The sequence below is a fragment of the Camellia sinensis genome, chromosome 15 (genome assembly GCF_055761805.1).
Source record: "Camellia sinensis isolate YWXY chromosome 15, ASM5576180v1, whole genome shotgun sequence".
Lineage (NCBI taxonomy): Eukaryota > Viridiplantae > Streptophyta > Magnoliopsida > Ericales > Theaceae > Camellia > Camellia sinensis.
This window is the reverse complement of record NC_138975.1, coordinates 66,744,054-66,816,142: the sequence shown is the minus strand read 5'-3', so window position 1 is coordinate 66,816,142 and position 72,089 is coordinate 66,744,054. Positions and strand designations below refer to the sequence as shown.

The 72,089-nt window shown below is 35.5% G+C and overlaps 1 protein-coding gene across 2 annotated transcripts; it reads right to left on the bottom strand.

Moving 5' to 3' along the window:
* Nucleotides 1-17,685: 17,685 nt before the first annotated feature.
* LOC114312398 (MADS-box transcription factor 6) lies at nt 17,686-63,306 on the bottom strand. Of its 2 annotated transcripts, XM_028258627.2 has the most exons (8): nt 62,979-63,306; nt 62,636-62,714; nt 61,792-61,853; nt 61,597-61,696; nt 49,657-49,698; nt 20,478-20,519; nt 20,019-20,098; nt 17,686-17,951 (listed from the first exon to the last, which is right to left on the bottom strand). In XM_028258627.2, the coding sequence occupies exons 1-8, from the start codon at nt 63,158-63,160 to the stop codon at nt 17,921-17,923; spliced, it is 618 nt and encodes a 205-aa protein (XP_028114428.2). In that variant the 5' UTR covers nt 63,161-63,306; the 3' UTR covers nt 17,686-17,920. The 2 variants fall into 2 exon arrangements, with proteins under 2 accessions (XP_028114428.2, XP_082765967.1); XM_082909841.1 differs by lacking the exon at nt 20,478-20,519 and having other exon boundaries at nt 62,979-63,299.
* Nucleotides 63,307-72,089: the final 8,783 nt, after the last annotated feature.

The window sequence follows — 72,089 nt, the reverse complement described above, 5'->3', positions numbered from 1 at the left end:
GAACCTCGAAGGTAAATCAAAATATCATAATCAATTATCCAATGAGCCGCGGTATTAATCTCCCCCGGGCAAGGGTTAATGAACCGTGGTATTAATCTCCCCCAGGCAAGGGTCTATATGCCCTGGTATTAATCTCCCCCAGGCAAGGGTCAATATGCCATGGTATTGATCTCCCCCAGGCGAGGGTCAATATGCCTTGGTATTAATCTCCCCCAGACAAGGGTCAATATGCCCTGGTATTAATCTCTCTCGGGCAAGGGTCAATATTTGAGTCATGGATACATTTTCAAAAGGGAACTTCATTCATTTGTAAGAAACTAGAGTTTCAATAAACCATTCGATGGACAATAACAGTTTTGGTAAATCATCATAACATTTCAATAAACCATTCATATATCAATTTCGATAATAGTAACACCTTCACAATTAAATATAATTTGAACATATCTTTATAAAGTTATTACTCACTGTGGTCTGTGGCGATGCTAAGCCTCGGGCATCCACCTAAATGAAATACATAACAAATATAAATGAAATTCCATTTTGTTTCAATTCAAATTTTTTTGTGTGTCTTTATCTTATTGTATGATTATATGAGTCCAAAAAGGTGCCTAAGAATGTTAGGAGTGGCATGAGGATACAAATATGCACTTAAAAGAGTCGGTAAAATTTTGTTGAAAACAGGGTCTTCGCTCGAGCACAACTTTCTACGCTCGAGCAGGGTTCAAAAACAAAGGTGGTTGCTCGAGCATGACGTTCGTCGCTCGAATGGAAGACCGCGAAAAACGGTCCTCGCTCGAGCGCCACTTTGGTCGCTCGAGCGCCACTTTGGTCGCTCGAGCGGACTGTAAAATTTCGAAAACCGCTGGGAGGTCAAATTCCATGCTTGAGCGTGGACTTCCCCGCTTGAGCGGACATCACGAATTCTGGGATTTCTAGAATTGCAATTGAAGATCAAGTATGGTATTCAAAGTCGTAAATCTTGGATTTTTGGTACAAAAACATAGAGAATCCCTATATAACATGAAAACACTTCTAATTGAAACCATTTATTCAAAATTGCGGCAAATTCTCAACCATTAACTTCAATTTCAAGTTACAAAATAATGTTTAATTCAAATTAGATGCATATCTCTTCAAAACACACACAAAACATAATCAAGCGACATGGGAAGCATGGAAACATGGAGAATTCTTCAAAATGAGGTATAATTGTGCCATGTATGTATGAATTTCATGGAGCTTAACTCTAAATATGTATGCATGTAAGCAATTCAACTTCATCCTTCCATTTCTTGAAATTCATAGCTCATTTTCTTCAACAACATGTCAATGAATACAAAAAATGAGAGGAATACACTTCTATATGCCATGTTTACATGAATTAATGACGAGTGTCTTACCTAGTGTTGAATTTGAGTGTGGTTTAAAGCTTGATTCCCCAATTCTCTAGCAATTCTCTTCAAATTCTTCTTTCTCTCTCTAAAGTGTTGAGTTCACTCCCTTCTCTCTCTCAAATTTCAGCCAAAGAGTGTTTTTATGAGTTCATAGGTTAATTTGAGCCTTATATATGATGCACTTAACTTAACCTTAATCAAAGTTGATTAGGATTAATCAATTAGGCTTAATACTAACTAATTCAATCAGATTATCTAATTATTTTGATCCAAATCAAATTTCAATTGAAGTTGCCATAAAATTCTAAATATTCCAAATAGCCTATTGGGCTAGACAATTTCAGTTCCTGAAGTCATTTAGGCTCCCAATTGCCAACTCTAAGTTGCCAATTTAAACAGATATTCCATAAGTCAACAGATAATTATAGAATCAAGCATGTATTCACACAATCAAGCACATAATTATGTAATTAAACTCATTAAAATTACATAATGTACTAGTTTAGAGGTCGGGGTCGTCACAAGTCCCCCGGACTATTAGTCCCACAAATATGAGACTATCATATCTCATGGGGGGTGGGATAGAAACCATGGGATACCAATTCCAGGGAATTATTTTGTGAAATGTCCATTTTACCCTCCATGCTATTACTTAGCAAACAATTAGAAAAGAATAAAATAGTCTTTTGAACATTTATAAATTATTTTTTTAGTGTTGTTAATTTAAAATTATATATTAAATAAAAAATTTTAATTAGAAATTATAAATTAAATTTAATTAAAAAAAATAAATTATAAAATATGGCATTGTAAATTAAATTTTTTAGTGTTCTTAACAAATTAAATTTACATATTAAATTAAATTATTTTTTTAGTGTTGTTAATTTAAAATTATATAGTAAATAAAAATATAAATTATAAATTAAATTTATTTAAAAATAATAAATTATAAATTATGGCCTTATAAATTAATTTTTTTTAGTGTTGTTGAAAATTTAATTTATATAATAAATAAAATTATTTTTTATTGTCATTAATTTAAAATTATATATTAAATAAAAAATATAAATTATAAATTATAAATTTAATTTAATTGAAAATAATAAATTAGAATAATTAAAATATTGTGCAAAAAATAAAATATAACAAATTTTTATTTAATCTAGTTAAAAATAATTAAAATATTAAAACTATGTTTAATATTGCTATTACTTAGTAAATAATTGAAAATGATAAAATAGTCATTTGAGTATTTATCCTTCTTCATAGTATCCCAAACAAACATTGAATAACTAAAAATAGTCCAATTCAGACATCTAATCTCATGACTAAACAAATATAGGATACAAATTTAGTCCAATCAAATAGTCTCGGGACAATGTATCCCAAGAATAATAGTCCGATAGATTACAATCCCCCTTTACCTAGTCCGTCCAAACATAAGCACCCACTGAGTATAATTTGCCAAAACCTAAAATTTCACCCTACTGATCATATGTACTACCACCCAAATAACTTATTTTTGTTTGGTTTGTATCTCAAAATACAATTTTTGAAAAAGAATTTCAAAATTTTGTTTGGTGTAAATTTTTTTTAAAAAAATTTCAAAATCATTTTCTCTCTCCTGTACATCAATCAATCATTTATTTTTTCTCTCATCTCTCATTTTCAATAACTATTTTTCTCACACACATCTACTCAACTACGAGTAATGCTAGATATTTTAAAAATTCTATTAAAGTTTCTACCAAATGTTTCACATGGGTATGAGATGCACATAATGTGGGTCACACACCCATGTATGGCATTTAGTAGAACTTTTAGTAGAATTTTTGGGCTCTCTAACATTTTGTTCAACTACAAGAAAATATCAAATTATTCCAAACTCCAAAATTATTTTCAAAATATACAATCAAACAAATCAATTTTTTTTTAAACCCTTTCCCAAAAATTTCTTTTAAAAATGGGTAAATTAGAAATACATCTCTTGAGGTTTACTTGAAATACAAATTGACCCATGTGGTTTGAAAAATTACAAATACCCTCTTATTAGGATTTTTTATTTAACATAATTAACTGAAAAAATAAAATTCATAATTGTTCTCCTGTATAATAATAAAATTACCTAAATTATTAATTGGAACACATTTTAACATCATTAAAAACTTTTAATTGACTTGATGATTTATTAATAAAAGAAACAATTTATTATGAAATTAGAAAATCTTAAGAGATGGAATGCAATTTTTAAAATCGTAAAGGACAATTTGTATTTTAATAAAATCTCAAATGATGTATTTATAATTTATTCAAAAATTTATGTCAAAATACCAGCTAAATACACCAAAACTTGTGATCTCATCCTCATGTTATACAAGGAAAATGTTATGGGTCCCAAATAAATTACTAAATATTTTATTAAATTTTTCACATGGGTGTGAGATTTATACAAATCACATATACATCCATATAAGAGGTTTAATAGAATATTTGATAATTCGTTTGGATTTATAACTCTGCCGGTGGTTTTGAATGCACCAATTAGTATACATATTACTGTATCAACTAATGTTATGATATTATTATTGACTACATTTATTATATAAGTTATAAATACTGAAAATCATATAAATAATACTATATTATCTGTTAATACACTAATATATATATTGTGGGTGTTTAGGAAGTGAATTTTTTTGTAGGTTTTTTTAGTTGTAGAATATTATTGGAATTTTTTTTTTTTTTTGTGTTTGGGAAGATAGTTAGGTTTTTTTGTAGTTGGATTTTTTTGTGATTAGATGTGATGTTTGTGAGAGAAAAAGCGAAATGAAGTTGGATTTTTTTGTGGTTAAATGTGATGTTTGTGAGAGAAAAAGCGAAATGATTATGGAGTTTGATATGATATTTTGTTTAGATTAATTTTTTTTGATTTTGTAAATCATTTATCTTGTAGTGAAAAAAAAAATTAAAAAAAAAAATCCAAAAATGTAGTTGTCAAACACCACCAATAATTAGTACATATAGGCTCTGTTTGTTTGGAGTTATAGGAAGGGAATTGAGACTACTAATATTTAGTATTACTAATATCTTGTCTATTTTGAGAGATGACCTTAGGACTACTAATATCTTGATATTACTAATACTCTTAGAAGATGAATTCATAGTGAAAAGGTAGAAATGATATTAAAAAAATAGTGAGAGAATTAAAAAAAAATTATTTTTTTTATTTTTTATATATTGAATTTTTTTTTAAATATTAATATTTAATTTTTATATTTTTATTTTTATTTTATTACTTTATTTAAAAATAATTTAATAATTTTTCATTATTAATCCATTCACTAGGACTCTTTTCCATTCCATCATCAAATACAAATGGGCATAGTATTATTCGAACTCCGCAAAAAGTCTTACGAAAGAGAAAGGAAAGTAGATTCATCACACGTTGCGTTAATGAGAGTGAAAAGAGTAAAGTCACCAACCTATTTGCAAGAAAATCACAGCCGTCGAAAATTAAATCTGACACGCTTTTTGAGATTCGAACTCGGCTTACGAAAGAGAAAAGAAAGTAGATTCCATCACACGTTGCGTTAATGAGAGTGAAAGAGTAAAGTCACCAACCTATTTCCGAGAAGATCACAGCCGTCAAAAACTAAATCTGACACGCGTTTTGAGATAGACAAGCACCGCCTTCAATTCAATAATAAATGCATTTTTTTTTTTTTTCATTTAGGCCAAGATTAGGGTACGTAAAAAAAGATTGTAAAAAGTTAAAAAGTTACTTAAAAAGTTAAAAAGTTAATACTATTCACCAAAAGTCAACAATTACGACTGTACAACTCCCAATCTTAATTTTTTTCTATAAATCAATTTTTACAATTTTTTATTACACATTTTTTCAAATTAACCCAAACATTCATATTTTTTCTCTTAACTTTTTAGTTTAAAAAAAAATAAAAAATACACTTATTTAGAACACCCAAAAGAACCCCTTAACTTCTCTTCCATTACAATTTCGTTTCATTCGTTTCATTCGGATTCTCACATTCTCTCTCATAAAGCTCGCTTTCTTTTACTCTTTCTCTCACTAGACTAGATAGAAGAGTGGATACCAGGAAATGGCAGATTGGGGACCGGTGTTGGTGGCGGTAGTGCTGTTCGTGCTGTTGACGCCAGGTCTGCTGTTTCAACTGCCAGGTCGCAACAAAGTGGTGGAGTTCGGGAACATGCAGACTAGTGGGGCCTCTATTCTGGTTCACGCCATCATCTACTTCGGCCTCATCACCATCTTCCTCATCGCCATCGGCGTCCACATCTACACCGGTTAATTACTCTCTCTCGCTTAGATCTGAAAAACATGAAAAAAGCTTCCTTTGATGTAATTTCTTTATTGGAATATCTATGGTATGACATTTAACCGTTTCATTTTTTTGCTTCTCTAACCTCTGGTATGACATTTAACCGTTTCTTAAAAAAAATTAATTGGATCTTGATTTTTACTGATAAAAAATTTTCTGTTTAATGATTCTCATAGATAAGAAATCTCGTCTGACTGGAGCGAAGCCATTCTTTTTTGTTTTTATCTCCAATTTTTTTTCCTAATTTTTTCCGTGATTTGTTGAGAACGAAATCATTGGGTGTGTTTGGTTTGATTTTGAGAGAGTAATTTTCAAAAAAAAGGTTTTTGAGAGAATGTAGAAATTTTTTTAATTTGTTTGGTCGTATATTTTGAAAATAATTTTGGAGTTTGGAAATTTGAGATGATTTAATATTTTATTGTAATTGAGTAAATGTGTGAGAGAAAAAATAATTGAAAAGAAGAGATGAGAGAAAAAAATTGATTGATTAACGGGTAAGAGAGAATAATTTTGAAATTTTTTTAAAAAAATCTCAAATCAAACAATTCTTGAATTTTTTTTTTTCCAAAAATCTCCTCTCACAGCTAAACCAAACACACCCATTGATTTTTGCTTGTGCGAATCCAACACTAGTATCGTGGATCCCACAATTTTTTAATCATAATAAATGGAGATTATTGGATGTGATAGTGGGATTATTGTGGGATGTTTGATTATAATGGGATTTAACATGAGATAAAATTTAAAAATAGAAAATGCTTTGGAATGCCTCAAAATTTACTTCAAAATTAGAAGCAATGCTATACATATCTTAATTTTTTAGTTTGTTTTTCCTCGGTTCCACATATTTTTCAATGGAACTCCCATTTATAAATATAAACATATGTGAAATTAACTCATATATATATATATATATATATTAGTGGTTGTACACAAAAGGCGTGTGTACAAGTAAGCATAGAAATAAATAATAAAGAAATTAATATTAATAAAAAAATCAGTATCATAATATATATGTTGGCTAAATGGTAAGGAAGTTCTTAATGAAACTTAAAGTCTTGGGATTAAATTTTGCTCACGTCTTTTGAATAATATTTTTTATTTTAAAATAGAAAAAATTATCATGTGCCATAAGGAGAAGCTATTTTTTATTTTAAAATAAGAAAATTTGTCACGTGATAGAAAGAAAAGCCACCACATCATTAGATACCAAGGTATGTGCTCACATATATAATAGTATATATATATATATATATATAATTAAATGAGAAAATTTGAAATTTATCCAAAATGTTTGAGATTTTACAAATTGAACTCAGTAAAATTTGAAAAACAAAAGAGAATCGTTATTTCTATTTTACTTTTTTATAAATATACTCTAAAATTTACCTTTAGTATTTAAAATTATACATATTAATGCACATTAGGATACGAATTTCGGAGAAAATTTATAAAGAACTGTAATAAAAATAGCAAACTATGTTTCATTACAACCATGATTGTCATGATCATTAATTCTACTAATTATAACTATAATTGTAAAAAGATATTTTATTTTGATGTAATTAATAAAGAACTCAATATAAGGGAGTTTTTTAAATTTATTCAGAGATTATTGAATCAATGATTATTTGACTATATATTGAAGGTAAAAAAAATATTTGATAGCATGAATAATAAGTAGGTGTTTGGGGTAAATTAAAAGGACCGGCTTACTTCCTGTCTTTAATCGGATTGGACGTCTTTAATCGGATTGGACGGTGTTGTTCAGCTCATGGGAGTTCACTATGGGTCTCGTTTTGATAATTTGAACCGTTCAATGTGTAGAACTCGTCGAGTACTATATGTTTGTAAAAAAATCACGTTGATCGAATATTGATAGTTATGTGATCAAATCAGTTTTGTATAAAAAAAAATAGACAATGAACAAATTAACGATTGACAAAAATTGATAAGATGAGATAACTATCTATATCCGAATATGATTTTTTACAAACATATGGTACTCGATGAGTTCTACACATTGAATGATTTAGATTATTAAAACGGGATCCGTGGTGGATCCTCATGGGCCGAACAATACTGTCCAGTCCGATTAAAGACAGGAGGTAAGTTGTTGCCAAATTAAAAAAATGTATTTTTTCTTATCTATATATACTTATTTGGGTCATATCTATCAATATTTTTCTCTACTTTTCTAATTATTATTTTTTATTTTTTAACACATTTTTTTTTATTATAAAAAATCAAAAACTATACGTACAATATCCCAAATTTTTATAAAGTAAAAACTTATTGTGAAGGATTGTGTAAGGTAGATCTTTACTTGTTTTTTATTAAAGTATTAATATTTCAATTTTTGTTGTACATGTAATTTAACAAATTTTCATGCTTTTATTGATGTGACTAGAAATATATAGAATTATTGCATAAAAATTGATTTTGATATAAGTTGTATTAAATCTATACTAACATAACCATATTGATGATACTTATTAAATGGTATCATGAAAATCCTAGGAACACCATGTGTAGCATTTTTTTCCGGGGTCGGATTTTATTTTATTTTATTTTTTTCATATTTAAATTTGAACTTGACAGAATTTGTGAAGCTCATAGAACTCACCACTCACAACGGGTCACATTGTTCGTTTCATTTTGTAGGGGGTTTATATCATCTGTGGAAAAATTAAGATGATTCTATAATTATGCACCAATGTTTTTAAAAATAGATTATTTATTTTTTTTGGGAGAAACATGATAAAATGAATGATTATTGAATTTAATTTATTTCATGTATGATATACATTGAGAGTTTTACAAAAGAAACAATTCAGATTATTGACACAAGACATTTGGTGAGTTTTACTGGTCTCTCAAGTTCTCTTGAGATAATCATAAGTTTTTTAGAAAATGAGTTGTATGGTGCAAATTTAAAATTTGATGCGATGTGGATTCTTTTAGAATAATTGTGATTTATAAATGTGTATATATATATATACATGAGTTTATATAGTATTGTCAATCTAAAATTTTTTTTTATTATATTTAGGAATAATTATTAGTAGGTCCTCGTAAGTTTTGGGTATTTTTATTATGTATATATACATTTTGTTTTGATAATGAAAATTTAATAAGACTTTTTAGATGTGTTTTATGTTCGTGGAATGCTTATTTGGTATTGATAATTATATTAATAAATTTATCAAAATATTATATAATTGGATTATTTTTGTTTGTATTTAGGAATTTTAATTTATTTTTCGTTTATTTGTGTAAATTTGTATTGAAATATGATGCGAAAAGTGTAAGTAGTTAAATTATATTTAAAAAAATAATAGTTATAATGATAAATTTATTGCTAAGGGCCTGTTTGCTTTTAGAATTAGGTGGGGTGAGATTGTTAGTATAGGGATTGTCACTGAGTGATTATTGGTGTAGAGAATTGTTAGTGAAACGATTAAGAAAAAATGTGTTTATTTAATGATCACCAAACTAGTAAAATTTTTTATTTGTTTTGTGATTCTAATCTTAGTGTTTTTGATATGTTTTAATATTAAGAATTTTATATATTTTAAATATATATATTTGGCACTATATTATTTTAATATATTATTTTTTATTAATATATATATATATATATTGTATAAATATATTATTATACTATTGAAAAACGACGGTCAAAATAATTATTTTTTACCTCTAATCCAATGCAATTGGATTTGAAGGCTACTTTTTCCATAGGATTGGTAGTTCCCTGACTAGAGGATATTTCTAATCCTATTAAACTGTTGCAGATTTTTAAAATAAACATGAAGTTTACGGACCGCACTTCACTGCTAACTCCATCTCTCTTTGTTTAAATCATTACAAATTCATAAATAGATCTAAGGAGTATTCCTTATAAATTCAATTACAATTAAATTTACATGGATATGTAAATGGGTACCATTTTTGTCACCACTGTTCCACTACGTCCACTGCTTTTACTTAATTACATTTACAATATTGTTGTCGCTACTATCACTTCATTGTTGTCACTACTCTAACAGCATCACTGTCGCTGGCATTTTATCAGTACCATCACCTTTACTATTGTACCATTACCCCTACCAATACACTACCACCACGTCTACCATTACATTGGTGGTGGTGCTTGTGAAGGTAAGTAGTAAGGTAGTGGTGGTAGTGGTGGTGGTGGTGGTGGTAGTGATAACAATGGTAGTAAGGTGGTGGTATGGTGGTTGTGGAGGTTGTAGCGGTGGCGATGATGTAGTGGTGATAGTGGTGGTGGTTGTAGCAGTGGTGGTGGTGATATAGGGGTTGTAGTTGTGGCTGAGGTAGTGATAATGGTGGTGTGGTAATAATTGATAATGTTTTATAGTTATTTTATAATAGAATGGAATGGAATGACAATTTCTTAAGTTGGAATAATGAATAGGCATTTTTATATTGGGATAATTATTCCCACTTAGATATAACACATCAAACAACTGAAAATGAATGCAAAATTATAATGGACATTCCATTTCTGCCCATTTCATTGTATCAAATGTGTTCTAGAAGTGTCAAATGCGTAGGTTTAGGTGAATCAAATAAATTGTGCACTAAACATTTCTATCAAAACCTACATATTTAATAAAGAGCATATTACTAACAGTTCTTATAGTTTGAGATTCATGTTACTTCGATCTTTGATTTTTTAATTGTGACACATTTGATCTTAAATTTTGAATCTTGTTCTAAATAAGGACAATTGAAGATATCATTGTTTAATTTTAAGGGTAAAATCGTCAATTTAATAAAATATAAATTAATTTGACAAAAATAAATGTCAAAAAATATTTTTATCCACCAATTATACAATTATGTAAAATTGATAAAAATTAATAAAAATTACATGATTAATTTTTTAAAATTAATTTTACATAATCATTATCCAAACACATAATAAAAATTAATTTGGTAAAAAAAAAATAAATGTCTAAAAGATTTATCAATTTTACATAATTTTATTTTTAGTAAGTAGAAATAATTTTTAAAAATTTTAAAATATATGTTTGACATTTATTTTTGTCTTTTATCCTTGAAAAATCTAATGATATTTTTTATTGTCCTTATTTGAAACAAGATTTAAAATTTAAGGTTAAATATGTCACAATTGAAAAGTCAGGACCAAAGTGACACAAGTTCTAAATTATAGGGACTAATAGTGTAATTTGCCATTTAATAAACAGATATAGGGGGTGTTTGTTTCAGCTTTTTAGAGCCAACTTATGGCTTTTAGCTTTGAAAAAGTTATTTTGGACTGTTTGGTTAAACGTATTTCAAACAGCTTCTGATTCTAGCAGCTTATTTTAACTCAAAAAAACTGATTCTGAGAAGCTGCTCACCCCTTGCTTCTGATTATCAGTTTCTGCTGTGGACATGTTAATTTATGGTTATACTCTTAAATTTTTTTATTTTTTATTTTTTTAAAAATAAAAAAAGACTCAAATGGACTATATATTATTATTATTATTTTTTATGAGAAATGTAGACAAACAAAAAATAAAAATTAATTAAAAAAGCTATTTCACAGCTTATTTAACAAACACTACTTAGCAATTTAAATCTATAATGCAACAGGTACACCAAACAGATTAACAATTTCTAATTAAAGTGATAATCTATAATCTGTTAAGTTATAATTTACAAGCTGTTTTAACAGTTACACCAAACGGGATTATAGGTAGGTTGCGTTAGGATGACAGTGGGATGGAGTTGTAGTCTACTTTTAAAATATTAGGGACGTGGCAAATCTCGGCTGTGAGTTAATTTTGTACAGCAATGATAGAGACCACTAAAAAATCTCATCACTAATAGCTCTAATGAGTTGGAAAATATAGAAAATAAAAGAAAAAGAAAAAAACATAAGAGACAACCATCACATCAAAGGGAGAGCCACTTCATTAATGCTCCCCTAGTACTCTTTTTTTAGTGCTCCCCAGTATTAATCAATTTTGTAACTTAAAAACTAGAAGTACTAATAAAAATAAAAAATAATATAATATATTATGGAGAATGGTTTATAGTTAATCAGAATTAAAAGATGTAAAATAAGAAATAAATGATAGAAGTTATGTAAGTGTAACATTTTAATGTTTTAATGTTATTATATAGTAAAAAATTAAATTATAATCAAGGTGGGGCAGAATGGAACAAGGGAAATAAAGACCATCTTCAGCCCACTTTCTCATCAAGGACTTTCTCATCAAGGTCTGAGGAGGGCAGGAGATGTGGGAGTGGAGCGAGGCAGGGACAATTGCCATCCATGGGTTATGTAACAACACTTTGGGGGTGTTTGTTTCAGTTTTTAAAGTTAATTTTTAGCTTTAAAAAAATTATTTTAAATTGTTTGGTTAAATTTATGTCAAACAGCTTCTGATTCTAACAGTTTATTTTAATTCAAAAAAGCTGATTCTGAGAAGTTACTTACCCTTGTTTTTGATTATCAACTTCTGCTGTGGATATATTAATTTATGGTTATACTCTTAGATTTCTTTATTTTTTATTTATTTTTAAAATGGCTCAAATGGACTATAGATTATTATTATTATTTTTTATGAGAAATGTAGACAAGTAGTAAATAACAAAAAATAAAAATTAATTGAAAAAGTTATTTAACAGTTTATTTAACAAACATTACTCAACAATTTAAATTTATAATCTAACAGTTACACTAAACAGATTAACAACTTTTGATTAAAGTCATAATTTAAATTCTGTTAAGTTATAATTTATAAACTGTTTTAACAGTTACACCAAATGAGGCCTTTTGGTTGTAAGATTGTTGGTTCAATTCTTATGAAAAAGAGTTATATTTGTGATTTTTACTTTTTTTTCCAATATGGGGTTGTATATATATATATATATATTTATATATTTTCAAGTTTGGACAAGTAGTGGTTGTTGAATTTGGTGATTATTGACTTTTTAATTATTATTAGATTGGTGATTCGTTTGATGTAATATTTATGTTTGTAATTATCCTTCAATCGATTGACAAGAAAAAGAAAAAAATAATTGAGTTGCATTGTGTATGAATCAACTTGACTAGCCCATTTGTATCAAAAAAAAAAGAAAAAAGAAAAAAAAGAGATTAACCAGCCCATTTACTTTATTGGTGTCAAGGTGGAGCGGACGTCGTTGGGGGTGGAGGTGTTGGTGGGATAGTGGAGGAAGTGGTGGTGACAGTAGAGGTGGTACATATTTTAGTTTATTTTAGATAGTAGATTTAAAGTTAATTGTTTTTGATTTTTTTAATTGTTTTTAAAAAATTATACAAATAAAAAATAAAAAATAAAAATCGAGATGTGATGTGACTTAAAAAAAGTAAAAAAAATTAAAAATTGATTTTTAATTGTATTGTTAAATAGCCCGTAGATGGGTACTCATTTTATTTAATTTCGTTTATGAATACGGATGAATTTAAATGAATTTGAAATGATTGATATTGATTGAATTGAATAACTAGTGTATTAGTTATGTATTAACTAGTATATCAATTGATAATGTAACATAATTTAAGAGACTTTTGTATTTGTAATTTGTGTAAAGAGTGGGGTTAACAATAATATCATTACTCGTGTTGGTATATTAGTGAGTATACTAATTGGTGCATGTAATTTCACCGAATTGAATTCATTACAAGTTTTGTGACCAATCAATGTATTTGAGTATTTGGCCAAGTGATTTTATAAAGGCTAATCTCATATGTATCAATTAGTATACTAGCTAGTGTATCAATTAATGATGTGACATATTTTAAGATATTTTTACTTTTTGTAATTTGTATAATGAGTGAGGCCAATAATAATGTCATAATTAGTATTAGTACACTAGTTAGTATAGTAATTGGTATATGTAACACCACTCTTATATAATACTTTTTTGTGGTGTGGATTGGGATCAATTCTTATAGTATAGAGGTTTGATATCATTTATGGTAAAGTTTATTTTTCTTTCATTATAGGGGTTGGGTGGGCTTAGTTTATTAGTTATTAGGTTTTATTGATTTTTTAATTATTGTGAGTTAGTAATCTATATAAATATTTTTTATATTTATAATTACACTCATATCAATTAATAAAAAGAATTTAAATAATTTGAGTTGTTACCTCTATCAATCCAATTGTTAGAAAACAATAAAAACTTACGTCAGGCTAGTATGAGCACAATATAACCAATGAGAAATGCCAAAAAAAAGTTTGGATTTACATTATTGAGTTGGTCATAAATAATAAAAAATTGACATGTAAAAATATTCTAGAAATTTTTTTGAAAAAAAAAAATTAATTTGATAAAAATAGATATTAAAAGATATTTTTAAAATTATTTTTGACCTCTCAAAAGATAAAATTATATAAAAATAATAATTATTTTTTTATTTTTTTCACCAAATTAATTTTAAATTTTTTATAAAAATTTTGTGAAACAAGTTTAAAATCAAAACAAACGTTGCCGTTAAAACCAATTCCAATCCACTCCAAGTAGCATATCAAGCAGGGGCCTTAGAAGGTGGACCTTACATGCCCATGCTATCCAGTTTAACAAACCTAGCCTACGTTCAAACACAATAATATACCAGCCCTATAACCGTGTGGACCTCCAGTCAGCAACACAAGAAAAAAGATCATTAATTTTTTTAGAAAAATGTTTGATAGTTCGAATTTGTGTGGCCTAAATGGCTCGAATATATCAAAATGATGTCGTTTTGTTTTGAGGCATTTGAGCTATGGAAATTCGACTACCAAGCATTGTTGTTTTTTTTTAATACCTACCTTAAACCTAAATTGGAAAATTAGTAAGTATTTTGTATTCATCTAAAGAGTCTCGTTTTTTTTAATACCTACCTTAAACCTAAATTGGTTTTGTATTCATCTAAAGAGTCTTGCTAATAAGTGTTTCACCGTGCAAGAAAAGACCAAAAAAAGTATAAAACCCAAAGACAGATTTCACTAATTTGCACTCATTTTAAAACTTCTTTTTAACATTTTTACAATTATCAAAATATTTTTTGTATAAATATCCTTATTAGTATTTGCATATGAAGAATAATAATTAAGGACTTTTGTGAATGGTTTGTGGTCGAATGATATGTTTAGTATGTGGTCATGCTAGAAATTTCTTCATCGGGGGGTGTGTTTGATTTGTTTTTGTAGAGTAGTTTTTGAGATAAAAAATACGAAAATTTGTTTGGTTTGTCTTTTTTAAAAAATGATTTTGAAAAATTATTTTGGGGAAAGAGTTTAAAAAAAGTGATTGATTTGATGTGTATGAGAGAGAAAGTGATTTTGGAAAGTAGGTAACCAAATAAAATTTTGAGATTTTTTTTGAAAAAATTTATTTGGTTTGATTACTCTTAAAAATTTATTTGTAGAGAATTTTTTTCAAAAATTTATCTGAAAAACAAACCAAACATTTTTCTTCTGTTTTTGAACCAAGAAATGTTTAATTTTGTCATTTTAGAGTCATCAATTTGAAAAATTTAATCCTAAATTTATATTTAGCCTCCGTTTGAGAAGTGGGTTGACTTTTTGGCTTTTTTAGCTTGGGCTATTTTATCCTGGTTTGGGAAGGATTTTTTGGCTTTTTGGCTTTTTTAACTTTTTTTGTGAGAGAGGATTGTAATGATTATGGATTGGATTTGATGTTTTGTTTTTTGTGGCTAAAATAGCCTATTTTGTTTTTGGGGAATGCACCAATAAATCCCAAATTAATAACTTATACACTGTTTAGTCCTAAAAGTTTTCTTATAGATTGAAAGGTCCCATTACAATGTTTCAAACATCATATTAATGTTTCGAACATTAGATTTCGAACATCAGATTAATGTTTCGAACATTAGATTGATGTGCAAATGGGACTAAATGGAGCATAAGAAAACTTTTAGGACTAAATGGTTCAACTTTTCAGAAATTAGGACTTATGGGTAAATTTTTCTTTGTTTTTTGTGACTATTTTAGTCAAAAAAATCTGACTTTTTTCTTCCCAAACGGAGCCTTAGTTACTCAGATTTTGTCCTTAGCCTTCAATTTTGCAATTTTTATCTTCTGTGGACAATTTCATTGTTTGAAAACAGTGAATTTCACTGTCTCGATGAAAAGATAGATTTTTTTTGTGTGGAAATAGCAGTAAGATTTCACTGTCAGGAGACAATGAGATTTCACCGTTTTGGTAATAGAGATCATAGTGAATTTTCGCTATTTTTTATTTATTTAGAATTTGATATTAATCATTAGTCTTATTGTGAAGATGTTAATGAAATGATTTCAAAAATATTTATTATATCGAAAATAAATACTATTATTGAATTTTTATATTGTGGCACAATTCTAAAATGAAATCACTGCCAAAACCGTTGTGCATTAGTGTAAAATAATATATTTTTTCGAATCTAGCCTTCAAAATATTGGAGTTAGGGGTGGACGCGGGTCGGTTGCGGTTATAGAACTTCTAATCCGCCATCCATTTGCCAGATTGGCGGATTGGAGAAAATCAATCCGCATCCGTCCGCCAATTCTGTGGATGTGGATTGAGCGGATTGGCGGATTGATGCGAATCGGTTTGGCGGTTTGAAATTTTTATAAATTTTCAACATAGTTCAACTTGTGCACTTCCTCAAAAAAAAGAAAAAAAAAAGAAAGTATTTCAGTCAATGACTTAAAAAAGTATTACAATTACTGCATGCCTCATCTAAAGAAAGAAAGTTTGAAATTTTAGAATATCACAATCACAGCATGCCCCATCCACATAAAGTATTACAATCCGTGGTTCTTAAAATATAAAAACAATTCAAACCACCAAAATCATGAACAGAGCAATAGTAGAGATTGTATGTATCTGTATTGTTACATTTATATATGTTTTTTAAAACAAAAACCAACCAACATATATCATATTTTCTATTTATTACTTTTAGAGTTAGATTTAAAAACAAAAAAATATAAATAAATAATACGTTTATTTTTTTCAATTCAAAAAATATATTCAAGTTGAAAACTTTTTTTCAACAGAATATTTGAACTTTTTTTCAATTGAAACACAAACAAAATATTTAAACAAATTGAAAACACAAAGCCTTATAAATTACTAAGGGCACTCGCGGTTTAGCGGTTCGGTTGCAGCCAAAGGAATCTCAAATCTGCTATCCGTCTGCCAAATTGGCAGATTGGAGAAAATTAATCCACAACCGTCCTCTCGTCATCACGCATCCGTCCAAAATACGGCGGATCGGTTTGGTTCTGTTAGTTTTGGCGGATCGGTATATCCGTTGCTCACTCCTAATTGGAGTATTAGAAATCTTTTGTCGTACGCTCCCGTTTGTTTGAGTAGAAAACATTTTCTAATAGAAAATATTTTCTACAGAATTTTTTTTTAAATAATATTTTTTGAAATTTTTTTTTTCTATATTTGGTGGTGGTGGAACGAAGTTGGAGGTGAAGGTGGTGGTATAGTGGTGGGATGCCGGTGGCGGCGATAGCGACGATGATGGTGGCAGTGACTGTGGTGATGGTGGCATGGTAATATTGGTAAAACTTTAATCCTGAAAATATTTTCCGTTTTTTAAAAGTAAAAAATATTTTCTATTCATATAAACTTATTTTTTATTGATCATGAAATTTTTTTTTTGTTAATTTTTATTTTTTATTATATCAAACACTAAAAAATATTTTTCATCCAAATGAATGGAGAATTAATCTTTGTACTACTGTAATCTTTTAACAAAGGATCTCCAGAGCCACTGTTTCATAAAATGACTTATATAAGTGTTATATTGCTTAAAAACCATTGAGTGATAAGAGAAAAAATAAATTATAATGGACTTTTGGAGATTTGTTATTTTATTATTTTTTAAATAAAACAAAACAAACCAAAAAAAAAAAAGAAAAAAAAACTTTTAGGTTGTTTATATTTCATCAATTTTACTTGAAATATTTACTTCACACATCAACAGCACTAGACATGTTTATAATTTACGCATCAAACAGTTCAAACTATTAACCACAGTACAGATAAACACACACCTTACGAAGTTTGGCAGATGAAGCCACTATCACATCATTTATAGCAAATAATTGAAGCTGCCTTATATTATCTGCTGAGTGAGCATTTTTGGCCTGTTCAGGATTCAGCCAATCCATCATACAATAGCCTGCAATTTGATCATAAAAGTGGTCAACATATAACTGATCAACCCCAAGGTTTCTTCCCAAAAATAAATAAATAAATAAATTATGCCGGTAGTCTCTATATTTTAATCCTCATGTTATTTTGATCTTTATAATTCTATTTGACTCAATTTTGATCATAAATTTCTAATTTTATCTGAATTTGTCCCAGCTGATTATAACTGTTAATATTTTTTTTTAATGAAAAATACGTCTATAAGTAGCATATGTAATATGGCAAAATCACCAAATGTGTCAACTTCCCGACTCTCCTTGACTCTAATGGGATGAGTTTGGGGGTGGTTGAACAGGGTAATATCATATTTGAATTTTTTTTAAACAATCCTATCAGGTTTGGATTGGGGACGGGATATGGATTTAAGTTTTTATAGAATATATATAATATCTATACAATATTTTATTGAGTTTCTATCATGTTATATATATATATAATATAGTTTTAATATTTGTATAATATGTAATATATTATTTTAATTATAAATATCATTTTCTAGGTTTAATTATTAAATTTCTTATCGTGTTGTAGATCGGGTAGGGTCGGGGTGGGTTTACATTTGCAGATTTGGGAGGGGAGTAGGGAAGAGTTTCATGAGGGTGAGAGGTCGGGTCAGGTCGCAGGTGGAGGCAAGGAGCGGAAATGGGAGTGGGAGTGGGAGTGGGGTATGGGGACCCATACCTGATCCATTGCCATCCCTACACATGCAGGTAAAAAGATTTGAACCACTTGCCTTTTACTGAAATTTATGAGTTCTAGCCTGTTGGTTCAATAGCCCTAGTTCAACTACATCATTATGTACAAAATTTCTATAAAATGTTCTGTTTGATTAATAATGCATCATAAACCCTCTACGCATAGATAAGTAGCATCAGCAACATTGAGTGTTTTTTTTTTTTTTTTTTTTTTTTTTGAGTGAATAACAACAACAACAACAACAACAACAACATTGAGTGTTGTTAATTGATTATTGAACTATTTCATTAATTTGGGCTTTCTTAACTTTCTTTGTTTTGAAATATCATGAAATTTATATTAAATTGAACATTTATTATCCAACAAATTCTCAAACAAATATACCGGAGTAAGATTCACACATAAATAGAAAAAGTTGAACCTCTTACCTCCTATTCCTAGTGAGGTACAAAAATTTTAAAGTGGTGGGGATTGTTAAATTGATAAACATTATTTGGATATATAAAAATCTAATAACAATTCTTCAAAATTACAAGGCTAGCTCGAATAGTAAATCCCTAGTAATGAATCAGGAAGTCTTAAGTTTGAGTCCTTATTTCGTCTGATATATGAAACTGGTAGATAATTACATATATGTAAAATTTTATGTTGAAATCTCATTGAAAGTGGGTTTTAGGGTTTCTTAGAACATCTCCAATGGTGCTCTCAAAACACTTGCCAAAGCTATAATTTAGCAATAGTGATAAAAAAAATAGGTCTCCAATGGCTTGTTATTTTACTTGCCAAAGATGACATATGCCATATCTGTTATCAAATTTGGCAAGTAAAATAGCAACTGTCAAACATGCCACATCAGCAAATATGAACATATCTGTGGCTCCAAATTCAGTTGAAAACGCCGAATTGAAATAGTAGAAAACCAAGTAATTTTTCAAATTTAATTTTTCAAATTGAATTATATTTAATTTTTTTCTAATTTTTTAAATTTTTTTCATTTTTTATATTTGTCTAGTCGGAAATAATATAAATATATAATTTTTTTTTTTTACAAATAGTTAAAAAAAAGGTCATAAAAGACAAAAAATAAACAAAAATAAAATCACAAAAAAATCTATATTCAAACAACACCTACAAACTAGGAGGGAAAGTTGGTTGAGAATTGTTAAAATAACAAATGATCATTGGAACACCATTACTATAATTTGGCAAAATAACACTATTTATTGACAAATTATAGCAATAGCAATAGTATCATTGTAACAACTATTGGAGATGCTCTTATTTAAATAAAAATAAAAATAAAAATAAAGCAAAGCAAAGCTGCAAATGTTATGCATACCTTTGAAAGGCATTGAGTGTGCCACTTGTGGCCGGTGCAAATGTTCTGGAGCTCCCATCAGTGTCTTGCAAGTCATTAAGCTTTACCTCATGCAAAGCATACATTTCAGTAACTCTTAAGTGATGTGCAGTTAGGATGATAAACGAACTAAATAAGCAGAACAGTTAATTGTTCAAGCTTGATTTGTTAAATTTCGACCCGATCTTGATTTATTCGATATTTTTATATAGTTTTAGGCTTATTGCACTGAGCCGAATGAGTAATTTTCTATTCAAAACTTTAACAAGTTTTAAAATATATTTAAAATTGACTTGTTTACTTCATGAAATTTCAAACAAATTTTTAAAAAGTCGAACACAAGTCAAGCTTGAACTGATTAGTTCATTTATCATTCCTATATTCAGTAATGAATAGGAAGTAATAAAAATCAAATTAGATTACATAGTTTTAGATTCTCACTCTTTTCTGGAGGTGAGTGTTCTCCTCTTGCAGGGCTCTATGCTACAGTCACATAGAATGAAAATTAATTTTGATTCTGAATATTTCAATATTCGAATTTTTAGAGCAACAAAAATTTTATTATCATCTTTCATTTATAAATTAAACCATTGCTATTATATTTGTATTTTTATATTTTTAAATTGATTATTTATTTATATTTTGGCGGTTAAATTCATCACAGAAAGTATGAAATGTGTATTGTATCGAGGGCTTTGTAAGATTTCTGAATGTTTTTTGTATATTCAATTGTTAATGTTTATAAAGTAACCATCAATTTATATAGCCCTAATATATGGCTGAACAAGGAATGATTGAAAAAGGAAATACATACGCCAAATTAATGTCTAATTCCTAATATACATAACCATGTCATATATACAATCATGACATGTATACAATATATTCTCACACCCCAGCTCAAACTCAAGGTGTTTCAGTAGAAAACACTGAGAATTTGCTAAGAAGAAATTGAAACCGAGCGGTAGTGTGAGTCTTCGTGAAGAAGTCCGCAAGTTGCAAAGACGGAGAGATGAAAGGAAGCGAGAGAGAGCCAGACGGCAAATGCTGTCGGGCAAAGTGACAATCAATCTCAATGTGTTTCGTCCGTTCATGGAAGACAGTATTATGGGCAATCTGAATAGCACTACGGTTGTCGCAATAGAGAGAGATCGGAGGAAATTGAGGGACACCCAAATCAGAGAGAAGACAACGAAGCTAAACAAGCTCAGTAATAGCATGAGCCATAGCACGGTACTCAGTTTCGGCAGTAGAACGAGCAACAACAGTTTGTTTCTTGCTTTTCCAAGAGATCAATGAATTGCCAAGAAACATACAGAAACCAAAGGTGGACTTGCGATTATTAACATCACCAACTCAATCAGAATCAGCATAGGCCACCAAGTCTAAAGAGGAAGTAAAGGACAACAGTAAACCCTGAAAGATGGTACCCTGGAGATAACGAAGAATGCGAACCAAAGTAGCCCAATGGGTAGAGCGAGGGGTAGAAACGAACTGACTAACCACATGCACAGCAAAAGCAAGATCAGTGCGAGTAACAGTCAAATAAACTAAACAATCCACAAGCTCGCAATAGACAGTGGGATCATCTAGAGAGACACTAGCAGTAGAGTTGAGCTTAACATTAAGCTTAATAGGTGTATTAGAAATCTTAGTATCAGTAAGACCAGCACGGTGAAAACCCCATTAGCATATTTTGCCTGAGATAGGAAATAGCCATTTGGAGAAGAGGCAACCTCAATACCAAGAAAATATTGCAATGAACCTAGATATTTCATTTCGAAGATACGGAAGAGATGTTGCTTAACCTCGGAGATAGCAGAAGAGTTAGAGCCAGTGATGATCATATCATCCACATAGAGTAAGAGAGCAACAAAACCAGCTGAAGTATGTCTCAAAAAACAAAGCAGAGTCGGAAGTAAAAGGATGAAACCGAAACTTGGTAACAGTAGTCTAAAAGCGATCATACCAAGCACGAAGAGATTGCTTCAAACCATACAGAGCATGCTGAAGATGACAAACCTACCCAGATGAGTGGAGAAGGCTAAGGAGAGGACACATGTAGACTTTTTCAGTGAGATGACCATTAAGAAAAGCATTCTTAACGTCCATTTGATAAAGAGGTCAATGTCGAACAACAACAATGGAAATCAAGGTACGGACTGTAGTCATCTTAGCAACAGGGACAAATATCTCCTCATAATCAATACCATACTCTTGCGAGAAACCCTTTGCAACCAAGCGAGCTTTGTATCGCTTGAGAGAACCATCAGAATGAGTCTTGACTTTATAGACCCATTTGCAACCAATCAGATTTTTGCCAGCAAGCAAAGGAACCAACTCCCAAGTGTGAGTCTAATGCAAGGCAAACAACTTATCCTCCATAGCTTGAATCCAATTAGGATCCTGACAAGCCTTCGTGTAAGACTGAGGTTCTGAAAAAGAATGAATAACAGACGAAAAAGTATGACAGGAAGTATAAAAACATGTATTAGACCAACTCAACCTGTTTAGAGGACAACACTGACGAGTAGTATATCGATGAGTAGCAGGATCAGAGTCATCAGAAGTAGAAGGAGCATCAACAGGAGTAGAGATAATTGGTGGTGAAAGAGCCTGGCAATGATGAGAATAGACCAACAACGAAGGAGAATAAGAAGCTGAAGGAGGAGAAGGAGCCATAGGTGACGTAGACGGAGAAGTAGGAATGGGCTCAAGAGGAACAATGGAGATGTACTCATCAGATGGGTCCTCAGAAGGAAATGGGTCAATGTAAACCAAATCCTCTTTGGAAACTGGAGCAGTGAGAGGGAGAAGCTGAAAGTAAGACAAACATTCAAGAAATATAACATGCCGAGAGACAGGATTGTAATAGCGGTAGCCTTTTTGAGTAAGACTATACCCCAAATGACACACAAGACAGACCAGGCGCTGAGTTTGGTTTTGTCTTTACGAGGAAGGAGGACAAAACAAGAAGACCCAAAGACACGCATGAGGAAATAATTGGGAGGTTGGGAATACACAGCCTTATAAGGGGATCAACTGGAGAGTAGGGGAGTCGACATGTGATTAAGGAGGAAAGTAGTAGTAAGAACTGCCTCACCCCAGAATGGTGCCGGAATGGAGGCAGAGAGAAGAAGAGATCGAGCTGTCTCAAGGAGATGACAGTGTTTACGTTCAGCATAACCATTTTGGGAAAGGGTATCAGTACACGAGGTTTGGTGAATGGTGCCCAATTTGGCCAAATACTCACAGAATTCAGTTTTAAAGTATTCTCCACCTAAGCCAGACCAGAGTATTTTAATTGTGGCCTCAATTGTGTAGTGATCATAGACTGAAAGGTATGATATATTTGGTAGAAGTTAGATTTATGAGCCATAAGATAAATCCAGGTATAGCAGGTGCAATCATCAACAAAAGACACACATAGTACATACAACCTCTTCTAGTGAGAACATGAGAAAGTTCCCAGACATCAGTGTGTACAAGAGAAAAAGGGGAAGCAAAAATAAAAGTATTGTTATTAAAAGGTAAAACTGTCATTTTAGCAAGTTTACATACTCTACACTCATTAATTTGACTAGGAGAAACTTGACCTAACAATTCTGACTGAGCTAAAGACCGCAAGCGGTCAACAAACAAATGAGCTAAGCGAGTATGCCATAAATAAAATTGACTCGACTGAGAATATAACTGAAAAGATGAAAGTGCAACAGGGGAGGTAAACAGAGGAAGATGCAAGGGAAGATGCAGGCTTTCTACCACATAGAGTCCCAATCTGCTTCTTGGATACCTGATCCTGCACACAACAGATATAAGAAGAAAAGATAACATCAAAACCAAAAGCATCAAGCTGACTGATAGAAAGCAAGCTAACAGACAGTTGAGGAACATAAATAACAGAGGAAATAATAACAGCAGACAAGGTAGAGGGTAAAACAGACCCAATAGATAGGACAGACATACCAAACCCATTAGCAGTATTGATAGTAATAGGAAAGGGAGGGGGGATACAGTTTTGGAGTAAGGAAAGATGAGGAGTCATATGATGAGAGACACTAAAATCAAAAAGCCAGACAGAGGAAGGAATACCTGAAGATGACCCAAGCAAACCTGAAGGAAGAGAGGTAAGAACAAAGGCAGATGAAGATGACTGAGAGGTGGACCAGAGATGTTGAAGCTGAGCAATTTGGGCACTCAAGGAAGCTAAGTCAGGATTAGAAGCCGGATCAGAAGCCAGAGCAGTATAAGCAGCAGGAGGGTGAAAAGTGTTCGAAGTAGGACCTCAGAACTGTGGTTGAGATGGTTAATAAGACTGATGACCCTTCTTGGGGTAGTTGTACTTCTAATAACCTTTCTGATGGCAAAAAACACACTCATCAGAGACTAGTGGCCCCTTCTTGGGCTTTGCAGTGGCTTGAAGCTGATGAGGTGGGGTGTTCGACAGCAGATGAGGTTGAGTAGAAGCCAAGAAGATAGATGGAGACAAAGTCTGACTGGCCATCTTAAGACGGGTTTCCTCGGAGAGGAACTCACAAACAATAGCATTCACAGAGGGGAGATAAGACCGATGAAGGATGCCACCACGGATAGCCTCATACTGAGGGAATAGAGCCGTTAAGAACTGCACTAAACGTCCTTGCTCCTGAAACTCAACATAAGCGTCTAGTGCCTTGAGGCTAGATGGTTCCATGAGAGCCAACTGATTCCAGAGGCCTATCATCTCTATGTAGAAGTCTTGAATAGATTGATCCCGCTGACGAGCACTCTGAATAGTTGTTTCCAACTCATACCACTTGGCAAAGTTGGACTGTTGATACATACCTAATAAATAATCCCACACCTCCTTGGCAGTATTGTATTTGGAAAACATCATTCCAATGCGGTCATCCATAGAATTATGAAACCAGGTTAGAACTTGGGCATCATCACATTCCCAAGTGTCACAGGAAGTCAAATATCCTTCTTGTTTCGAGTCCAATGGACAAGGAACCGAACTAGAAACATAGCACCATTTTTTCTGACCAAGAAGGAAATTCTTCATGACACTAGCCCAATAAGCATAATTGGCACCAGTGAGTTTACAACTGATTGCTTGGATTTTGTTGTTCGTCATTGTAATTAATCAAAGATTCACATGTTGAAGTATAATAATGACTAAAAGTGGGCCAAACTGTAAATAAGAATTTTGACCCAAACAACAGTGTTGAGAGAGTCAAAGTCGCGAATACAGAGAGACAGAGAGATACAAATAGAGCAGAGTAGAGCTGAGCAGAGGTCAACCGAGTGGGGCAAATCAACCACCTCTTCGATCACGTGAACAAGGCTCAAACGAGAGAGTTCAGTTGAACACGATCGTGATTATTCTGATGATCACGAGCCAGAGTCCATCGATCTAGGAAGACTAGACGACTCGACTCTAACCAGTGAAGACGAGACACAACATCGACTGAAGGACTAAAGTAGTGACTGAACTGATATCGCGATGCGAACCAGAGAATCGATGTTGAGAACCAAAGAGAGATCAGTCAAGAACCTTGCGATTGGGAAAGAAGATCACCCACAACTCACGACTGAGAGAGAGCAACAGTTTCTAGGATTTTTGGCTTTGATACAATGTAAGATTTCTGAATGGTTTTTTGTATATCAAATTTTTAATGTTTACAAAGTATCCATTAGTTTATATAGCCCTAATATATGGCTAAACAAGGATACTAAAAGAGGAAATACATACGGCTAATTAATGCCTAATTCCTAATATACATAACCATGCCATATATACAATCATGCCATATATACAATATATTCTCACAGGCTTAAGGGTGGGATTTTTGACTTGATACAAAAACATGAAATGGGAAATACAATGTTATCAAGTCAATGTTAGCTAGTTCTCAACATAATTCGAAAGTGAAACAATTCAAAATACGAAAATAAACAATTTAAGTTAATATCAAACTCTCATAACATGAATTTAACACAAAGCACTTGTTAACGTGCTTTTATATAAATAGCAAACCTCAATCTACCTAATAACGTTATATCTCCTCAATATTTTGAAATGCCTATACTATTTGCCCATTCTTATTTTTAATCTGATTTTTTCTTAATTTAATTAATGCCTTTGATTGAAGTCTTCCTAACATGTCAAACATGACTAGCTTGTGTTAACCATATCATTCGCGTCATGCTTAGGTTGACTCATTTATAAACAGTTCGAGTTAGTGTCAGGATACTTAATATGATTAATTAAAGGAGAACTTACCAATCAGTCCTATTAACTAAATCTGTTTACCTATAGATCTTGACTGATAAATTTATCACTATAAATTTATTCATAAAAATAAGAGATACCGATAAATTTATCATTTGATTAATGTATCAATAGAACTTAATCACTACAACAAAAACACACTTTAGTGACATGTTTTTATAAGATGCCACACAAATAATATTTGATGGCACATTTTTGAAAAATATCACAGAGCCACAAACATAAAAAGCTCTAATGGCATTTCAATTAACCAGTACCACATCACTACAGCAAAAACATTATTTTGTGGCATCATTTTAGTGTCACTTTTTTTTTTAATTTATAAAAATGCCATTACAAATACATCTAATGGCATTTTTTTAAAATGTCTCTTAACCATACTCCTATTTCACTATTTGAGTGGCATTTTATTTAAGGCCTGCAGCACAAATAAAATTTATTGGCATCATAAAATTAAAAATATAAAATAAAATAAAAAAGGCCATTGAACCACCTAGTAGCAAAGGAAAGGGTCTCCTGTTAGATGAAGCAAGAAGCCTTTGCCTTTGGAATCTTAACACTAGAGTTCCACTTGGGAACTAACTCACAAAAAGAAAAGGAAAAATCCTAGGGTTTACAAGCGCTTATGTTCTGGTAAAATCCTAGGGCTTGGGTTTGAATGAAATTGACTTCTCTCTTCTCTCTCTATCTTTGATTGACATTGGCTTTATCACCACCAATCCAAATCAGTAACTCCCACTCTTCTCACAAATCTGACTCACCTTTGCTCTATCAGGTGTGATTACTCTGTGTGTGTGTGTGTATATACATATATTCATAAACCATTGACTCTTTATTCTATGGAAGGAAGTAGAATCACAAAAACAAATTTTAAGGATTGGACTCTAGAAAAGCTCTGATTTGTTCAAATTATTGTTCTTTTATGGTTTGAACATTTGAGGGCGCAAGGTAGGCTCTTCACATTCTTTGACACTGTAAAAAATTGATATACATTGTATATGTTCCATACTTCTTAAGTATTTGTTGTCCTTATCATAGTGGTAATTTTCACATTTACTCGTCATCTTCATTATTGCTTTAATTTGTGTCTTTGTATTTTGTATAGACCATTTGTTTTGTCAATAGTTATACTTACTACTTGTTTCATCAAAATACAATTTTGATTGTTCCCCCTCCCCCCTAAATTTGCAAGGCATTCTTTTGAATGTTCCATTGGAGAATTAGCTTAGGCCATGGTGGTAATGTCCTAATATTTTAATGAGTCATCTAGAGTATGATGTTGAACAGTGATAGTGTTAAATACCCTGTTACCTATAGTACTACAACTTAGCATGCCTACCATCTAGCAACTAATTTGATTGTTATATATAATACTAATACTAATGCCTTGCTATTTTGATTATCAGTAGCAATACTACAATCTTGCTTGGAGCATCTGCCACCTTCAAATTCTATGCAGCTTCAATCTATTTTTGATGAAATGAATAGTTGTGTTATTTATTCAAGAGAAAAGCATAAAACCAAGCAAACTTGAAATATTTATTGCTCATCATATATATGTGTGTGTGTGTGTGTGTGTGTGTGGGTGTGGGTGTGGGGGGAGTGTATGTGTGGATATCTATTTATAAATGTTGATGAATAGATATATGCAGGTTTTGAGTAACTCAATTTTAAATGTGTATCTATATAGCACGGGAAACATTTGAATATGTATGATTACTAAGCTGATTAACAATGGTAGGATATCTATATAGTTACTATTTGGTGTTGACTCTATGGTATACATTTAAGTTTTTTCAATCTAGTGAAAAGGAACTCGTACAAACACATCTCATGGTTAAACCAAACCAATTTAAGCCTTGTATCCCATTCAAGTGGGATCGGTCACATAGATCACTTTTCTCCATGAAACTCTATCAAGGGTTATATACTCAGTTAAATTAAATAAACTTATATACTTTTTAACTACTGCATCCATGGTTCTTAATCGTGATATCGGGAAATGTAACGACATCGATCATGGAATATTGGTATCAGTAATATTGGTCGGTACGTATCGGGAATCGGGTATTACGGCGGTGAAATTTTAAAAATCATTTCACAGGTTTTTCAACTTTTTCTTTCCATATTGGTGAGTATCGGCCGTCGCGGCTTGTGTAACGGCTTGTGTAACGGTTACAGATTGCTACGTATCGGGACTCGGCCGATTCTCCTGTGATTTTCAATCTCAGCACTACACCAATCTGTATTCGTCGCGGTGCTCCATTTTCCAATACGAACCGACCGGTAGGTAACGTATCGGTCGGTATTGTTGTACAAATTGTGTAATTGAACAAGATAAATAGATTCATGATTAATCAAATTACACAGCAGGACAAGAAAACTTACTAAATATTACAACCATAGAAATACACAATACGATAAATGGTAAAGAAAGTAAACCTAAGCCAGTGTGATACCACAGTCTCCTTAAAATAGATTAGCCGCCTTATCATGGGTGTTGGAGGTACATTGACTTCTGTCTCCTAGGATACGATGGTTTAGACCGGTTAACGTAGAAGCACCATCTATTAGGTTTGGTGAACCGACAATGGCAGCACTCTCTCACACAGGAAGAATACATTACAAGAGGAGACTAACTTGACTATAATATGAGAGCAAAAAAACTTTTTCGAACCCAATGGAGATAGGCCTCCTTTTATACACAATGGGGGAGAGAGGAGTAACCTTATAGCCATGAAGGTTGGCAACCAATGGCCATTACTTATGCAAAACTGCTGGAGTAATGCACACAATTAATGGGGATTCAATGTGTGACTTACACACACTATACACCTGTGTGTATATACATATCTGCATATCTGTAGCAGACTTAGCCTAAAAAAATTAGGTTGGTGGACCACCAATCCGGCCCAGCCTAAACCTAACCCATTCCAGTAAGTTTCAAGCCCAAGCCCAACTCTCAAGATCCAAGATCCACGACCCATGGACCCGGACCCGACCCGGTCCCAGCAGGCAGCGCTCGTGTGTGGCAATTTTGTCATAACCAACTTGGATCATAGTTTTGGCCCAAGCCCATTCTTGAAGCATCCATAACTCCCTTCCTTCGGAAAATTTGGATGCCCCAAATGGCTCATGCCCTTATCAAAATCTTGAGGTTTAAATACCTTTCAAAGCTTTCCTCTACAATCAATGTGGAATTGGTAGTTATACACGATTCGCAATACGTCCTCATGAGGTCAACTTTATGAGACAATTTCTCATTCAATTCTTAATAATTTTTAGTCATTCTTTTTATGGTATAAAGACCTTGTTACAAAGAATCTAAACCCATTTAATCCCATTTCAACCAATGGTTGAGACCTACTTTAATTTCACATTAAAGTTACCAAAAATCTATTTTTTCCAACAATCCCCCACATGAATAAAAATTGACATAATAAAGAAAATGGATAACGTTTATAAAAAGACTTGAAGAGAGAGCACACAGACTAACCCTACATTAAAAAAGGTAGCTATTGGCCTTGAACCTTTCGTAATGAATGTCTATCGGATTTACTAGCTGACTAGTGAACGTGATGCCTTGAACTATTCTGCTGTTTGTGTAAACCGAGACAATAGACCTCACACAAAAGTTAGTCCAACCATTTTTTTGTTCTCACTGTTGTGTCTGGTATGGCCCTAGAACACTAGCCTAGTTTAGTGAGTGGTTTTAAAGAATTCGGCCTTACCAATTCTTAAACAAGCGGCCCCACTTCGCACTCACATAGGTGACCTATATAAGGTATCTCATTATACCACGGTTGATTACTCACATCACTTAGGTCATTAAAAACATTAGCTTAACCTTCCACCCCCAAAGGGTATCACTGTACAAAGGAATGAGCAAGAGGATTTACCTTTTCAGCGACTCACCGGTTACACGAAATTAGGTTGCCCTTTCGAACCTAGATCTTGGGATCTCCAGTTAACTAGGTTGGGTTTTCTATTTCGGTAACATTACTAAAGGCCTTAACCCATTCCTCTTGACGACGTTTCTACTAACTCTCAAGTTAACTCTTTGGGTAATGGATTCGCAATGTTGTCCTTAGACTTTACATAGCCTAGAGAGACAATTTCATTAGAGAGTAGTTGTCGTATGCAATTATGTTTATGACAGATATGTCTAGACTTTCCATTATACGTAGTACACTGTGCTCGTTCAATCGCCGATTGGCTATTACAATGAATACAGATACCAGGCACATGTTTCGGCCAACGTGAAATATCCTCAATAAACTGGCAAAGCCATTCAGCTTCTTCAGTTGCTTTATCCAAAGTAATAAACTCAAATTCCATCGTTGATCTCGATGTACACGTTTGCTTGGAAGATTTCCAAGACACGACTGCTCCTCCTAGGGTAAACACATAACACTAGTGGATTTAGAGTCCTTTATATCAGATATCCAATTAGCGTCACTATATCCTTCTAGTATCACTGGGTATCTGGTATAATGCAGCCTATGATCCCGGGTGTAGCATAGATAACCTAACACCTATGTAATGCCTCTTCAATGAGTGGCATTCAGATTACTTGTGTATCTACTAAGCCTACTAACAGAGTCGGCTATATCTAGCCTTGTACAACTCATCAGATACATCAAACTTCCAATGACCCGAAAATATTCTACCTGAGAGGCACTCTCACCATTATTCTTGGTCAAATATAGACTCACGTCTACTGGTGTCATGGACACACTTGTATTTGATTTACCAAATTTCTCAAGTATCTTCTTAACATAGTGAGACTGAGAAAGTACAATACCACTAGATGTTCTGGTAATCTTAATATCCAAAATGACATTTGCAAGGCCCATATCTTTCATGTCAAGCTTAGAGTTTAACAATCTCTTGGTAGTTCTAATCATCTCATCATTACTACCAACAATGAGTATGTCATCAATTTATAGACATAAAATGACATAACCTCTGTCAGTGTCTTTGACATATACGCATTTGTCACACTCATTGATTTTGAACCTATTTGACAACATAGCATTGTCAAACTTCTCATGCCATTGTTTAGGAGCTTGTTTCAAACCATACAATGATTTGATAAGCTTACAGATTTTCTTATTTTTTCCTGGAGTTGAAAACCCCTCGAATTACTCCATGTAGATTTCTTCATTCAAATCTCCATTTAAGAAAGCTGTCTTTACATCCATCTGATGTATCCCTAAACCACGTAAAGCTGCTATCACAATTAGCATGCGAATGGATGTAATCCTTGTCACAGGTGAATACACATCAAAGTAATCCAGGCCTTTTGTAGCTCGACTATTTCACGTCGCCCCTTTTGAAAGTTCGAAATAAGCCCGACAGTTCGGACTCCCGCGGTTCTGAATCTAATCTCACAAGTGCAATGTAAAATTGATAAACACCAAAGAGTCCAAATCCAGCAAATTTTTTGAAAAATCGATTTTGAATCAAATTTTCAAAAATGGACTGCTTTGCCAGATACAGAGTCGCCACCTAAATATTTTGGGAAATCTAGGAAACGCATGACTCGTGCCAAAGGCCACGTGTCCGTCATCACCAAGATTGTCTCGGCTCGGGAACTTAGGTACAAGAGGGGAAGGTCATGAATGCATTTGAGCACCCTCGCCCGCTCGCCCGATCAAAGATCGGCCTCCACTAATCATGATATGATTTTTATGTACATTATATGCTCTTGTTTCGATTTATTTAGGCTAGCGTACTATGTGATGCGCACACACACTAGTATAAACTAACTTGCAAGAATTGGAACATTTGGCTCATGTTTGTTTTTGCAAATTTGTTTCGAATATGTACCACTTGAAAAAGTGATCACGTATAAACATTACTCAATTTATTCCAATTCAAGAAATTAGCCTTCATCCACAAGCATTCAAGCAGGTATATCAATTAAGCAATTAGCCTCATGGCAAGCATGCTAAACAAGGCAACAACCACACACATGCAATATGCTAAAGTGAGTAAAGGCTCACCTAATACTCCAAGCCAAAATAAACAAAAGAGTTAGAAAAATGCATGATCCTAACTTTATCTAATATGACTAATGCAACGCATGCGATATGCAATCTAAATAGGCTCGGCCACTTAATATGACATATGAATTGATTAAATAACATGCGGTCTAAGCACGTATTCAAAAAAGTATTAAAATGACAATGCAGTTAGAATGATGAACCGAGTCTCGGTGCATGCAATACAAATGAATGCAAAACATGAGGTATGCTAAACAAAACGTGATGTCCCTAACCTAACCATCATAAGCTAGTAAATAAAAGAGAGAAAGACGTGGGGTTGGAAGACATACACATTATTACAACATTGCGCTCTCATGAAGGAGAGTCCGAATAAACTAAGCTAGGCTAATTAACTAACTAATTAAAGCTAAGCTAATTATTAAAAAACAAATGAATAAATAGCTAAACTATTTAACTAATTATTATAAAGCGAATTAACTAACTATTCTAGTTAACTAACTAATTACAAAATGAAATTGAATAACTAGTTAACTACTTAATTAATTACAACACTTTACAAAATTAATTAGCTACAACTAATTAATTACAAAAAATATTTAAGCTAAATATTTAAATTTAAACAAGCTCAGAATGTGAGGAATGCTCATGCACATGCTCAACCTTCACCCGAAAAGCCACTATCTTCCTTTCGGAGAGCCTCTGTTGCACAATAAAAGACACACACTGTTGCCCATTTCAAGAATAGCTTTGCTTTGCCATGCAAACATACTGTTGAATTTTGCATCAATGGCCGGTTGGCTAGTGATGAGGGTTGCCGGCCACCAGTGATGGCCGGCCGGCCATCAAAGGTGGCTAGTTGCCATGGAAAGTGGCCTGTCGGCCACTGCTGTACAGTTCTCCTTACTGCAATAGAGGACAAACAGAGCATGCACAGGGTATTTTCAAGGGTTTGTTTGCACAACTCACCCCTTCTTTTCATGAACAAATCCAAGGAGTTGTGAACTTAGGCCACAAACCACCAACTCAAGCAATTTCATTGCATGATGGCTTGTGAAACCAAGTGTGCAAGTTCAATAAATGCAATGAAATAAGACTCTCAAAAACCACCTTCCTATCATTAAAGATCAAAGGAAGTGATGACCTTGGAGACATAAATCATTTCATCACTAATGAGTATGAAATGATCCAAGTTCCACGTGTTCAATTAACGTCCGATCGAACACAACCAAATTATTATCTTGTACCATTTTAGTCCCAATTTTAGTTACTTCATTTTAAATTGCCATCCATTCTTTAATCAATTGAGTCCACAGGGTGAGCTTAGGTCTTCTAAAGGAAAGAAGGCTCAAACCAAGAGTTGTCTTAGGCATGAAAGAGACACCATACTGTTGGTAATGAACCCCCTAAGGGATTAAATCATTAAGCATGACACCTCAATCTCATGCTTTAAACAAACAAGTAGTTTGAATTACTTTCAAAGCAAAACAAAAAACCAAGAAATGAGGGAGGTTGCAGAGATTATTAGTGATGGAAATGGGTGAGAAAAGCATAAATAAATGCTATCAACTCAAATAAGATGGTGTCTAAGGCCTAGAACACCAAACTCATGAGGACTATTACACTATAAACATGCAAAGCAAAGCTCAAATGCAACTATCAACCAAAGACAGTGCTAAAACAGGTCTAATACAATCCTAAAACATTTTGAAATTGAGCTAAAAAAGTCTAGATTAATATGCTAAAACATGGCACAAACTACGCTAGTAAACAAGACATAAGGAGGGGATACTAACCCCTCCAAATTTAGACTTCAAAACATGATTTTGGCCACTAAAAAAGCTCTGAAAATTAGTATTTAAAAGCTTAGAAAAAGATGATGCAAGGGTGGGAAACACAAGGGAAAAAGTCTCCAAAATAAGGTATAAAGAAGGGTAGAACACCCCTCAACCTTTAATGGCCTTAAAATTCAAGTTTTAGCCCAAAAATACAGAAGTTGTATAGCCCAAAATCAATTGGAAAATAGCAAGTACAATAGTAGAAAAAGCAAGTAAAAGGGCAAAGCCTTATTCCTCTTGAAGAGAATAAACAATTCAAGCAACAAAACCAAGACAACACACCCTTCAAGAGCTCAAACCAAGCTCAAAAGTACCTCAGCTCAAAGATGAGAAGATTTGTAGGCAAAAATGTAGAGATTTGCTAGAGAGAGAGGAAAAATTTTGATTTCAAAATTTTCTAACCCTAAAACATGACAGATGGGTCTTCTATATATAGAAAATTTGAATTCTCTACAAGGATATCCAGCCCTACACGTGTGGACAGATGCATGCATCCATGCAAATAGCTGGCACAGTTGTCACAAAATACCTGCAAAAGAAATTGGTGGTCGGTCGACCATCAGTAGTGGACGGCAAGCCACATCAGTGGCCGGCAGCCAGAAAGTGATGGCTGACAGGAGCTGTAGGCTTGAAAAACACGGGGTTTAGTCCAAAAAAAAGGCAACAAATGTGCAGGGTTTGAAAGTTTCAAAGCTACAGCTTTTCGCTGAGGACTTCGAGCATTGGACGAGCGTATACGTTTATCATTGGGTGTGTATGCAATGGTGTCCAAGTCATAAGGGCCGTCAAAAATGGGGTGTCTACAGTTGTCCCTCTTTGATAGAACTCAGAGTCATGAAATGACGTGAGTGAATGTCAAAGCCCGAAGACGACTCATTTTGACAAGGCGGTAAGACTTGGACAAACAATCAAGACAGAAATAAATGGTTGTGCCCGCAGGCTGCCTACATATCCCTTTGTAAGGAATCAAACCAGCGTAGTTCTAGGGTAAGATGCAAATGATATGCACTATGCACCTTTGAAAAACTAGGCTCAAACGCTTCGCGAAGCTGTCTATTTTGAAAAACTCATGATTATGCGAGATGATGCAATAAGCAATAACATATGCAATAAGCAAAATAACTAGATAACAACACATGAATGAACAACTTCAAGTTTAAAACCAACGCAGGTTCCAGGAAAAAAGATAAAACCATACTCTAACCCTACCAAAACAAGAGACGAGGAAAGAAAACACAGCTCAGGGTTGCGTTTCACTCATTTAGAGAAGCTGAGAACAAAAACTGCTCGGGGTCGCATTTCACACGTCTTGAGAAACTAAAGAATGAAAATCGCTCGGGATCGCATTTCACGTGTCTCGAGATGAAAGAAAATCACTTGGGGTTCACGCGTCCTGAGATACAACTGCTCGGGTTCATGCTTCGCACATCCCGAGATGAAACCCCTCCAAAGCCGTGCGTCACGTGTTCTGAGATAAAATCGCTCAGGTTTGTGCTTCGCACATCCTAAGATAAAACCTGCGCAGGGCTGCGTGTCACGCGTCTTGAGATAGAACCTCTTGGGTTCGTTCTTCGCATGCCCTGAGATGAAACCCGCCCAGGGCCGCGCATCACGTGTCCTGAGATACAATTGCTTAGGCTCGTGCTTCGCATGTTCTGAGATGAAACCCGCCCAGGGCCGCGCGTCACGTGTCCGGAGATAAAACCGCTCGAGCTCGTGCTTTGTACGTTTCAAGATAAAACCCACCCTGGGCCACGCGTCACGCTTCCTGAGATAAAACCGCTTGGGCTCGTGCTTCGCATGCTTTGAGATGAAACAACAGAGGGGTGTGCGATAGATGCACAAAACAAACAAGTGCGATAGATGCATAAAATGAATGAGTGCGATAGATGCACAAAGTAAACATTCCATTTCTGATAGACAATCGAAAGAACATGTTAATTAAAAGCATGTTCTATGAAAGAAACAAAAGCATATTCTATGCATGAAATAAAAGCAAGAGCATATTCTATGTGTGAATCATAACTAATGCAAGACATGCATGTAACATACACATATGTGAAATGCAATTCTTATGCAACACTATATGTGAAATGCAATTCTATGCAACAATATAGAATGAAAGGAGAACGAAGGCAAAACGAATAAAAGCGACATTCAATAGCACCTTCTAATTTACCTCTCGGAGGAATTGCAATATGCTTAAAAAGGATACACCTCATTCATGTTGACATGTGATGAACATCATGTGCCAAAACATAGTTTTGAGCTTCCGTAGAGACAATTTGAACCCAATAGTGAAGCTTCCATGCAACGCTTGGGAAACAAAGACACAAAACAAAGGGAGGCCGTCGGCCACTTGTCGGCAACAAGAGGAGGCCGCCGGCTACCTGCCGGCCATGTACAAACTTTTTCCGTCCACTAGTGAGCCTTGCTGGCCACCTGTCGGCCATCGATAGCAGTTCGGGGCAAAAATGACTTTTCATGCACGGGTCTTTAAGTATAGGTATCCACACTTCATTTCCACACACCCATACTTCTGAAATTGCTCTCCCTTTCTCTCTAGGTGCTTATTCTCTCTAGATTTGCGCTTTCTACGCGTTTTCCAATGCCCCATGCAAACTTTATTCGTTAAACCCTCTTAGTTCTCTTCGCTTTGAATCGATTGGATTTTGATTTCGACACTTTTTTCCTCATTTTCACTCTTCTAGGCTTGTTCTCCTCGAGTTTCTCTCGGGTTTGGTGAACTTTTCCTGGCTTTGACTTTTTCTTCGATTTTCTCTCTCTTAGAGTTGTCTTTTTCCAAGTTTACCCTCTTTTCTCCATTTTTCTTCACTTTTCACCTACTTTTCACCCATTTTCTAGATGTCAGATGATTCACCACATGACGGGGCTCCTCCGGAGATCCTCTCCATATTTCCACCTATTGCCAAGGTAGCTCAAGGTATTGAGGCCGATCTCGAGGCGGAGTTTGAGCCTGAGGTTGAGCTAGAGCCACTACCGTTGAGGGTACGCCTTTTTGATCCAGCGAGATACCATCCTCGGACACATATCTTGCCAGCTAGTGGCATTAGATGCTTTAGCGACTTTGTTCTCGGTGTACCGGAGGACCTCCTGCTGAGGGAGTCGTTTTCTCATCTTTCATCCATCACTGTTGAGGTATAAACTCTGTTTTCATGCATTCCTACCTTTCTTTACTTGCATTTCTTGCACTGCCTTTTATCTGACTGTACTTTTATCACTGCCTTATCTGATTCACCTCTTCTTTGCCACAAGGTGAGTCTCGTGCCTTCAGAGGGTACAGAGCCACGATAGCACGAGATTGGTATAACAAGCTCCCTGCTAGAGTTTGTGACATTGTGGACGAGACTGGCTTCTGCCTCTTCTACTCTGGCCTGACGCAGGTTATCGCTAGCCGCCCTCTTCTAAGAGCACTTGTGGAGAGGTGGTAGGACACCACCAACTCCTTCCACTTCTCCACTGCTGGGGAGATGACGATGACTCCCTACGACTTCGCCATGATTACTGGCTTAGGAGTAGGGGGTGATTTGATCCCTTTTGATACAGACATGGAGGAGTGGGAGGCGACCTGGGTTGAGTTGTTGGGAGCGCGTCCACCCTTATACCGAATAGGCATAGTCAGATATAGTTGGTTTGCTGAGCGGTTCAAAGGGAACGAGCCAGAGACACTTGAGGAGATGGAGCAGTACGCTAGAGGCTTCCTGATTGTTCGTCCTCGGTACCACCTTGTTTTTGAATAAGTGGAACACCATGGGCTTATATCTGTATGAGGCTCGGTCTTTGGCCCACAACGGAGAACTAGACATTCCCAGTTTGATTCATCAATTTTCTGACATCGGCGATAGATGCGACCTTTTCTAGCAAGGTTTTCGGCAACATGCCCTCTGCTTATGTATGCTTGCTTATTTCCTTCTTGCCCCTAGTTTTGCCGAGTCCAGCTTTCGGTTGATCGAAATGGCCCAAGGTTTGAGAGAAGGCAAGAGTTGCATTGGCTTAGTGTTGGTCGAGACTTTGATGGGCTTAGACGCATTTCATCAACGAGAGACTACTAGATTCACAAGGAGTCTACTATTTCTCTAGGTATTGTTTCCCACCCTTTCTCATATGTGTTTCTCACATCGCTCAACACTAATGCTCTAGCCCTTTTCTCACTTTTTTCTCAACATACATCTCTCTATTCTTTAATCTCTCTTTTCTTTCATCCCTTCCCAGGTGTGGCTTATGGATAAGCTGAAGGTAGTGGACTCTTGCCCTGAGTACTCAGCTTGAGGTTATTTCTTCAGCCACCGTCTAGTGGATTTCCCAAATGAGAGATGGTGGTGCCACTAGATGTGCAACAAGTCTGCAACTAACATAGCTTGGCGCTGCCCCTAGCTTAACCTGACCGAGATGAGTTACAGCATGGCTCGACAACTTGACATACAGCTGATCGACTTTACACATTGTGTGTTTTACTTTCCCTTCCGGTTCAGATACCAGTTTGGGCATGATCAGACCTGCCCAGAGGACGGGGTAGAGTATCTGGTTTCATTCCCTATCTGTGGTTCACACTTGGCTAGGTACCTTACTGCTTGGAGGGCAAGAGAGCTTCTGGCCCTTGCCTCTAGTTTTAGTTGTGCCCTTTCTGGAGAATGTTTGGCTTGGCTCGAGGATGAGGCACAAACCGGGCCAACTTTGGCTTCAGAAGCTTCCACAAGCACGAGTAGGGGATGCAGGAGCACCTGACTCATCTATGCCCCTAGTTTATTTCTTTGACCTTTCTTTTCAAGTTTTTGAATGTAATAAAAGCAACTTTGATTTGTATCAGAGAGTTAGAGAACTTTTATATCAAAATCAATGAAATTAAAGTTGTGAGCACTGAAAATTTTCCTTTTGGTCCAAAAATGGTATAAGTTGTAAAAGGTGAAATTTGAACAAAATCAACTTTTATTAAAACTTTCCAAAACCATTTTTGAAAAGGATCACCACCTGACAAGCAAGGAATCAATCCTCGAGATGTACAACCCCGAATCAAAAAATCATAACTGCCCTTTGATTGAATAGCACTGCTCAGCATTGTAACCAACTCTTCTCTCAGAGTAAAGATCACAACTGAGCTCTCAAGCAAAGAACAAACAAAGATGACCTGATCAGACACATGGACATGACAGATGAGTTGGAAATGTTTATAGCCGAACTTCAGGATGAAGTTGCCTACGTATCTCAAAGATGGGAATCAGGCCTTACATAGTTCAGTTCGGGTTTGCTCAAGTATTAACTCTCTCCTTTTGCGCTCTAACTTTTGCCAAGGCTGCCCTTTAGGGTTTTCAACCTTGCGAGCTCAGTTTTTCTTCATTTCTAATTTTTCATGCTCTAACTTTTACCTAAGTCGTCTTTCCCAGTTTTCGGCCTAGCGAGAGTCTCAGGGATAGTATTTCTTCAACTTGTCCATGTTGATCGGTTGCGAAAATTCCAGGCCATCTAGGTCCATGAGAATAACGGCTCCACCCGACCAGATTGTTTTGATGATGTAAGGACCAGTCCAATTGGGTCTGAACTTGCCCCTAAGGTCATGAATGGGAGCTCGGTTGTCTTTCAGTACCATATCCCCATCTTTGAGATTCCAGGACTTAACTTTCTTGTTAAAAGCCCTAACAATTCTGCGTTGATAGCCCTGAACATGATACAATGCTTTCAGCCTTTTCTCATCAAACAACATCAGCTCTTCGAATTTGCTCTATTGTCAGTATGCATCTGCTATCTGACACTCAGTCATAACTCGTAGTGACGAGACTTCTATTCCAATTGGCAAAATAACTTCCATTCCATAGACAAGAGAATAAGGAATTGTCCCTGTAGACGTCTGGATTGAAGTTCTATAGCCCCAGAGTGCGAATGACAATTTATCTGGCCAGTCCCTGTAGGTCTTAACCACCTTCTGTAAAATATTCTTGATATTCTTGTTGGCGGCTTCGACAGCTCCGTTGGTTTGCGGCCGGTATGAAGATGACTTATGAAAAGCCACATTGTATTTCTCCAACAAGTCTATTACTTCTTTCTTGAAGTGGGAGCCATTATCTGATATGATCTCATTTGGGACTCCATATTGGCAAATGATGTTGTTTCGGATGAACTTGGCCACATGCGATGCTTTCAACACTGCATAGGACTGAGCTTCCACCCACTTTGTAAAGTAATCAATTGCCACCAAGATGTATTCATGTCCATTCGATCTTTTCGGTGTGAATGCACTGATAACATCAATTCCCCAAACCAAGAAAGGCCATGGCGAAGTAATGTTATATAGTTTTGACGACGAGATATTCATGCGATTAGCATGAATTTGGCATTTGTGGCATCGCTGAACAAAACCAATAAAATCCTCCTCCATAGTGGACCAATAGTAACCTTGCCTGAGAATCTTCTGGGCTAACATTACTCCGTTCATATGCGCTCCGCACTCCCTTCCGTAGATGGCCTCCATCAGGCGCTTTGATTCCTCTTTTTCGACACACAACTTGTGTATTCCCAGATGACCTCATTTGTATAAAAGTACATGCCCAGTTCTCCTTGTTGCAATAGAGGACAAACGGAGCATGCACAGGGTATTTTCAAGGGTTTGTTTGCACAACTCACCCCTCATTTTCATGAACAAATCTAAGGAGTTGTGAACTTAGGCCACAAACCACCAACTCAAGCAATTTCATTGCATGATGGCTTGTGAAACCAAGTGTGCAAGTTCAATAAATGCAATGAAATAAGACTCTCAAAAACCACCTCCCTATCATGAAAGATCAAAGGAAGTGATGACCTTGGAGACATGAATCATTTCATCACTAATGATTATGAAATGGTCCAAGTTCCACGTGTTCAATTAATGTCTGATTGAACACAACCAAATTATTATGTTGCACCATTTTAGTCCCAATTTTAATTACTTCATTTTAAATTGCCATCCATTCTTTAATCAATTGAGTACAAAGGGTGAGCTTAAGTCCTCTAAAGGAAAGAAGGCTCAAACCAAGAGTTGTCTTATGAAAGAGATACCATACTGTTGGTAATGAACCCCTTAAGGGATTAAATCATTAAGCATGACACCTCAATCTCATGCTATAAACAAGCAAGTAGTTTGAATCACTTTCAAAGCAAAACAAAAAGCCAAGAAAGGAAGGAGGTTACAGAGATTATTAGTGATGGAAATGGGCAAATAAATGCTATCAACTCAAATAAGATGGTGTCTAAGGCCTAGAACACCAAACTCATGAGGACTATTACACTATAAACATGCAAAGCAAAGCTCAAATGCAACTATCAACCAAAAACAATGCTAAAACAGGTCTAATACAATCTTAAAACATTATGAAATTGAGCTAAAAAAGTCTAGATTAATATGCTAAAACATGGCACAAACTACGTTAGTAAACAAGACACAAGGAGGGGAGACTAACCCCTCCAAATTTAGACTTCAAAACATGATTTTGGCCACTGAAAAAACTCTAAAAATCAATGTTTAAAAGCTTAGAAAAAGATGATGCAAGGGTGGGAAACACAAGGGCAAAGGCCTCCAAAACAAGGTATAAAGAAGGGTAGAACACCCCTCAACCTTTAATGGCCTTAAAATTCAAGTTTCAGCCCAAAAATACAAAAGTTTTATAGTCCAAAATCGATTGGAAAACAACAACTACAATAGTAGAAAAAGCAAGTGAAAGGGCAAAGCCTTATTCCTCTTGAAGAGAATAAACAATTCAAGCAACAAAACCAAGACAACACACCCTTCAAGAGCTCAAACCAAGCTTACAAGTACCTCAGCTCAAAGATGAGAAGATTTGGTTAAGGGTGTATAGGCAAAGGTTGAGGATTTGTAGGCAAAAATGTAGAGATTTGCTAGAGAGAGAGAGAGAGAGAGAGAGAGAGAGAGAGAGAGAGAGAATTGTAGAGAGAGAGGAAAAATTTTGATCTCAAAATTTTCTAACCCTAAAACATGAGAGAGGGGTCTTCTATATATAGAAAACATGAATTCTCTACAAGGATATCCATCCCTACACGTGTGGACAAATGCATGCATCTGTGTAAACAGCTGGCACAGCTGTCACAAAATATCTGCAAAAGAGACTGGTGGCCGGCCGACCATCACTGGTGCCCGACACGCCACATCAGTGGCTGGCAGCCAGAAAGTGATGGCCGACAGCCCATAAGGGTGGCCAGCAAGCCACCAGGAGCTGTAGGCTTGAAAGGCACAGGGTTTGGTCCAAAAATAGGGCAGCAGATGTGTAGGGTTTGAAAGGCTCAAAGCTACAGCTTTTCACTGAGGACTTCGAGCACTGGACGAGCGTATACGTTCATTATCGGGTGTGCATGTGATGGTGTGCAAGTCGTAAGGGCCGTAAAAAATGGCTTATCTACACCTTCTCGCTACCTGTATCCTTTGATAACTAGCCTAACTTTGTACTTATCAATTGATCCATCTGCTTTCATCTTTCTTCTAAAGATCCACTTACTCCCCAAGGCCTTACTGCTTGGGGTAGATCAACTAACTCCCAAGTATTGTTTTGTAAGATGGAATCAATCTCACTCTTAATTGCTTTTTTCCACAAAGGACTTTCAGATGAAGTCACAGCTTCATGGAAAGTTCGATATTCTCTCTCTAACATATAAGTCAAGAAGTCCAGACCAAAGGACTATGTTGTCTTAGCCCTTTTACCCTTTCTTGGATCATCTACTTCCTCAATTTGATCATTGACTTGATCATCTATATGATTATTGTCACCTTCAACCTCTTTCATGGAATTCGGAACCGCTTCTTGAATATGACAAGGAAATACATTTTCAAAGAAAAATGCATTTGTAGATTCCATGATAGTATTCTTGTGTATATCTAGAATAGCAAATTTAAACACAAGAAATCGATATGCACTGCTATATCGTGTATAACCGTTGAATACAAAGTCAATGGATTTTTAAGCTTATCCTAACCCTTTTTGGTTTAGGTATTACCACCATTTGCATGACACCCCCACATTTGCAGAATTTATATAAAGGCTTTTGGCCTTTTCAAAAAATTCATACAAGGTCTTTAAACAATTCCCTGCATCACAATGATTATGAAACTCTCAAAATCATACCACAGTAAATACATTCCTAGAATGTCATCAACCGAATTAGGCATCCAAACATATTTAATCTACCCTATCACTTTAAAGCCAATAGTCTTACTATTAGGAAACACAAATCCAGTGTTCAATAGTCTACAGTTTGGAACTTTATAACATGGCCAGTAGTTTTATCACTAGGAATCACTAATTTCTCAGCATGTGGTCAGTAGACTTTTTACTACTAGGAATCACAATGTTTTAACTTATGATCAATAGTCATTCTACTACTAGGAATCACAACGTCCTGACATAGGATCAATAGACTCTTCCATTACTAGGAATCATTAAGTCTTGACATATGATCAGTACCCTCTCTACTATTAGGAGCCACCGTGTCTTGACATGTGATTCGTAATCTGTTTACTACTAGAAACCACGATCTCATAGCTGTGTAGCCAGTGGTCTAACAACCTCCTAGGAACCACAAGTTTTCTATCTTCGTGATCAGTGATCTTGTACTCACTAGGAGCCACCAATTTAAGAATATATTTGGAATTTAAAAATTCAAAAATATATTCACTCACCCTAATGGATTGTCTCATCTTTCAAGCAAAGTCATATAGCAATCATATATGCTATAATTGACACAAGGATAACATACTAACCGCCTCTGATTAATTTAAAGATATTATCATGCAATCTTATGATTTCTTTTAATCACACTAGATCTTCCTTTAAGAACCTTGCAAGGCTTAAGATTGGCAGGTGGAACAACATTTATGTTGTCACCTCTTGAAGCAATTTCTGAAAAAGTTTTCACTATTATGTTTTTCCAGACACTAAACTTAACACTAGAAAATCTAAAGTTTGAAATTTAATTCAAAACTGATCTCACTACTTATCCTAGAATCGAACATGGTCAGAAATTTTTTAGGAAGACTGGAGGAGTCACACTGGTCTCACTTAAGACCCAGTTAACCTTAGACAAAACTTTTAAGAGCATGTTGACTCCTAATCTATGGGAAACAAATTTAGAATTAAGTTGGGGATAAATCAGGTTAAAACAAACCAATTCCCAAGAAAATAAAATTTGCTACCAAAATTACACCACTCATAAAAGTTAACTGGTACTCCCGAAACTGAGCCCATTATTTCTGAATAAAATCAGAAATATTATAGCTAATGCTAAAATTTGGTTTCTTTTCTCAAAACTAAAACACTTTGGAAATAATCAAATTATATCCAAAGACTTTTTCCAAACTTGGTTTTCCAACACTTTGGGAATAAAATAATTAAACCCACAGATTTTCTCAAACCCCAAAGGTTTGAAACTAAATCCGTCTTAGTTGTCATTTCTGAACAAATAAGAACTATTTAAGGCTAAACACTTTGGTTTTTATTACCGAAAATCAAACCAAGTTCCAAACTTACAAGCAATTTAAAAATTGCTAACCAAATTACAAGTAATGTAAAAAATTTCTACAACAATGATTAAGCAAATGAAATGCTTATAACAATATAAGCAAACAAACTTACTTCAAAAACTAGGTAGATAACCAACTAAATCCAAGCAAAACATTGCTTCAAATATAAACCAATGTAGACCAATCCAAATAGGACTATATTTTTTTTCCTCTCTAAACTCCTTTCCTCGCTTAGGTATTATTGTTCAATCAAAAAGGTTAGTAGTCCAAATTTTTATTGCAATCCCAAATTGTATTAATTTGGATATGTATATTTTTTTTCCATTCCCTTAAGCATAGGTATTCCTGCAAAGGAAATTAGCAGAAAACCACAACACAATACAAAGCAAATAATTGAATGAAACTGTAAAAGTTATAAATTAATTTAATAGCAAAATTAAGTAAAATTAAAAGGCTAGACAAATTATACAATTAAACTTATAATTCCCAAATAAATTACAAAACTTATAACTCTAAAAATTAAATTAAAATTAATTGCCATGAGTTATAAATGAATTTAATTCATAATAAACACGTAAATAATTCTAGTAATTAAAATCATGCAAATATACTTGAAAATTATAAGCATGTAACAAACTAAAATCTAGAAAACAAAGAACAGACACATTTCCTACAAATCTAAAATCTAGGAAACATGTGACTTAAACTAGAATGTGAAAAATATTGAAAATGTTAATCATACTAGAAAACTAGAAAACAATTAGCATGTCAATATGAACTACAAAATTGTAGCATCCATAAGCATTTAAAATTATAAAACTAAAAGACAAGCAAATCATGGTAGGGAATTAAAATTAATACACTACGAATCATGCACATTTTGTTAAACTGGACAAATAGAAAATAACATTACATATAACTACTAACAGTGGGCTTAAATAAATAAGCATGTAAGTATATTATGAACATAACAAATATATATCTATTTAATTAAATAAATATCAATTGACTGCCCAAGTAAATGAAATATTTTTGGTTTTCCAGAAAACAAAATACGGTCTTTATTTTATTTTTACTCACAGTACGTAGCAGATAACTAATAGGATCTTGGAGAAATATATATATATATCATGAATTCCAGGTTGGAGACAGTGGCATTATTATATGTATTCTATCCTTCAGGACTCTTATGTGGAAGAAACAATTAGCATGCCATTGTAGTCTATAGCCAATTTGAACAATTTTGATTTTCCAAGACCAATAGCAAACAGCATATAAACTACACATCCTAATCATGGATTCTATTTGTGAATATTTAATATGTTTTAAGATTGTTGTACAAATTGTGTAATTTACACAAGATAAATAGATTTACGATTAATCAAATTACATAACAGAATAAGAAAACATACTAAATATTACAACCATAGAGATACAAAATACGATAAATGGTAAAGAAAGCAAAGCCAAGCCTGTGTGATACTACAGTCTCCTTAAAACAGACTAGCCGCCTCACCGTGGGTGCTGAAGGTATGTTGACTTCTGTCTCCCAAGATACGACGGTTTAGACCGGCTAACGCGGAAGTACCTTCTGTTAGCTTTGGTAAGTCGACAATGGTAGCATTCTCTCACACAGAAAGAATATATTATAAGAGAAGACTAGCTTGACTATAATATGAGAGCAAAAAATCTTTTTTGAACCCTAGGGAGATGAGCCTCCTTTATAAACAATGGGGAAGAGAGGAGTAACCTTCCAACTATGACTCCTGCAGTAATGCACACAATTGATGGGAATTCAATGTGTGAGTTACACACACTATACACCTATGTGTATCTGCAGCAGACTTGGCCCAGAAAGATTAGGTTGGTGGACTACCAATCTGGCCTAGTCCAAATTTAATCCATTCTAGCAAGCCTCAAGCCTCAAGCCCAAGATCTAAGATCCACAACCCGGTCTAGGTGGGTGGCGCGCGTGTGACAATTTTGTCATAACCAACTTGGACTATAGTTTTGGCCCAAGCCCATCATTGAAGCATCCATAACTCCATTCCTTCAGAAAATTTAGATGCCTCAAAGGGCTCATGCCCTTATCAAAATCTTGAGGTTTAAATACTCATCAAAGTTTTCTTTTATAATCAATGTGGGATTGGTAGTTATATACAATTCCCAATACATGTTTCGTGAGGTCAACTTTATGAGACAATTTCTTATTTAATTCTTAATGATTTTTTGTCATTCTTTTTGTGGTATAAAGACCTTGTTATAAAGAATCTAAACTCATTTAATCTCACCTCAACCAATGGTTGGGACATACTTTAATTTTACATTAAAGTTATCAAAAAATCATTTTTTCCAACAGGTATTTTGAACTATGATTGCATCCCATGCCAAATAAGGGATTTGACGAAATTTTTTGAAAATTGTTACTTAACCATATGCCTATATATGCCTATTGTGCTCATTGAGTTTTTTTTGGAAGATAAAAACAACTTTTAGTATTACATGAAATGATTCTTTGATATTAGATTTTCATGGGATAGCCATGTATCTTGGAGAATGAACTTATATATTGCTGGATATTAATTGGGTTTATTTGTTGATGTCTCAATACTTGTCTTACTTTCCTATGCATCTAATCAAGAGTTACTTCTCTCATATATGTCTAGGTATATTTGGGTGCCACAAAGAAGCAACAAGATTGAAGGTAAATATGCAAAATTTTCTCAATTTTTTATTTATTTTTATGTGTTCATTTTTATATTTTCAATCTGATTGGATTTTATTGCATGTTGGATTTGGTGTGTTGGGTTTGTTTAGAGAAAATTTCCAAAAGCTTCTACAGGGACCTATATGGACCTTATTGGAAGATGTATCTATTTGCAGAATATTGTTTTTTTTTTTTTTTTTCAATGGCCTTATGTTTTCATTGTTGGAATATATGAAGAAGCATGGAGCATTTTCAAGAGTGCCATACTGAAACTCAGAGTCCTTGCAAAGATATTGACATTTTTTGTGGATATTTATTATTATTATTATTATTATTATTATTATTATTTATTTATTTATTTATTTATTTATTTATTTTTTTAGAAGCGGGAGCCAAATGGGATTGACATGTATACAATTGTTCAAGATAAATGAGGCTCTTGAGTTGTAATATTTTTGGTTTGGAATATTTTAGTTAAATGACAATTGGTTGCTTTTTATTGTATTTTGTTAGTTTCATGAGTTGTATTATCATTGGCTAAAAGAAATTATATTTTTTTATCTTACAAAAAATGATTAGTGATGTTGTAAATAATATATATATATATATATATTAAATTTATTTTTAGTGACATTTCATAGTAGTGGTAGCAATTTTGAAAAGTGGTCACTAGAATAAACTCTAATGTCACTTATCTCCACTAATGTCACAAATGAATAGCGAAACACTTACAGTTTGAGGCACCACTAAAAGCTGGGTCAAGTAGCATTTATAAGAGTTGTTAAAAATAGGGAGACTTACATGTAGTTTTTAATATGTAAACTTACTGTTCAATAAGTCCTATGAAAATTAATGACATTTTTTATTAAATATTATTAAAAAAAGTCACTAATTGTTAATTTTCAGCGATAATTTAAAATGTTTGTTACAAAAAATGTCACTAATTATAAGTTTTAGCGACGGTTTAAAAAAATCGTCACAAAAAAATATCTTTAACTTTTAACATTCAGCGACAGTTTAAAAATTCATCACAGAAAAATGTCGTTAATTGTAAATTTTGGCGATAATTTATAAAAATCGTGACAAAAAAAAGTTACTAATTGTTAATTTTTAGCGACATGTTAAAAATAGTCACAAAAAATTATTTTTAGCAACGATTTTACTAAAATTTATTTTCAATAGGACTTTATGAGAATTAAATTTAACTATTATGATCTATATCAATTGTGGCATAAGAAGTGCAATTAAAAAAGCATATAGCGGCATTTTTATATTATAAGTCTTGTTTAATGACGCTTGGTAGTGTCATGAATAACATCTAGCATGACATCAAAGTGTCAGTAAAAGCCTTTAGCTTAATGGTGTAGTGGCACTTACAAGTGTTACTGAAGTGCCACTAATATCTACTGTGACATGGGTATAAATGACATTTATTCAAAATATCACAAGACTAAAAAATGTCACTCGAAGAATGGTTTTGTGGCATTTTTGAGTGTCACTAAAATGAGAAAATGTTATAGTGAATGAGTAATAAGTCCCAAAAGTAGGACCTATTAATAATGTTATGTTAATTTTTTGACACAAAATCGAAATGAACGACAAAATGCAAGCGGACCTATTTTGACTCCTAATTGCTAACGATTGATTAAACATGTCAAATTAATGTTATGTGAATTTTGACACAAAATCAAAATGAACGACGAAATACAAGTATATCTATTCCCACCCCTAATTGGTAACGATTAATTAAACATGCCAAATTAATGTGCTGTGAATTTTGACACAAAATCGAAATGAACACACTAATATAAGCGGATCTATTTTCACCCCTAATTGGTATCGTTTGAAAGTTTTGAAATAAGTAAACCTTAGCTCTATAATGATTACATGATTCCATTGTAGTTTGAGCCTCGTAAGATTCTTACATATATATATATGAAATATTCCATGAAATCTAGTTAGAATGTTCTATAGAGCGATAGAGTTTCTATTGTAATCTTTATTTTCTTAATGCACCTTTATTTTTGAGTTAATAAAATATTCTTTGCCGATCAAAAAAAGATTTTTTTTTTTCCTCCTTTGAATTAATATATATATGGTCTCAGTCATGGTGTAGTGTTACCTTAGGTTAGGATGAACAACTGTGCATCACATCTACAAATCAAAACAAGGTGGTCCATCCCATAGAAATGTAAAAACTTTTGTTGACATGAATGATGAAATTGCCATATAAGACAAATTAACTTAAATGATTTTAATTTGGGCCAGAAAGCTCACCCTTTCCTTCATGAAGTTGGTTTGCTCTGAAATGATGCGCCTCTGTACGATTGAGTTGAATACATTACATAAAATAATCAAACAACTAATGAATAAAAAAAAGAAAAAAAATTGAAAAAATAAAGAGAAAATTATGTATTGTTAAAGAATGGAAGTGAGATCATTGGCAGAGAGCAAATGTGGATAACGAGTGGAGTTGCATGTCGTTCAGTGAGTTCAATTGATTGTTGTGGAAATTTCAAACATATATAGTTACATATGTACGAGTGATATCCCGTGCGATGTATGGGCATATATGATTTAAAATGAATAACTTAAAAATAGAATTACAGAATATATGATATGTTATGGTTTTATGTTTAATATCATCTGTACTAATTGACTTTTATTATTATTTATTTTCGATGAGATTTTGCTAACCAAAAATATAAAAAGTAATTCAATTAAATAAACAAATAAATCAAAAACAACTGCAATGAAATATCAATAAGTATCATATAATTGAGAACTATGTTTTGCTATAACAAAAATAATATTTTACAGCCAACCCACAAACAAAACAAAATAAAAGACTCCATTATTTAAGTTTCTTATTAATTTTTTTTTTTTTTTTGATATCAAATGTAAAAGAGCAAAATTAAGTATTAAATAAAAACATATAAATAATGTGAACTCATCACTAAAACATCATTGAAAGATAAAATTTTAAGCAAACAAATATAGTTGGATACTCAATGGCCAAGTTAAATTACTCTGAAATTCTTAAATAAGAAAGAGTTTTTTTAGTTTGGTGTGAAATTCATTATGACAATGATACACACAAATAGTTTTCTTACACTTTTTTTGTTGTTGTTGTTGTTGTTGTTGTAATTTTGGTATATAATATTCAACATTGACGCAACAAAAAGAAATTCAAAAACTTTCTAGCCTTTGATAAATTTAAAATTTAGACAAAAAATGCAAATGTGGAGCATTTCGGCCGTACCTATAACAATATAAACTTATATATATATATATATATAGAGAGAGAGAGAGAGAATGCAAATCTGTGAAACTTTTTAGCTATACCTATAACAATATAAAATTATATATAAAAAGAAAGTGAAAGGGAGAAAGAGAAAAAGTTACATAACAATTTTATATGTGTTTATAATCAACTAAAATATAACTGTTTATATAGGAGGAGAGAGATATGAAATTGAATAAATAAATATAGATTATCTTTATTATATACTCAAATTCATTTAAATTATCTTTATTTTGAATTTTGTTGATAGATATAGATTATCTTTATATAGATTTTCAATTCAAATATTTTTGAATTTTGTGATAGCTCTCTCTCTCTCTCTCTCTCTCTCTCCTTGTTGATAAGTTTGTATTCAGATAACTATTATTTTAAGAGTATATATTATTAAATTATTAAAAAAATAATTTTTATTTTAAATGGAAGTGCTAGGAGAGGAGTGAGTTTGAAACTTAAGTGCCACATAATTTTTTAAAATTTTAATAGATTTTATAAGAAATAAAGAATAGAAATTTGGAGGCCTAAGAGCACACCTACTACATTTGCTTATATATATAGTATAGATATAGATCTTCAAGCAAAAAAAAAAAAAAAAGAGAGATTGAAAGTGATGTGGTGTAAAAGAATGGAGAAATAATATTGTTGAAAAATAAAAATGTAATGAGTAAGAAAATAATTAAATATTAACTAACTTTTAACAACCTTAGAAAAATAAAAAATAAAAATGGTGTGATATTTTGTTGCATGATATAACCTCTTTAGGGATAAACAAGGTGCATATGACATTTTAAAAAAATATTGGAACTGTGTAAGGTAGGTAGGTTTTTTTAACAGAGAGATGGTTGGGGGAAAGAAGAGAAAGAGTAGGAAGATATGCTTTAATTTTAAAAAAATTGGTGAGAGAGATTATGATAGGGGAGATTATAGAATATTTTGTTATCTTTCCATTTCAAATTGATAAATTAAGGAATAATTATTATTTCTAAATTAATTAATTGTATTAGTCAATAATTTTGTAAATTGAAAATTTGACAATTTTAAAATGAGATTTTGGAGCTTCTAAAAGATTTCTTACTAAAAGCCATTTTCCTTATATAATATATAGATATAAATATGCAAAACTTTTTTTTGAAAAAAGTTCTCTTCAAAAGGTATATACTATATGCACTTATTTTTGTAATGTATATTATGTATTTTTATATAACAATAATGATTCATCCCCCCTTTTCCCCCCACCCCCTTTGACCCCCTCTCTCTCTCATTGGTTACATTTTCTTTTTCTTTTTCTTTTTTTTCCTACTCCTCCAATCACCACCCGCCACGTGGCAAAAGGGGGGTGAGGGGGTGACCCCAAAAGGAGGTCCCAAGCATTATATAAATATTACGTAAATTTTTAGTAGAGTTACAATAATTTGTAATTCAATAATAATGTTATGCATTTGTGGTAATATTACCTATATTTGTAGTAATATTGTACATTTTTTAATCCAAACATTTTCTAATAAAAAAAAATATGTAATATCATAATAAAAAGTTATTAGTCAATCGATTGAGTCGGGCTAAATTGTGTTGTAATCTAATCAAATTGAGTTAAATTATGAGATGTGATCATATTACATTAAATCATAACTTTGATCATATTGAGTGAGAGGGAGATTTATGATCTGGAATTGGGCCGAGGCCACGGCCGAGCAGGTTGAGAGCCTAATGGTGCATGGGGCCGACATGACCGGCGATCCGCCCGGAGATGGGCTGCCAGGATTTGGGCCGGGCAGGAGTTGGGCCAAGTATGTGCCGCCCCAGAACGTAAAGAAGCTGCTCGGCAAGGCAGTGCTCGGTTGGAACGAGCTACTTGATTAGGCGATGGTGGAGCCAGTCAAGCTGAGTGGCCGGCGCCCGGAAAGGCGTGGTCAGCCGAGGTAATCGTTTGATCGGCAGGAAGGCCGACCACAGGAGGTGCCCCGGGCTAGGCTTTGCCGAGATGCCGCCTAGCCCGGTCCTCATTCGGCTTAGCCAGTGAAGTGCTTGGGTATGAAGCATAGCACGACCGTAGATGGAGAAGCTCGGCTGCCGAGCTCCAGCTGAGAAGGCAGGCAGTTGAGATTAGGTGATGTTCAGCAAGGTTTATGCTGACAAATGGAATAGCGGAGCCACGTGTCAGGAGATGACTGGGAGTGGATATGGGGCGCAGAGGGTATATAAGCATGTCTGCGCCCCCCATACGCGGACACGAACATTCTGTAAGGAATTCTTATACTCAAACACTCCTCTCTCTCTCTCTCTCTCTCTCTCTCTCTATCCTAAGGTGTGTGCTAACTTGACCGTCGGAGGGTTTTTCCGGCCACACACCGCCGGGTAGCTCACCGTTATTTGCTCGCAGGTGATCGGACAGAAACGGAGCTCGGAAGAAAGGAATACGGGCTTGCCTGAATATTTGCTCCCCGTATAATTGGCGTCGTCTGTGGGAACTTGACAGACAAAACCTTGTCTTCCAGGTTCATCTGATCGCCGCCCATGGCGAACAACGACGAGTTTCCGTTGTTCGCCATAGACGGAGCCACCTCGAAGTTCAGCCGAAGGAGAGAAGGCCCTCCCGCCATCCATCCAATGGCGGAGTTGGGGACGCCCACCGGAGGACAGTCAGGAAACGCGCGGGATAAGCGCGGGAGAAGTCATGGTCATTCACGGAGTCCAGACGGCCACCGGCGGAGGAGAGACTCACACGCCAGACGTCTGGAAAATAAGTTGAGGGACCAAGACGCTGTCATCCGGCGAATGGCGGTGGAGATGGAGGATCTGAAGCGGCACGTCAAAGGGAAAGGTGTAGCTGGAGTGGGTGACCACAGTGAGCGCACCCCATCCCGCCGTTCAGGCAGTCAGAGTCAGCGACGCACTCTGTCCATATCTATTACCAGAAGTTACCAGGTTGGTGATTCCGACGCGCATGCAGAAAAGTCTAGCGCGCAAGACAGCACCTACAAACCCTCACGTCCGGTGACGACGTCGAGGTACTCTTACTCCGCTCATTCAGAGGATTTACGGGCGGTCTTAAAGGAGCGGGCTCGCCGGTGCGAAGCTCAGAGAATACCGGCTTTCCAGCGGCTATCCTACGGGGTTCACGCCAGCGAGGAGGTCGGAATGCCTCCACCCCGCCAAGCAGTGCCACTCTTTGAAGATACGGACTTGGCCAGGCTGAGTGCCACTCCTTTTTCCTTGGAAATAGAAACAACACCGCTTCCGGCAGGCTTCCACCAGCCTAAGTTCACACTCTACGACGGAAAAACCGATCCTTACATGCATGTGAGCCACTTCCGACAGGTTATGACCGGACATAGGCGAAATGACGGACTTATGTGCCTGATCTTCCCGTCAAGTTTAGGCGAGCTGGGCTTGAAGTGGTTCGAAAGGTTGCCGGAAGGGAGCATACAACGGTGGAATCAGTTGGCCGAAGCTTTTGTGACGCGCTTCAAAAGCAACACAAAAACACCAAAGGAAGTCGATCATTTACTTAGTGTCAAGATGGAACCGAGCGACACACTGAAGGCATACAATTCAAGGTATTGGGAAACCTTCAACAAGATCTTGGACTGCCCGGTCAACCTTGCAATCACACAATATAAGTGTGGTCTCCCGGTCGGACATAGACTGCGGGACTCGCTTACCATGCACCAGTCGACCTCCATGGGCCAGCTCATGCAGCGCATCAATGAGCACATCCGAGTCGAGGATGACGCGTCAGCATCTACCGTGAAGGCAACTCCGGTAGCAACAGACAAGAAGACGACATGCAAAGTGCACGTAGTTGGGCGAGAGTCCAACCGCTCAAGTGACAGAGCAGAGGAATCAGACCGTGGCTTGAATTGTAAGAACCGGGGTAGAGGACATCGGAACGACCAGGATGACTACGCCCAAGATGATGTTGCGGATACCAACAGAAGATTGAAGGCAAGGACTGGCATCACCACGGTCTTCAAGATTCCAATTTATCGCATACTTAGTGAAATCCGAGACAAGGAGTATGTCCGGTTTCCTACTAAGTTGGGCGATGGACAGAAGGGCTACAATCTGCGGTATCGTTGCACATTCCATCGGGAGAGGGGCCACCGAACAGAGGACTGTTTGCCTTTGAGGCAACACTTGGAAGAGCTCATCGCAGCCGGGCACCTGGATCTTTACATTGATGGGGGCGTCAAGGCAAACCAGGTTCCGGCTGATCTGCGGGGACCGGATGACCAAGATGCACCTCCTTAAGGGGTTGTAAATGTCATCCACGGCATAGTGGAATCGGCGCGTGTTTGCGAGCTCCGTGGTATGATCAAAAAGGCAGCGCACATGTGGGAAGTCTTGTCAATTCAGCCTGTGCTCAAGAGGGGGAAGACAGAAGCGAAAGATGTGATCAGCTTCTCCTCAAGGGACCTGGAGCGCATTCAGACACCGCACAATGACGCCTTGGTAGTTACACTCCGCGTCAAAGATTTTGAAGTCAAACGGATCTTGATCGATCAGGGAAGCTCGGTCGAGATCATGTACTACGACGCTTTCAAACAGCTCAAGCTCCGAGATACGGATTTGGCCCCGGCGACTTCGCCATTGGTTGGTTTCAACTCACAACCGGAGTGGCCTTTGGGAAAGATTATCTTGCCGGTCAAAGCGGGATCCGTGGTCAAGCAAGTGGAGTTTTGGGTGCTACAAGTGCCTTCGACGTACAACCTTATCCTTGGAACGGGATGACTTCACGCTATGCAAGCTGTAGCGTTGACCTACCACCAGGTGATAAGATTCCCCTCGGTTATGGGGGCAATCGAGGAGATCTGGGGGGATCAAGTCATGTCCAAACAATGCTTCGTGGCGGTGAACGGCAGCCGGGCTGCCAAAGGGTTCATGCAAATGATAGAAGGATCGGAAGACCGAGGAGTTCTGGAGGATGTGGGCACTAAGGCAGAGGACAAAGCTGTGGAGGACCTGGTTGAGGTGCGACTCGATATAGAGCGGCCGGATAAGTTCTTCCTGCTCGGTTCCAGCCTTACTGCCCAAGAGAGGACCGAGATGGTTGAGTTTTTGATTGCCAACATCGAAGTCTTCGCATGGTCGCCTTATGACATGCCCGGCCTCGATCCAAGTTTTATCTGCCATCACCTTAACGTCTTCCCTGGAGCAAAGCCAGTCATCCAGCGAACAAGGAGATCGGTACTGCATTACGCCGAGGTAGTTGCAGAGGAGGTGAAGAACCTACTTGAGGCACGAGCAATTTAGGAAGTGCACTACCCTCGGTGGATTTCCAACACAGTGGTGGTGCCCAAGAAGAATGGAAAGTGGCGAGTTTGTGTCGACTATATGACAGTCAATCGAGCTTGTCCCAAAGATAGCTTCCCTTTGCCGCGAATTGACCAGCTTGTGGACTTGACGGTTGGACATAATAGGCTCAGTTTCTTGGATGCCTACCGCGGCTACCATCAGATCGCCATGCATGGACCTGACCGAGAGATCACCTCTTTTATGACTCCAAGGGGACTCTTCTGCTACCGAGTCATGCCTTTTGATTTGAAGAACGCCGGGGCAACCTTTCAGAGGATGGTGAGCAAAATGTTTGCTCCTTTGCTTAGCCGGACAATGGAGGTTTACATCGATGATATGGTGGTAAAGAGCCAACATGAGGCAAACCATTTGTCCGACTTAGCCGAGATGTTTTCCATTCTAAAGAAGCACAAGCTGCGCTTGAATGCGTCAAAGTGTGCCTTTGGCGTGGGATCCGGAAAATTTTTGGGGTTCCTAGTCACGAACCGAGGCATCGAAGCAGACCCTACTCAGATCAGAGTCGTGCAAGAGTTAAAGGAGCCCAGCTCGGCTAAGGACGTGCAGCATCTGGTTGGGATGGCCGCCGCGCTTAATCGGTTTATAAGCCGGTCATCAGATCGCTGCCGCCCTTTCTTTCAGGCTTTGAAGTCAAAGTTCTCGTGGGACGAAGAGTGTGACCAAGCTTTGGCCGAGCTCAAGGAATATCTTTCTTCTCCGCCACTGTTGGTTACACCTAAGCCGGGTGAGGAACTCTACCTTTACCTTGCTGTCTCCCAGCACGCAGTCAGTGCGGTGCTAGTCCGCGCTGAAGGAATCAAGCACCTCCTAATTTTCTATGTCAGTAAGACCTTGCTGCCGGCTGAGACGAGGTACCTGCCGCTGGAAAAGCTTGCGTTGGCATTGATGATGGCTTCAAGGAAGTTGGCGCATTATTTTCACGCCCATACCATCATCGTACTGACCGAGTTTCCCCTTAAGGCCTTATTTGAACGGGTGGACTTTTCAGGCCGAATTCTCAAGTGGGCAGTCGAATTGGGACAGTTTGATGTAAAGTTCCAACCGCGCACAGCCATAAAGGCCCAAACTTTGGCCGATTTCGTTGCTGAATTCTCGCCAGGAACTCATCCGGTATGCCCGGTCGATATTGCCGCGGTCGAAGAAGAAGGGACTGCAAGCCTGACCGAGATACCACAACTGGGTGGAGTTGCCGACGCGAAATTTGCGCGCCCCACCGTAGTACCCTCAACTTGTACAATTCGACCAACCGGTGACGCGATGACGGAGTCGGGTATTGTTGTCCCACCCACTCTGTCCGGTACCGCGTCGTTAGAAGGTGAAGTGATGGAACTACTCAGCATAGAGCCTGCGGCCGACATAATACCGCAACCTGGTGATTCGCCTACGGACTTAAGCATTGTAGACCGACTTGCTGAGTTCGGTGCCGAATCACCAAGGGGGGCTGGAGTGGAACCAATCAACACGGAACTTGAAACCAGACAGCCAAGAAACCATGATCCCATTGCCCTTCGCAACTCTCAGGGCCCATCAGACTGTTGGAAGCTTTTTGTGGGGGAAATGTGGAAGCTTTTTGTTGATGGAGCGTCCAACCGTCATGGTGCCGGCCTAGGTATCGTTCTTATCTCCCCGGATGGCCTAACCATTGAACATTCTATCACGCTTGGCTTCCCAGCATCTAACAACGAGGCTGAATACGAGGCCCTTCTCGCCGGGCTCAAGAGCGCTATTCAAATGAAGGCTGCCGAGCTATTAGTGTACAGTGATTCCCAGCTTGTGGTTAACCAAGTCTCTGGGATTTACGAAGCAAAGGATGACAGAATGGCAAAGTACCAAGCTCTGGTCAGGGCGCACATTAAGCAGTTTCAGGCAATCAGAGTCCAACAGATTGGCCATGAAGAAAACAGCCGAGCTGATGAGTTGGCCGGCCTCGCTTCGATGGTAGATAGTACGTCTCCAAACCCCCTGTTACTTGACTTTCTTCCACGGCCAAGCATTGAAGACGCCAGGCAGACGGATGTACTCTGCACCGCGCTAGGTCCTTCCTGGATGGACCCCTTAATTTTGTTCCTCAGAGACCGGACTCTACCAACTGACAAGAAAGAAGCACACAAAGTCCGGGTGAAGTCAGAGCGGTTTTGGCTCTTTCCATCTGGTGCATTGTATAAAAAGTCCTTCACTGGTCCTTATCTAAAGTGCGTGCACCCGAGTAGTGTGGAGGCCTTCTTGTACGAAATTCACGAAGGCATTTGTGGAAGCCACATAGGGGGCAGGTCCTTGGCCTACCGAGCTATTTCGCAGGGATACTGGTGGCCGTGCATGCAGGCCGACGCACAAAAGTACGTCCGCAAGTGCGAAAAGTGCCAGAAATTCGCCCATCAGATCCATCAGCTTGCTAGGGAACTTCTTCCCCTCACCAGTCCTTGGCCCTTCGCCATGTGGGGGCTAGATAGAGTGGAGCCACTGCCAACAGCACAGGGCAACCGGAGATTCTTCATTGCGGCCACAAATTACTTCACGAAATGGGTTGAAGCTGAGCCCTTGGCAACAATCAAAGAGAAAGACGTGAAGCGGTTTGTCTGGCAGAACGTGGTCACGCGGTTTGGCGTCCCCAAGATCTTGATCTCTGACAACGGCACCCAGTTTGACGGTCGCCTATTCAGAGGATTTTGTGAAGATTTGAAGATTGAATTCTACAACTCCACCCCGGCTTACCCGTAGTGTAATGGTCAAGCCGAGGCATCGAACAAGACTATACTGGACGGGTTGAAGAAACGGCTGGAGAAGGCAAAGGGAAAATGGGCTGAGGAACTACCCAGCGTCCTTTGGGCATACTGAACAACCCCGAGGAGATCTACCGGGGAAACTCCATTTGCTTTGGCTTATGGCATGGAGGCGGTCATACCTCTGGAAGTTGGCATGCCCACCCTAAGAAGTGAGAGTTTCGAGCCCGAACTGAATGCCGAGGCTATTGCCTTGGAACTGGACCTCGTGGAAGAGCGTCAGGAGAAGGCCCTCATCCATGTGGCTGCATACCAACAAGAGCTCTCGAAGAAGTACAACAAGACGGTGCACCCCAAACCGTTCAAAGTTGGTGATTGGGTTTTGAGGAAAGTTATGGGCAACACCCTGGTGCCAGGTGAAGGCAAACTAGGGGCAAATTGGGAAAGACCCTACAAGATCACCGGTCTGGCGGGCAAGGGGGCTTACCACTTGGAGGATCTAGAGGGAAGAGCAATACCCCGGCCATGGAATGCGGCCAACCTAAAACTGTATTATTTCTAAGTTTTTGCTTTCTTTTCTTGTGCAAAGGAATTTTTTGGCTTGCACTTCAAAATGTAATTCTTTTTGTCAATATATAGAAGTAATTTTGCTTTAGCACTTGGACTGTTGTTTTAATGTAAAAACCGAGATGATTTATTCCGTTTGGAAGAGTTGGTGTTTTGTCCAACTTAGGATTCCCAACCGAGATGATTTATTCCGGTTGGAAGAGTTGGTGTTTTGTCCAACTTAGGATTCCCAACCGAGAGGATTTACTCCGGTTGGAAGAGTTGGTGTTTTGTTCAACTTAGGATTCCCAACCGAGACGGTTTACTCCGGTTGGAAGAGTTGGTGTTTTGTCCAACTTAGGATCCCGACCGAGATGGTTTACTCCGGTTGGAAGAGTTGGCGTTTTGTCCAACTTAGTATTCCCAATCGAGATGGTTTACTCCGGTTGGAAGAGTTGGTGTTTTATCCAACTTGGGAATCCCAATCGAGATGATTTATCCCGGTTGGAAGAGTTGGTGATTTGTTCAACTGCTATTCCCAACCGAGATGATTTACTCCGGTCGGAAGAGTTGGTGATTTGTTCAACTTTGTTATTACCAACCGAGATGGTTATTTCGGTTTATGAAGTTGCTGTTTTGTTCTGCTTAAGTACTTCAACCGAGTTATGTATTCCGGTTGACGAGGTGTTCCGTTCAATCTATGATTTATACCGAGATGTTTTCCTGAAGATGGAATTGATGACAACCGTGCAAACACTTGGCAAAATTAGAGTTTTTCATTGATAGAAAGTCAATACAAAAGGTGGAGACAGAGCCCGGTTACATCAGAAATGCAGAAAGACAGTAGGAGGAAAATGAGGACGAAGCGTCTTGTGTGTATAGACAAAAGAGACCGCCCAAATTCAAATTCTGGCAAAACGGCGGGTTGGCTGCTCGAGAACCAATGACAGCCCGCCACGTGTCCCCATTTATGGCGACGTCAGAACTGAAGAGACAGGTTGAAGAGTCGAAGAGCCAATCGGGCTACTTTTAAAGAAGAGGACGCCAGCCGAGGAGTATAACCGGGCAAGTTTGTGGACAGTAATGTTAACTAGCCCGGTCGCCCTTCGGCATTTTGAAGACCGAAGAAATGTTACCCAGGTCGAAGTATAGGTAATCCCAGTCACGCTCGCGCGGACGGAATTAAGGGGCAATTGAGAGGGAGATTTATGATCTGGAATTGGGCCGAGGCCACGGCCGAGAAGGTTGAGAGCCTAATGGTGCATGGGGCCGACATGACCGGCGATCCGCCCGGAGATGGGCTGCCAGGATTTGGGCCGAGCAGGAGTTGGGCCAAGTATGTGCCGCTCCAGAACGTAAAGAAGCTGATTGGCAAGGCAGTGCTCGGTTGGAACGAGCTACTTGATCAGGTGATGGTGGAGCCAGTCAAGCTGAGTGACCGGCGCTCGGAAAGGCGTGGTCAGCCGAGGTAATCGTTTGATCGGCAGGAAGGCCGACCACAGGAGGTGCCCCGGGCTAGGCTTTGCCGAGATGCCGCCTAGCCTGGTCCTCCTTGGGCTTAGCCAGTGAAGTGCTTGGGTATGAAGCATAGCACGGCCGTGGATGGAGAAGCTCGGCTGCCGAGCTCCAGCTGAGAAGGCAGGCAGTTGAGATTAGGTGATGTTCAGCAAGGTTTATGCTGACAGATGGGATAGCGGAGCCACGTGTCAGGAGATGACTGGGAGTGGATATGGGGCGCAGAGGGTATATAAGCATGTCTGCGCCCCCCATACGCGAACACGAACATTCTGTAAGGAATTCTTACACTCAAACACTCATTTCTCTCTCTCTCTCTCTCTCTCTCTCTCTCTATCCTAAGGTGTGTGCTAACTTGACCGTCGGAGGGTTTTTCCGGCCACACACCGCCGGGTAGCTCACCGTTATTTGCTCGCAGGTGATCGGACAGAAACGGAGCTCGGAAGAAAGAAATACGGACTTGCCTGAATATTTGCTCCCCGTACATTGAGTGATATATTTTTGAAGATGTACACTTAAATATACATTTATATAGTCTCTAGTTCGAGCAAAGGAGTGATTTCCACTCCGGCCTTCTCCCCCTCCTCTTCCACTATTCCTTTATTTATTTTTAACTAGTTTGAGGACTTTATTTATTATAATTAATTAAGATATTTTAATTTATGAAAAATATTTAATGTTTCTTTTTATAAAAATACATTATTTATTGATGCAACTAAAAGACACAAATGCTGAATATGAACTAACAATTTGGAACGGAAAGAGTATATATATGGAGTTTAGTCTCTTATTCTCTTTATCACCCGTATGGATTTAATTTACCGTTTTAGAGCGGACGCGTTCAACTCCATTCCTCAACTGGCGCTCTATTTGCTTCAATTCTTTCATGCCCAACATTGATAGATCTTCTCCAGCAAAGTGCCTGAAAAATATGAACAATATGCATAGTAATTTATTAGGTTGATGGTGATATTATTATGGTATTTTGATAGTTTTGGCTATATAGAACATATATACTTTTGTCTTGCTTCCAAGGTTTCTATTGTGCTCTTTAATTCATCCATTTCACTCCACCGAACCTGTGATAATATAGAAAAGTTTAGTGCAGTAACATTACAACAAATTAAGGTTTTAAAAACAAAAATTTAGGGATAAATAAAATCACCTTTTACGGACAAATTTTTTTGCCGCCAACAATGTTATTATTTTATTGTTAGCGACAAAATTGGACATTTAGGGATGAATTACTAAAATTTTGGGACCAAAAGTTTTGTCTAAAATAATAAAGTTTTTTGGGATCAAGTTATTTTGTCTCTAAAAGTGTATTTATTAATGACATTTTTAAAATTTTGTCTCTAAAAATTCATTTTTTGACTTTTCGAGACGATTTTTTAGGGACAGTGCTGGCAACAATTGAAATTAGTCCCTAAATAGTTTTTGCAACAAAATTTATACTTTCAGAGAAAAAAAACTTGTAAAGCATTAATCAAAACAAACACAGAAGATGTTTAAATCCTCATCTAAACAACTATATATTAAGCAAAAAAAGGTTTGATTTAGTAGCCTTGTGATCCGAGGTGTAAAGGGATTCTTTGATCCATTTATATACAAACAAATCAAACTCAAGTTGCATCACAAAGAGAAAAAAACACACAAAGAAGAAGAACGGAAAAGAAAAGAAAAGAAAAGAAAATTGTGATCAAGTGCACAAAACTCCTCGAACATAAAGACAAAAAACTGTATACATCCAATTACCAGAGCCTGTTTTTATGACTCAAACCTGCACCACAATACCTGTTTGGCCAATTGCCCTTAAAAATATTTATAAAAAAAAAGAAAAGAAAAAAGAAAAAAGAATTACCTCCATGGTTCTTAGTCCTTGGTCATTAAATTGAGAGAGTCGCACTTCACTCCGGTACCTTGAAATGGTCCTATCCATGCTGCCCCATTTAGCATGAAATGAAACACAAATTGCTTAGTGTCATCCTTTTTTCCCTTAGGAAAATGCTCAAGATAATCCTATTTCTTACCCCTCTCCCTCTCTCTCTCTCTCTCTCTCTCTCTCTCTCTCTCTCTCTCTCTCATATGAATAGAAAATTAACAAAACGATGTTCAAATAATAAAAGTGGCTAAAACAATGAAAGCAGAGGTGCAAATGGGTAGTATAAGAAAAAGAAAATAAGAGTGAAGAGGGAAGAACTAACTCATGACTGCAGAACTGATAAGCCTTTCCAGAGGGAGAGAATATGAGAAGGACAACCTCAGCATCACAGAGGATGGACAGCTCAAAAGCCTTCTTTAGAAGCCCATTTCTCCTCTTAGAGAAGGTCACTTGCCTGCTTGATGGGTTCTCAATCCTCTTTAACTCTACTTTGCCTCTACGCATCTTCTCTCTCTTTCTTTCTCTTTCACCCTAAATGTTCTCAAGGACTTCTAAAAAGAGTCTGGTATCTGAACCAACTCTTTTGGCTATGAGTAGAGGAAATGAGGAATGTTCAAAAGTTTGCATAAATTAAAGGATATCCATGCAATGCTATATAGAGTAAGAAAATTCATACAAAATTTTCATATGGCACTACAAAAAATTAAGGCCTTGTTTGGTTTAACTCTCAAAATACAGGGCTTGTTTGGTTTGTTTTTGGAAAAAATTCTCTACAAATAAATTTTCAAGAGTAATCAAATCAAACAAATTTTTTCAAAAAAAATCTTAAAATTTTGTTTGGTTTGCTTCTTCCCAAAATCACTCACTCTCTCATACACATCAAATCAATCATTTTTTTTAAAACTCTCTTCCCAAAACAATTTTTCAAAACCATTTCTGAAAAAAAAAAACAAAACAAGTTTTCGTACTTTTTATATCAAAAACTACTCTACAAACACAAACCAAACAAGCCCACAATTTCTGAAAAAAAAAATTTCAAAATTTTGTTTGATTAGAAATTTTTTGAAATTTTTTTCCAAATTTACTTTCTCCCTCCTACACATCAATCAATCACTTTTTCTTTTTCCTCTCTCTCTTTCTCAATCACTTTTTGTCTCACACACATTCACTCAATTACAATAAAAATATCAAATCATTCCAAACTCCAAAATTATTTTCAAAATATACAACCAAACAAACCAAAAAAATTTCTACACTTTCTCCCCAAAATTTGTTTTGAAAATTTATCTCAAAACACAAACCAAACACACCCTAAGATTTTAGAGACTAAAATTTAGGGACAAAACTATTTTTTAGAGATCAAATATTTTTGTTGCGAAAATGTCATTATTATATTTTTAGCAGCAAAAATTGAACATTAGTGATGAATTATTATTCTTTTGAGACCAAATTTTTTGTCTAAAAAAATAAACAGTTTTAGTCCAAATTATTTTGTCACTAAAAGTTTATTTATTAGTGATATTTCAAAATTTTGTTTATAAAATTTTTATTTTTGGTTTTTCGGGACGACCTTTTAGCGACTATCCCTACGACGATAGAAATTAATCTCTAAATGCCTTTTACAACAAAATTTTCATTTTCAGAAACTAAAAATTTAATTTTTAAAACTCTTATATATCACTACAAGAAAAAGCAAAATTGGCGACTAAAAATAGAATTTTCGTCGCTGAAAGTAGCAGAATTGGCGACTAAAATGGAATTAGTAGCCAAAAGTGAAGACTTTTGGCGACTAAAACAGTTTAGTAGCCAAATGTATAGTTATTGGCGACTAAAAATCAATTTAGTCGCCGACTATATGGGTTTTAGCGACTAAAAAAATTTTAGTAGCCAAAAGTGAAGGTTTTTGGCGACTAAAAACATTCAATAGCCAAAAGTATAGGTTTTGGCGACTAAAAAATAGTTTGGTCACCGATTATACGTGTCTTACCGACAAAAATAAATTTTGTAGCCAAAAGTGAAGGTTTTTGGCTACTAAAAAAAATTTAGTAACTAAAAGTGTACAATTGGCGACTAAAATTCACTTTAGTCGCCAAAAGTGGAGGTTTTGGCGACTAAAAATAAGTTTAGTCGTCAAAAGTGATTATTTTTAGGTGGGAATGAATTTTTTAGTGACTGAAATATAATTAGTGGCCAAAACTATAGAATTGGCGACTAAAAAACAGATTTAGTCGCCAAAAGTAATCTTTTTTTTTTTAGTAAATAATTTATTTTTTACATAAATTATATTGAATAAAAATAATTATGTTTATATATATATTTTTATATTAATATGGGTCAATATACTATATAAATAATATATGTTGCATATATATTCATGTGGTGTTGTAGTGGCATGGTGGAGAGAGCGTATTGCTAAAGGTTTGGAATGTGAGAGGTTGGTGGTTCGAATCTCAGAAAAGTTAGTATTTTTTTTTCTTCACGGAATAACCTTTGGCGACTAAAATTATTGGTCGCCAAAAGTGTTTCTTTTGGCGACTAAACGGTTTGGTCGGCAATTCATTGACTATTGGCGACTAAAGATTAGTCGCTAAATGTATAATTTTAAAAAGTGTAATTCACTATTGGCGACCAAAACTTTGGTCGCTAAAGACCTGTTTTTTGCCGACTAAAAAAGTTTTAGTCGCCAATACCTCCGGCGACTATGTTTTTGCGACAAAACCAGTGACTAAAAAATTTAATCGGGGATACTAAAAAATCAACTTTTAGAGACTAAAAATGAATTTTTAGCGACTAAAAATTTAATCGCCAAAGATGCTTTTCTTATAGTGTATTGTAGTGTGGAATGATATAGTTGAATATGAAAATTTCATATAGAATGATATCATTGGAACTTACCTTGTACCACAATGGTACGCTCTCTAACTCTATGATAGAGGTTGCAGGTTCGAGCCCATGTGGGGTGATCCCATTATCTTGTGTCATAATGGTACGCTCTCCACCTTTTATAGTGAAGGCGCAGGTTTGAGCCCCATATCCGGTTTTGGAGTGATCCCATTTCCCTTTGTGCTTAAAATGAAATTAGGCTTATGTAGATTCCAACGAGTTTAAAAAAAAAAAGTTGTTTCACTTTAAAACAAAATACATATAAAGATGTGTTCATTTATATTAATTTTTTTTATTTTATATAAATAGAGTTTTGTATGAATTTTATATATAAATAGAATTTTTCAGCTATTATATGCTATTGGGGGTGTACTTGGATGTTTTTTGTACTTCCTTTCTTGATTGATGTATTTTCATAAGTTATGTATGTCTTTTCATCAATAATGTTATTTTTTGCTGTTAAAAAAAAATATGCATGAAAATGTTATTGCCGCTCAATTTATTTATAAATACATGCTAAAATTTGTCTTCAAACATCATTGTATATATTGAAGACAAAATTTGAATTGTTTTTACAAAAATCTAGGATAGAAATAACAACTAGATTATAAAGTGAAGGTAACAATTTGATGTTAGCATTTCTTAACAATTGTGTAATGCAATTTTTTTTCTCATCTTTAAAACATATTTATAATTACTTATATGAGATAATTTTTGAAAAATTATAAATTTAAATTTGTAACTTTTCAAAGTAAATATACATTTTGAGATAACAAAAAATTAAAGGAACAATAGCAATTCAATGTAAAATATATATATATATATATTTTACATATAATTAATAAACTTCATAAATATTAATAATTAAAATTTTATACTTTTCCATATGTATATATATATATATCGAAAGGCCCACTCATCTGTGATTCTCCAAAAGAAAATAGGAGTGATATGTATGGATGATGCCAAGACGAAAACGAAACTAGAAGATTGGTGAATAGTGTGGTAACATGACAGCACCAACAACCTCATTCAAATAGTCCACTTTCAACTTTTTTTTTTAATATTTTTTTAATTTTTTATTTTATAACAAAAGGGTACTCTTGGCAGGTATCATTGCAACCACTAAACTCCGGTATTATGGCCACATTTAGCCTAATTCAAAGAAAGGGACCTACCATCAGGATAAACGGAAATGCATCAACCCTCAGCACATGAGACGTATGGCCAGATTAACCTTAATTCAAAGAAAGGGATCCACCATCAAAATAAATGGAGAATGCACCAACTCCCAGCCTATGAGATAGAGTCACGAGTTGAATACAATACGGTTTTCACCAAATAAATGGGACATTAGTTGTGCCTCAAAGAATCGAGCTCTGCTCCTTTGTGAAAAGCCAGCGCCTTTTCACGCCACCAATACCCCCAGTTGTAAATAGTCCCCTTTCCATGCCTTAATATTTGTTAAGAAAATATCAATAAGATCCTATCTAAATTTTAGGATAAATTACAGAGGCACCTCTCTTAAGTTTCACCTTTTTCTCATTTGGTCTTTAAAAAAGAAATTACTTTCACTTTGATCCTTTAGACTACCAAATTCTTTTCTCTTTGAACCAAATTGCAACTAAAGTAATATTTTTGTAATGAAAAATGTCACGTGACTCAAGTTAACCCAGACCTGGCATTCTGAGAAAATTTAGTAAATTACACTTTTACGTCCTAAAGTACTAATTTTTTCACTTTGATCATTAAAGAATTTTTTCCCCCTCACTTTTTGTTCATAAAGAAAAAAATATATCACTCCTTAACCCCGCAAAAAAGTAGTCTAACTTAGAAAAAAAATTAATTCTACTAAAATCTAGTTTCTCTACAGTTAATCTTTGATTTTCATTTTCTTTTTCTAACAACTAAGCTTTTTAAAAAACTTAACGTAAGTAAGCTTTTCAAATTAAAATATTGGTTAGAAAGAATTTTTTATTTTTTATTATTATATATATATATATATATTAAAAAAAAACTTTGTAGGATAAGTAGGCTTAGAATTTTTTATTTTGATATTATATTTTTGTAAGTAAGCTTTTATAAATAATAAAAAAAAAGATTGAGTAAGCTATTTTAAAATAGGATAAATTACAAATACACTCCCTGAAATTTGTTTAAAATACAAATTGTTCCCTTTTGTTTAGAAAATTACAACTCATTGTCATAATTTTTTATTTAACAGAATTAACTGAAAAAATAAAACTACTAATTGCTCTTCTATTTAATAATAAAATAACCTGAATTATTATTTGGAATAAATTTATGTTAACGTTAAAAACTATTAATTTACTTTATGATTTATTAATAAAATGGGCCATTTGTTATGAAATTTGAAACTTCAGGGGGCGAGATGTAATTTTCAAAATTATAGGAGGCAATTTATATTTTAAACAAATCTTAGAGAGTGCATTTGTAATTTACCCTTTAAAATATTAGGTAAGTTACCTTTTAAAACAAAAAAGTTCGGTTTTGATTTGGATTTAAGGAAGTTGGGTTTTGATTTGGATTTAACGAAGAAAGTGGAAAAAGTTAACTTTTTTTGGATCAAAATGTGAAAATTTAATTTGTTAAAAACAAAAGTGAAGATTTTTAATATTTAAAATTTCAAAATTACCTCTCAATTATTACGGAAGTTAATAATTGGACCAAATTTTGAATACTAAAGTAAGAAATGGTATAGACTTTCATAGATACATGGTGTAGCGAAAAATCTTACGGGTTAGATATAAAGACTTACTTTTGTTAAATAATTGTAACATAATGAATGACTTACTTAATGTGGGTTGTGACTTTTCATAAGACTTGAGTACAACGTAGGCAACGCCACATGATAATCTAAGAATATCTAATAATTTTTCATAATGAGCAAAAATATAATGAAATTCACAATTTTAATGTAATTACACTAATCTTTCTCTAATGATAGATAAATTAATAGTGTCCACTTTAATAGAATGATAGATAAATTAAGGATAAATTACAAACACACCCCCTAAGATTTACTTAAATTACAAATTATCCCCTGTAATTCTAGAAATTACATTATGCCTCCCCAAGGTTTCTAATTTTATAACAAATAGGTCTTTTTGTTAATAAATTATCAAGTTAATTAACAGTTATTAATAATGTTAAAATTTATTTCAATTAATAATTCAGATAATTCTATTATTGTATAGGTGAACAGTTAAAAATTTCACCTTTTCAATTAATTCTGTTAAATAAAAAATTCTGACAATGAGATATTTGTAATTTTTCAAACTACAAGGGACAATTCGTATTTTAAACGAATCTTAAGGGTGTATTTATAATTTATCCATAAATTAATAGTGTCCACTTTAATGAGTAAATTACTGTTTTAGCCTTCACTAATATTTTGTTTGTCTGTCAACTTTTCTTTTTTTTTATCAGTAAAAGAGAATGAGACTTTATTGACGACCAAAGACTACAACATCAACAAAGAAAAAAAGAGGGATGAGTGCAAAGAAAAAAGAGGCTTGTTTGTCAATTTGACATAATACCAAATGATATTGACACCACCCACACACCTCTCTTTGTAACCGTAACTAATTTTTTTATTTTTTATTTTTTATTTATTTTATCACTTGCCATCATTTGGCATGCCCCTACCGCTAGCTGTTCCACTTCTCACCTCCAGCTCTTCCATCGCTACTCTTTCTTCACCCATTTGTCACTGCCACCAACCCAACCATAAGCACATATCAAATAGCCACCAACACAGCGCTACAATTGACCAACCTTTCCTAGCTAACCCGGCCCCATCCTTTATAGTCCCTCCACCGACTACCCCTAACTATCATCACACACTACACCCCACCGCGCTTTTTTTCTTTTACAAGCCATATCACCGTCATAATCGTTTCTTTTTAATTTGATAAAACCAAAAAACTTGAAAGATCTATTTTTGAACCCATCTCAATTGTTCCAAAAATTCATTTCAATCTAGTCCATTTGATCGATTTTTCAACACTTTAAAATGATTCACACTGATCCATTGTTGAAAAACGACAGGTCATAGATGTGGGGGTTGCAATGGATGTTTTAAGGGGTAGGGGTTGCGTTGGAGGTAACAACTAACATCACGATATCAAAGATAGGTATTGTAATGGATGTAGCAAAGGTTCTGTGTTAGGGTTTGCATTGGAGGTGATGACCCACCATTTTCTCTTGTATGACATCACAAGTATTCTCCTTATCAGAGTGTTGCAGTAACATAAATTTTTTGCTCCTTTCAGGTACTCTGTTTAATTCATTTGAGTGTGTTTTCTTAAATATTTATGCACCAAATGAAGTGGTTCAAAGAGCTAAGCTGTGGGATGCTATCCTCAATTTAAGATCCTCTTTCCAAAAGCCTTGGTGCGTGGGAGGTGATTATAATGAGATAAGAGTTCCAGATGAAAGAAGAGGATGCACTAGAAGTTCCAAAGGGATGCAGGATTTTAATAATTTTGTTGATCTACTGGAGTTGATGGATTTACCAATGTTGGGTAGGAAGTTTACATGGTGTAATTCTGTGGACGGGGATAGGTGGAGTAGAATTGATAGGTTTTTGTTGGACCCACTATGGGTAGAAAACTTTAGTTTGAAGTTATGGGGCCTTCCTAGATTGGTGTCCGACCACTGTCCTCTATTGCTTACGGAAGAAGAGAAAAACTGGGGCCCTAAGCCGTTTAGGTTTCTGAATGCATGGACCCTGCATCCTAGCTTCTTGTCTGTTGTGCAAAAGTCCTGGTTGGATTCGCAGGTTCAAGGGTGGGCTGGATACAGAGCAAAGGTGAAATTGTGTAGTCTCAAAGCCGAGCTGAAACGGTGGAATTCTGATGTGTTTGGTTGCGTGGAGGACCAACTAAAAAAAGCTGAAGCTGAGTTGCATGAGCTTGATCTGTTGGCAGAAATGGGGACATTAGGTTCCCATGAAGTGGCTAGAAGAAGGGAGGTCAAAAACTTGGTGTGGTCATTTAGAAAGAAGTTGGATTGGATATGGTTCCAAAAGTCTAGAGTAAATTGGGCCCAGAATGGTGATCGGAACACCAGGTTTTTTCATATTATGGCTAGCCAAAGGCAGAATAGGAACTTAGTGGACTCAGTGGTTGTGGAGGGGGTTCGTGTTGAAGACCCAGCTATGGTAAAACTGGAAGTGCTGAGGTTCTTTTCAAAGGCATTTTCGGAAGATTGGCCATCTCGCCCTAAATTGTCTGGTAGTTTTGGGCGGATCAATAGTGCGAAGGTGGGGGAGTTTCTTGATCCTGAGTTCACTTTGGAAGAAGTGTGGGAGGCTGTAAAAGACTGTAATGGGAATAAAGCTCCGGGGCCGGATGGTTTCAACATGTTGTGCATACAGAAATGCTGGAAGATTATGAAAAGTGATTTATTCCAGGTTATGCAGGAGTTCTACCAGCACAGTAAGCTGGTTTCGGGGTTAAATAGCTCTTTTATCACCTTAGTTCCTAAGGTTTCTAGTCCCTCGGGTTTATCTGATTTTAGACCAATTAGTTTGGTGGGTGTAGTGTATAAAATCTTGGCTAAGGTTCTCTCAAAAAGATTGAAAAGGGTGCTTCCAGATGTAATTGGAGTAGTGCAGACTGCCTTTTTGGAGGGGAGGAATATCTTCGATGGGGTTATGATTGCTAATGAGGTGGTGGATTGGTGGAAGAAGTCTAAAGAGAAGGGTGTCATTTTTAAACTTGATTTTCAAAAAGCTTATGATTCGGTTAACTGGGGTTACCTTTTTTCTATGATGGCCAATCTAGGGTTTGGGGAGAGATGGCTGGAGTGGATGAAAACTTGTGTCACCACGGCCAGAATTTCAATTCTTGTGAATGGGTCACCAACAGAAGAGTTCGGTCCACAAAAGGGGTTAAGGCAAGGTGATCCTCTCTCCCCCTTTTTGTTCAACATTGCGGCTGAGGGTCTCAACGTTGTGTTGGAAAGGGCTAAAGCTTTGGGCGTAATTAAGGGAGCTTCTATTGGGTCAGGAAACTTGAATCTGTCCCATCTCCAATTCGCCGATGACACTATTCTTTTTTGCGATGCTGAATGGGAGGAGATAGTAAATATTAAGAGGATTCTCAGATGCTTTGAGATTATGTCAGGCCTTAAAATAAATTTCCACAAAAGTGTGGTGTGCGGAGTTGGGATTAGTGGAGAGTTGGCTCAAGCTTTTGCCTCCAAACTGTATTGTCTCAGTAAGAAGCTCCCTCTTCTGTACCTGGGCTTACCCCTTGGTGCTAACCCAAGAAGAAAGAAGACTTGGCAACCCGTGGTGGAGAAGGTAAAAGCTAAATTAGCCTTATGGAAGAGACGGACGCTTTCGTTCGCTGGTCGTCTAACCCTGATCAAATCTGTCCTTGATAGTCTGCCTGGTTACTACCTATCCCTCTTCAAATTACCTAAAGGGGTAGCGAAGGAAATTGATAAGTGGAGGGCAACATTTTTATGGGGCAGCTCAGAAATCCGGAGGAAGATTCATTTGGTAAACTGGAAGGTACTA

What these genes read in the sequence shown, in the direction of transcription:
- LOC114312398 (XM_028258627.2), bottom strand. Translation starts at nt 63,160, where the DNA reads ATGCGTAGAGGCAAAGTAGAGTTAAAGAGGATTGAGAACCCATCAAGC. An exon ending in AAGGACTAAGAACCATGGAG is followed by an intron (nt 61,854 to 62,635) that starts GTAATTCTTTTT and finishes ATATTATCACAG; the next exon opens with GTTCGGTGGAGTGAAATGGA. An exon ending in ACCTTGGAAGCAAGACAAAA is followed by an intron (nt 61,697 to 61,791) that starts GTATATATGTTC and finishes CATATTTTTCAG; the next exon opens with GCACTTTGCTGGAGAAGATC.